General features: G+C 38.8%; 2 protein-coding genes across 6 annotated transcripts; both read right to left on the bottom strand.

Annotated features, from left to right (window-relative positions):
- Window positions 1-13,483: 13,483 nt before the first annotated feature.
- LOC131225313 (protein EIN6 ENHANCER) lies at window positions 13,484-50,082 on the bottom strand. 5 transcript variants are annotated; one of them, XM_058220834.1, is made up of 6 exons: window positions 49,901-50,082; window positions 43,112-43,203; window positions 42,911-43,005; window positions 30,918-31,097; window positions 17,992-18,059; window positions 13,484-13,873 (listed from the first exon to the last, which is right to left on the bottom strand). In XM_058220834.1, exons 4-6 carry the CDS (start codon window positions 31,090-31,092, stop codon window positions 13,742-13,744), a joined length of 375 nt encoding a protein of 124 aa, XP_058076817.1. In that variant the 5' UTR covers window positions 31,093-31,097; window positions 42,911-43,005; window positions 43,112-43,203; window positions 49,901-50,082; the 3' UTR covers window positions 13,484-13,741. The 5 variants fall into 5 exon arrangements, with proteins under 5 accessions (XP_058076817.1, XP_058076816.1, XP_058076818.1 ...); XM_058220833.1 differs by lacking the exon at window positions 43,112-43,203; XM_058220835.1 differs by lacking the exons at window positions 42,911-43,005; window positions 43,112-43,203 and adding an exon at window positions 41,801-41,983.
- On the bottom strand, window positions 34,605-35,003 carry LOC131224924 (uncharacterized mitochondrial protein AtMg01250-like). The gene has a single exon (XM_058220363.1). The coding sequence runs from the start codon at window positions 35,001-35,003 to the stop codon at window positions 34,605-34,607; it is 399 nt and encodes a 132-aa protein (XP_058076346.1).
- Window positions 50,083-72,089: the final 22,007 nt, after the last annotated feature.

Raw genomic sequence — 72,089 nt, 5'->3', positions numbered from 1 at the left:
GGGGACCCAGCTCTTCTCTTATATAGAAGCTGAGGAGATGAGAGTTTGAATCCCATCATAACTCTCTCCCACTGCTCCACATTATCGTGTCCTTGTTCAACCCAAATTGTTGCCTGCATAAACAGCAATAGCATTCCAACCCTAATACGCACTACTGTGCAGATAAGTTGCGCAGCGGATCACCTGGAGTGGGGCCCACTGGTTTACTCAATCTCTTAATCCAACTGATAGGACAATCCAGACCGTTGATCAATAAGGCCCACCACATAGAGTTCTTACAAGTTTGGTTTATGATTAGTTATAAGTAATTTTTATTTATTTATTTATAGCTAGCTTTTCTACTTTTCACAAGTTATTGAAGAGAGAATCAAGTGACACAAAGGAGAGAAGAAGCTAATAAGTATGTTGTTTACCAAACATATTTATCTGCTTAATAAGTAGAAATTAAGATAAGTAACTTATCTTAAGCAACTTTAGATCCAAATGAGTCCTTAAAGACATTTTATGCATACAATATACATTTCTTTTTTATTTTTACTTTTTGCTCCAACAAATAGCCAACGATGAATGCTTTTAAAAGACAGAGTTTCCTATTTGCTAAGGATGAGAAACTTACCATTGATCTGAGGTCCCCATCATGGATGAACTGTGACCTAAAAATCTCTTCATTTGGATCAACATAAAACTTTCTATTGTTGGCTTGTAAATAGATTATTAAAAATGCATCGACAATTCAAATTCAATGGAGCAAAGATCAAATAATAATAATAATAATAATAATAATAATAATTGTTACGATCTTCCACATGGTGAGATTTATAAGGCATGACACATCTATGATGGGGGACCAAAGATGAATGTCTTGGACCATTGGTCCAATATTTGGTTATTAGGTACTAAATAGGAAAGTTTCATATTCACAACTAATGGAAAACCATCTCATTATTTTGTTACTGTTGAGGCGGAAAAATAGAAAATGAATCACTTAAAAATAGGCTTAAGGCGCGTTGCGATGTCGCTATCTTTAAGGCGATATTCGCACCCTATTGGTGATTAAACCAATTTGCAAGAGGGTTACAGCAAATCCGCCTCCAGGATACAATAAGCCTCTTCTCCAAGACTAGAGAAATGTGGGTTTCGGCCTGCAAAACCGAAAAACTGCATCCCGAACACACTTTTACAGCGTACAACCCTGACTTCTGTGCTATTACAATATACCCTCTGAAAACTGTTTGTAATTTACTGCCTGAAAAACTATTTGCAATTTAGCGCCTGAAAACTGTGTCTTTCAAAAAAACCTTCCAAAAACGAAAATGTGAAGAAGAAGAAGATGGAGAAGAGATTGTTGGAAATTGTAAATTTGGATTGACCCAAAGATGGGTTTATATAAAATCACAAGAGATGCTTAAGGCCCTTTTCATGAAAAGACGTCTTCTTCCATGGTGTCTTTTCATCAATGGTAGTACCTTTCCAACAATGGCATCCCTCCATTTCAAATTCAAAAGATACTCCCTTTACCAAGAGGCATCACCATTCACACCAACAATCACCAAAGCCACAACCCTTCTTTTCCAATTTTCTTTTCTTCTTATTTTGAAAAAACCCAACAATCCCCCACTATTTTTCAAAATACAGAGGTCAGGGTATGTAAAGAAAATATGTGTATAGGAGAAGGTGTCTTATGGACTTGAACCTTCACTTAGTGTAAACAAATCAAAGTTGAATAAGAATCCTTAGTGACTATGGTCTTAAACTAAGTATTCTATACAACACAACCGGAATTATAGCCTCTTCTATGAGTCATCTTGACTTTATTCGAATTACGCCGTTCGACGGCTCAAATTTTCTTCGATGGCAATCGAGGGTCCATCTCTTCCTCACATCACTCAAGTTGGATCATGTGCTCACTCAAGATCCTCCTTCACCACCATTTGACGATGATACGTTAGAACAAATTCAAAAGAGACAAAGTCGAAAGCATAACGACTACCTATGCAAAGGTCATATCTTCAACGCTCTTTCTGATTCATTATACGCTGTTTACCGTCAAAAGAAGACTGCTAAGGATTTGTGGCAGGCGTTGCGCACCAAATACACATCAGAGGATGAAGGAAACAAAAAATTCCTAGTAAGTCAGTTTTTAGAATTCAAAATGTTGGATGAAAAACCTATCCTTGATCAAGTACATAAGTTACAGGTCATCATCCAACAGATTATTGCTGATGGCACTAATCTCGACGAATCTTTCCAAGTATCCACCATTATTGCTAAACTTCCACCTAAATGGAAGGATACTAGAAAATCATTGAAACAGAAAAAAGAGAAAATGTCCTTGGAGGACCTCCTAATGTTTCTTCGAATAGAAGAAAAATCTAGGCTCCGTGACAAAAATGAAGAACAACAGGAGGCCCTAAGTAACACTAATATAGTCGAGAATAGTGTGAATCGGGAATTAGAGAAGCCACCTTTCAAGAAAGATGATAGGCTCAAACCTAATAACCAAGGGTTCAAAAAGAATACATCTAAGAAGGGTCCATGCTTCTTTTACAAAATCCCTAGTCACTTTAAAAAAGACTGCCGAAAATACAAAAAGAAAATGTAAGAAAAGAAACAGCAAGTCAATATGACGGAAGACATGAACCTGACAGCTGTCGTCTCTGAAATTAACATGTTGAATGGTGGGTAGATTCTGGCACCATCAGACATGTTTGTAAAAATTACAATTTGTTCAATTCCTACGAATTAGTGGGGGATAATCAAGAACTATATATGAGGAATGTTTCCACATGCAAGGTTGTAGGAAAAGGGAAGGTACGTCTTAATCTAACTTCTGGAAAAGTCCTTACTCTGAACGATGTTCTACATGTACTGAATATTAGGAAAAATCTTATATCAACTAGTCTACTGACTAAGTTTGGATTCAGACTTCTATTTGAATCTGATAAATTGATTGTGTCTTAAAGTGGGGTATATGTAAGAAGAGCTATGTATCCAATGGAATGTTCAAACTGAACCTTATAAATGAAAATTATTCTTCCATTTATATATTTGATTCACATGATGTTTGGCATGCTAGATTAGGTCATATTAGTTATTGTAGAATGAATAATATGTCTAATCTTAATCTAATTCCTAAGTATACAAAATCTAATAACAAATGTAGTATTTGTGTACAATCTAAAATAACTAGTAAACCATTTTCAAGGGTGGAAAGAGAATCACAACACCTAGATCTAATTCATAGTGACATGTGAAATGAGTGGTTTAATAACAAGAGGGGGAAAGAGGTACTTTATAACCTTTATATATGATTTCTCCCGTTATACCTTAGTATATCTATTGAAGAATAGAGATAAGGCATTACAAAAATTAAAGATATACAAGACAGAAATTAAGAATCAATTAAACCGAAAGATTAAAATTCTAAGGTCAGACAAGGAAGGAGAATATCTATCTTTAGAATTCTCGGAGTTTTGCAAAACTCATGGTATAATTCACCAAATTACAGTTCCTTATTCACCCCAATAAAATGAGATATTAGAACGGAAAAACAGGTCTCTCATAGACATGGTTAACTCTATGCTCAATAATGCAGGTTTAAGTTTAGGATTTTGGGGAGAAGTCTTATTGACTGCCTGTCATATCTTTAATAGGATACCTCACTCTGCGACTTTTAAGGCTCCATATGAACTATGGAAGAATAGGATTCCTAACATCTCATACTTAAATGTATGAGATTGTAGAGCCTTAGTTAGGCTTATTGATTCTAAAAGGCCCAAGATAGGGTTGAGATCTCTTGAGTGTATTTTCATAGGATATGCACAAAATAGTAAGGCTTATAGGTTTCTAGTTGTAAAATCTAATCATGCAATCCTGATAAACACTATAATAGAATCTAGAGATGCCGAGTTTTATAAAAACTCATTCTCTTCTAGAAAAGAGACAAAACCTCAAGATCCTAGTACAAGCAGTAGTTCTCAAATACCTGATCAAAGTATCAGCAGACTCGATAAAGAGGACATAGAACCTAGAAGGACCAAGAGAATCAGAAAAGGTACATCTTTCGGACCCGACTTTTACCTTCTACTAATAGAAGGAGATAAAGATAACATAACATAGGAAACCATGTTGGTTTGTAACATAAAAAATGATCCAGTAACAATAGATGATGCACTTAAATCTCAGGATGCTTCCTTTTGGAAGGAAACTATAAACGATGAGATGAATTCTATATTACAAAATAGAACATAGAAACTTGTGAGTCTGCCCCCAAGATCAAAGCGAATGAGCTGTAAATGGATTTTCAAAAGAAAATTAAGACCAGATGGAACTACAGAAAGGTTTAAGGCTAAATTAGTGGCTAGAGAATTTACACAAAAAGAAGGTATTGATTTTTTCGATACCTATGCTCCAGTAACAAGGATATCTACTATCCGAGTTTTAGTTGCTGTAGCATCCATTCATAAGTTAGAAATCCATCAGATGGATGTAAAGATAGCTTTTCTAAATGGTGACCTCAATGAAAAGATTTATATGAAGCAACCAGAAGGTTTTATAATTCCAGGATAGGAAAATAAAATGTATAAATTGATCAAATCGCTATATGGACTTAAACAAGCACCTAAGCGATGGCATGAAACATTCGATAAAGTAGTCACCTCATATGGCTTTAAAATTAACGAATCTGATAAATGTGTATATTCAAAATTCTCTGATAATAAAGGAGTAATTATATGTCTCTATGTATATGATATGCTAATTTTTGGTACATGTTTAGAAGTTATAAATAACGCTAAAAGATTATTATCATCTAGTTTTGACGTGAAAGATATGAGTGAAGCTAATGTGATTTCAGGTATCAAGCTATTAAGAAACAATGATAGTATAACTCTATTTCAATCACATTATATTGAAAAGATACTCAAAAAGTTTGATCACTATAATAAGAACCCAGTTTCTACTCCTATTGATTCTAATATCAAGTTAATTAAAAATGAAAGTCGTAGTATATCTCAGTTAGAGTATTCCAAGGTGATTGGTAGTCTTATGTATGCCATGATTTCTACTCGACCTGATATTACTTTTGCAGTAGGTAAATTGAGTAGATTTACAAGTAATCCAAGTTTAGATCATTGGAATGTTGTTTCTAGAGTACTCATATACTTGGAAAAAACTATTAACTATGGTTTACATTTTTCTAGTTACCCTAGTATACTTGAAGGGTATAGTGATGCAAGTTGAGTCACTGATTCTAATGAATCTAAGTCTACTAGTGGATGGATTTTTACACTTGGAGGAGCTACCATTTCTTGGGGATCCAAGAAGCAAACTTGCATATCTCACTCTACCATGGAATCTGAATTCATAGTTTTGACAGCTAGTAGTAAAGAGACAGAATGGTTAAGAAATCTGTTATTAGAAATACCATTATTGGTAAGGCCTTTACCACCGGTCTTTATCTACTATGATAGTGAAGCGACACTATCAAAGGCATATAACAAGACTTATAATGGAAAATCCAGACATATTATAAACAGTCAAGAAAGAGATGCGATAGTACCCTACGTCACGAGGAATATATCGAATAAGACGCATATGAAGATATAAACATAGTTAATGTAGATGAATCTAGTCTCACTCCTCTTACTTTGATAGGTTGGTCTAGACCATGACCATAACCACAACCAACGGTTTCAAAAAAAGCCCAAGGGCATGGGCCCATGGACAGATGGTGTTAGACCACACCCCTAAGATGTGGTCAACCAAAGGAGTTGAGGCAAAGGGCCGACTCAAACAACTTTAGAAAACTGGTATAAACAAAAAAATAGAAAAACCACTATTCAACATATTGCTAAGTGGTTTTATCAAACCGACATTGCTTTCAACGCTATTAAATTGAAAAGCTTCAAAGTAATAGTTGAGGCTATAGGTCAATTTGGACATGTGCTTAAACCTCATTCATATCATAAAATGAAGGAGACCTGCCTAAAAACCGAAGTTGATTATACATGATCATTTATAACTGAACATAAAGAATCGTGAAAAACATATGGGTGTTTACTAATGGCTGATAGATAGACCGATAGATTCGATCAGTCATTAACTTTTTTATAAATTGTCTAGCTGGGACAATGTTCTTGAAATCCGTGGATGCATCGGGTCATTCACATACATGAAGATATTTGTTTAGCTTACTAGATAATATAGTTGAGGAAATAGGTGAGCAATATGTTATGTAAGTAATTACAGATAACGCAGCTTCATATGTAATGGTCGGTCGTCTTTTTATGGAGAAGAGACATCGTTTATTTTGGACCCCATGTGCAGCCCAACTATGTTAGAAGATATAGGTAGGTTATTTATAAATATGATTGCAAAGGCTAGAAGAATCACAGTCTTTATGTACAACAAGCCTTTCTTCTCAGTTGAATGAGAAAACAAATTAGGGGTAACTTGTTATATCCAGCAATCACCCATTTTGCTACAGCCTTTTTAACACTACAAAGATTATATGCAAAAAAACACTCAGAAGCTTTGTAGTGTCGGCCAATTTTATAAGTAGGCTGAAGGGAAACAGGTTCAACAAACAATCATTTCGCAAAGTTTTTTGACACAAGTGGTAAAGGCGCTAAAAACATCCGAGCCCTTAGTCACTATGTTGAGATTGGTGGACGGGGATGAGAAGCTGCAATGAGTTACATATATGATGCGATGGAGAGGGCGAGAAATAAGATCATGGACTATTTTAACTATAGAGACCGTAATTACAAGTCAATTATAAATATTATAAATAGAAGATAGGATAGCCAAATGTTATCTCCATTGTATTCAATGACTTACATCTTTAACCCAGCCTATTTATTCACTTCTACTGATTTAGCAAAAGCACTTATTATGTATATGGTTAGATTTATTAATGTGTTGGAAAGAAGATTACAGATAGAGAAGAATGGGATAAGATCTCAACTTTACTAGACTTTTATATAAATAGTGAAGGGATATTCTCAACGAATATCGTCATCAGGCATCGGATAATGAAATTACCCAGTAAGTACTATAAATGCCAGTCTTACAAATAAATTTTTTATAATGTAATCTATAAAGTGACTCTAACCTACTTAAACTGTTTTTCTTAGTTGACTGGTGGGCTGTCTATGGAGTGGACCCGAACAGGAAGGATCCAGCTCTAAAAAAGCTGGCTATGAGGATTCTTGGACTCACGCATTTTGCTAGTGGTTGTGAGCGCAGCTGGAGCACGTTCAAGGCAGTAAGTTTAGTAATTGTAAATTTCAATTTTTTAATGTAATGCATAAGTTAAATTAATTACCTAAATAGCTAATGTCAAATGCGCTTTCTTTCATGCAGATTCATACCAAGAAAATAAATCACCTTGAGCTAAAAAAGTTTAACGACTTGGTTTTCGTTCAATACAATCAAAAATTTTGAGAACAATTCTAAACTAGGAAAGAAAATCCTAGTTTCTTTGACCCTATCTGCTTAGATGAGTTGGATGCAAATAACGAGTGGCTCGTAGAGACGGAGGACCTGCTATTTGCTGGAGAAGACCTGACATGGGCGTAAGTTAAAGATGTCGCATACGGATCAACACTTGGACAAAGTACCACTCGAAGGCGAAGGATGAGTGGGAGCCAATGGGCAAGTAGTAGCAGTCAACCTGTTGAAGGATTGAGGAAATAGGAGGAGATGATAATGATCAAGCTGAAAATCTGCCATTGAATGTTGATGAAGTATTAGTACACACAGATGATGAAGAAACCGAAGAAGTGTATGCAGAAGAATGAGATGACTCGAATGATGATGGTAATGATGACGATGGTGGTGGTGATCAAATGCCCCATGGCAAATAGATTAATGTATATAGTATATGATTAGATCAATAATAAATAAATAACTTCTTCATTTTGTTTACTTACTAAGTGTGTTGATATTGAATGTTGACTGTACTGTTGAATGTTGATATTTGTTGAATATATTGTAGAATGTTGATGAATGATGATTTAATATTTAATTGGTTTCATTTTACTTGGATGTATTGCAAGGGCATATAAAATTATTCATCTATTAACTTAGAAAAGTTCTCCCTGCTTTCTTATATTTTATTCATTTTTTTCTTAATTTCTCCTTATTTTTATGATTTTTTTTAAAAAAAAATTCAAAATTTACACACACACACACGACCGCATATGCGATTATACGATTGCGTATGTGCACGGGCATATGCAATCACACATGATCGCATATGCGATTTGACAACATTGGTTGCTGCCCCACAAAGGGAAACCGCTTTGGCCTCCAAGCTTGCCATTTAAAAGTCACATTAAAGATAAATCTTTTCCTCCCACCATTTGACTTCTAGGGGAAAAAAAGATAAGGTTCTACTCTCTTGTTGAGATGGGAAAGTGATGCAAGGCACATGATTTACTGCTAGCATGCAACGTAGAGATTATGAAAGAGTCTATAAAGCAATTCAATTAACAAAATATGCTAACTCACCACGTAGTTAAGAGTAAAAGACAAAAAATAAAATCTGATTTAACCTAAATCACACGCTCACATGCTAAGAAATCACATAAATTAATTAAAACTAGGCTCAATGAAAGGATAAAACTTCCAATTTAGCATAGGCATGTTCCACACTCTAAGGGGTTGACTTATAGGTTTTAAAATTAGCCTTAGCAAGGAAAAAATTTGAAATTTGGAAAATTATGGTTCATGGGAATTAGGGTTTTGGAATTAAGATTTTTAAAAATTTGGGAAAATAGAAATTTGTGGATCTAAGGTTTAGGATAGGGTTAGGGATGGGAAATCAAGGGTTTTTTATGGAGGAAGCAAGGGTAAATCAAGGGATTGTGGGGTTGTTTGTATGGTCAGTTTAGGGGCTCGCACGTGTGGCCATACGGTCGCACGTATGGGTTGTGGCTAGGGTTTTAGGTAGGGTTGAAAGTCGAGCAGGTTGGGTCAAATTGGTGCTCAACCCTAGCCCAACCCAAAGTTCCTATACCTCAACCCAACCCAACCTCGAGTTGGGAATTCTCAACCCAAACCCAACCCAAGCGGGCTCGGTTGGGCTGGTCAGGTTGGTTGGGTGGATACATGCTAATATTTTCATTATTACATTAGTCTATTGTATTTCAATACACGTCTTATTTTTTGTATCTATGATTTTATTAATTATATATGTAGTTATTTATCGTAAAAAAACTTTTTTTTCTAAAAAAACAAGCTAAAATATAAGACAACTACTCCTTTAAAAGTCGTGTTTTGTAGCACGCAATCTATTTGGGAGAGAGAAATCCCGTATATCTTGTTAGCTTGAGTCATTGGAAATGATGTGGACCAATGAGACCCAATAGCATCGGAATTTCCTATGCCTTCAACACAAACGATCCACACTCAATTATAATTTATTAGTAACTTATATATTGATCGGGTTCGGGTTGGGTCGGTCAACCTAAGACCTCAACTCGAGCCCGACCCAAGTTTTATCGGGTTGGTGTTTGTATAGCCCAAGCCCGAGATCGGACTCGATACATCCTGCCCGAGCCCAACCCAACGTCGGGTGGATTAGGTTGAACTCACCTAACTTTCGGCCCTAGTTTTGGGGTCCTCAATGGTTGGGTTCGGATGGGAATGAAGTTGGATGATGAAAAGTTGGAAGGGAAAAAAGATAATTTAGATGGTTTGGATGGGAATGAAATAAAAATAAATAAATGAAAAGATAAAGTTTTGATAAAATGTCTCTTTTAAGATAGAAATGGAGCAAAAGATGGTGGATGGAAGACTCGCACCTCCGTTGAATGGAAAATAGAATTACACCATACCCAAGCTTCAAATCACATCCAGTTTTTTTTTAAAATTTTTTTTACAAAAAGGCGCTCTAAGATAAGATTCTCGACATAAAGATGCTCAATAAATTAAAAGCTATTCATAACTTCCTAATCTCAACACAAGTATAAGTTATACCACAAATAACAAACAATGTAAACAATCTAAACAACTAAACTATTTCATAGCCCATGGGGGGTCCACGATCAAGATGTCTGATGATGATGATCCAAGTTCATATGGGGGTAATGGTGATGCTCGAGGACATCCGGGTCTCATCGTTGAAGCTTTGCCTATGTGATCCACGTACTATCTGACTTTGATATACCCTTCCACTTAACAAGGTACCCCTGCTAACATCCATATCGTGTGGAAACCACTTCTTCATCTAAGATATCCTCTATCTCATCTCTTATCACGGGCATGGATGGTATAGGTGGTAAAGGTTGAGAAGAGGGGTCAAGACCCATGGGACAGGTCAGGGGCATCATCATCAAAGTTCATGTGGGGGTTAGGGAAAGATCCATGAAACAGTACAAATATTCCGCATTAAATGTAGAATTGATACCCATTTTAGGTGGAAGATCCATAAGTGAGCATTCAGACCCAATCTTTTCAAGATTTTACACGATCTAACGCTACATGCTTGTAATTTTTATTTTTTGTTTCCCCGTGGAAACCTTTTTGGGCATATTCTAATCATGACTTCATTACCTACAACAAACTCTTTAAACGGTGTGAGTTGGCAATCATTTTGTATGTTTCATTACTTATATTGATTCTTTTTCTAATCTCCACATGCAAGTCATGCATATGTCGTGTACATGTATGTGTAGACTCTGAAGGCCTATGGAACACTGACATGGGTATACAATCTATAGTGGTCATAGGCTCATCTACCTGTCTTTCTAGATCCACTTCATCCCCGAGACTCATTTTATCTTAATAATGGTTTGGTAGAGTCAACATGTGAATGTCCCACACAAGTGTAAGCTCATCCAGTATCTCCTCTGGAATAACAACACTAGACTTCTCCAATACCAAACTTACCTCATTGATAACTCTAGACTACCCTTGGGTGTAACCTCAAGTGGCATCTCTATAATAACCTTAGGCGTGATCTCATTTGCCACGTGGACATATACTATCAAATCAATTTTAATTTCCTTTTCAGATTCTTTGGCATTAACTATAGGAAGAGACTCAAGCTAGAGTTTTGTCATATTTTCAGGACCACATTTCTTGAAGTCTTACTTTTCCAGGGTGGTTTTGAGCGAGAGAGGCTTCAAAACAATTCTTTTGCCTTTATACAGAAACGAACACATATTCGAGCAATCAAATAGTGTTGCGTCTCTGTCATACAACCAAGGCACGTCCAAAATGATGTGGCCTATATCCATAAGCATAACATCACACAATAGCTCGTATATATAGGAACCAATCTGGATGGGAATGAGATAATGCTGAGAAACCGGTATAGAAGACTCATCAACCCATGAGACTCAATAGGGCTGAGGGTGAGGAACGACTAGCATACCTAAGCGGTCAACGGTGCTAGCAGAAACCATGTCGGTGTAACTGCCACTATCAATAATCACCTTGCAGTTTTTACCGCCACACTTGGCATAAGTGTGGAAAATTGAATTCCTGCACCAAACATCACTTTCTACAATCTGGCTTAAGGCGCGGCTTACAATTGTAAGTAGCACGATCTCAACTCCTTCAATTTGATACCCAGCTAGTGATTGGACATCTTCCCCAGTGTCGAGATTCCCTTAAAGGGGGGCTTCAAGCTTATTGATAAACGCGTTGGTCGCAGTCAATTGAGACGCGATGATCCTATTGTACGTTTCAATGGCCGTTAGATAGTTGTTGATTGCATTAATGGCCTCAACAATCTATTCTAAATTTATAGTGGGATGTCGGCCAAAACCACATCCAAAATAAGTGGGCACACTAGGGACACTATTCTGAAAATTCAGCAATCTGTTGACCTAAAATACTACCCTGAAAATTCAGCGGAATGGCAATTTGAGTGTACCAAGCTAAAAATTCAGCAAGAGTGTAATTTAAAAATTACAAACTGAAAATTCAGCAAGCTGACAACCTAAGATTACTACAATAAAAATTCAGTAATGGAACACTCCAAACTAGGAAAAAAAATCAGCAATATATCATAAATTTTATATGCAATGTATATTCTAATAACCCTAAACGTAAGCTCTACCCTATATGTGAGTCTAACTTAAGTGCAACACAAAAATCATATGCTAAATCTACGGCCCTGATACCAAATTTAATACATGACACATGATTTAATGCTAGCAAGCAATGTGGAGATTATGAAAGATTCTATAAAGTAATTCAATTAACAAAAGATGTTAACCCACCACATAATTAAGAGTAAATTATAGAAAATAAAATCTAATTTAACATGAATCAAATGCCCGCATGCTAAGAAATCATATAAATCAATTAAGACTAGGCCCGATGGAATGATAAAACTTTCAATTTACCATAGGCACATTCCACACTCAAGGGGCTAACTTATATGTTCTAAGATTAGGGTTAAGAAGGGAAAAAAAAATCTAAATTTTTGAAAATTAGGGTTTATAGGAATTGAGGATTTTGGAATTAGGGTTTTAAAAAATTAGAAAAAATAGATAATTGAGGATTTAGGGATGGCAAGGGGTTTTGATGGGGGAAGCAATGGGAAATTAAGGGATTGGGGGGTTGTTCATACGGTCAGCCTAGGGGCTCACACATGTGGCCATACGGTCACACGTATGTGCTGTTGGCTAGGGTTTTAGGGTCCTTAATGGTTGGGTTCGATTGGAGTTGAAGTTGGATAATGAAAAGTTGAGGAAAAAAAGATGATTTGGATGGTTTTGGATGTAAGGGAAAGAAGAAAATATGAAGTTATGAAAAAATACATCTTTTATGATAAAAAGGAAGAGGGAAGGAAGATGATAGATGGAAGCCTCGCACCTCCGTTCAATGGGGAATAGAATCACATCACACCTAAACTCAAAATCACATGAAGAAGAGAAAACACAACTTTTTTGTTCAAAATAATGGCATGAGGGCTCCACACACACCCCTTTCTCTTTTATAGTCTAAAAGAAAAAAAAAAAGAAAAAAAACCTTTTTCACAAAAAGGCGCTCTCAAATAAGATTCTTAATATAAAAACACTTAATAAATTAAAAATTATTCCTAACTACCTAATCTCAATACAAATATAAGCTATATCAAAAATAATGAAACATGTAAACAATTTAAACAACCAAACTATTTTGTGGCCCATGGGGGATCCACAATCAAGATGTCTGATAATGATGATCCAATAATCCGATCATCGTGTCCACCCGATCCAATGGTCTAATGTATCCATCAAGCTCTTATATGCAGCCCACGTGCATCTTCCTAGTGTGGGGTCTTTAAAGATGCACGAACATGCATGTGGGGTCTTCAACCAGGAATGTGAATTTGACCAAGTGGACCTCATGTAATGGTCGTCTAGCCATAAGGAGACTGGCTCAGCCCTCCTTCGGTATGGTGCTCAGATGTCCTCATCAAAAAGATAAAGGCAAACTTTATGTCATGGCATTCTCTGTTTCCCAAGCAAGTGCAAACACATCAACATAAACTGAATTTTCCCCTATTTTTTCCCCAATCCAAACATGCCCCAAGGGGCAAACATTTCTGAAAATTTGAAACCTATTAATCTTAGGTCCTAGTGTTTTTTGGAGGCTCTCTCTTTTTTGGATGGGAAGGATATTATAACAATTGCAACATAATAGGCTCTAGTGATGTTTTCCAACACTCACTCAAAACAAACTGAATCTGTAATCAGAAGACAAAACTAGGCATTACCAACGCTTGAAGCCACCAAAGCTACTTGAGAACAATTGCCGCATTTCTCAAAGAGAGCCATCTCTGAATATACTCATTTGGAAGTGATCTAATACGCTTGAAGACATCTACACTTGCATAACGGAGGCTAGTCCTGGGATCGATATATGGTGCCTGCACAAAAAACCAGTCACCAGTTAAACACAAGATCAACCAACTTCGTTCCTGTCATATGTTTCTTTCTTTTTCTCTTTTCTCTCAAGATGTGGAAGAAATAAAAGGGCTGTGCAAGACAGATGCGACAAAGTAAAATAATAGCTACAAGCATATAGTTAAGAAACTTGAAATTTGGTTTGGAGGTATGTAGATTCATAACAATGGCATGAAAATTCAGTAGCCAAAGGTTAAAACACACCAGAAAGTAGGCATGCAATTGAAAAAATAAACAGATATTCGGTAAAAAGGTTTGCTCCAATACATCCCAACATATTGATATGTCAGAACTTTAGCCTTTGAATCTTGTGTCATCTTCCAATGATCCAAACCATTTATACGAAGATTCTCACGTTGTATGGTGGAAAGACAACAAATGAAAGCTCTCAATAAAATTATTTCAACCTTTCGTTAACTTCGATTTTTTTTTTCCTTTGAACATGAACAGTCACTGTAACCTTTGTATAATCAATGGGTTGAAATATTCAATCTGAGAGTTGTTTTGGGGCCCCCATCCAAGGGGAGCCCAATCAAATAAAAGGGTTGTGTCATTCAAAAAGGCCTAAATCCAACAGCTGTAGTCCCATCCATGGTATGCCAAAATGGTCATGTAACGGTAACAATGGTAATTGTTACGCGTTACAAGGCCAAAACAACCATAATGGCCATTACCCAAAACAGGGTTTTTTTTTTTTTTTTTTTACCACAAGAAAAAAGGGCCATCACGGCCCGTTCATAATGGTTACGCAGTCGCTGTTACAAGCATTACCATTACCATTATAGAATGCCTTGGTCCCGACATATCTTATTGTAATACATAAGGATGCATTCGAGCAAACCATTTCAGTAAATTATTTAGTCACACAGCAGTCAAAGGGAAACATGGTCTTATCAATGATTAAATAACCCACCAACTGAAAACTTCATGTAATACATTAGACATAATATGCATTTTTTCTGGATGACAATAACTTATTAGAAGGGATCCCAACCAACAAATTACAGGAAAGAAGAAACAGATGATGGGGGATCATCCCTCCCTAAAACCCCTAAAATCTCCCCCCATCCTTCGTCTAATCCAACTCTACAGCGTCCCCAAATGCTTTGTACAAACAGCCCATGAAATAACCTCAACTTTCTCACCCACAAAAACCCCTCCTAGATTCTGCCTTGTTATGAGGAATTTCTGACACATGGAGAATGGGAAATAGCTTCCAAATAAAGAAACAACAAAACTTTTACGGGAGTCATCTACCTGGCAAGGATGATGGGAACATGGCAGAAGTGGGTGGCAGTTAAGAAAGGCAGTTGATCTCAATTTTTCAAAATTTTGGCTCTTGAAACGATACATATTGGCATCCGTGTATTTAGGCCATTAAACGTAACATGTCATTTCTAACAACATAAAACTTTTCCCAATCTTGTGTTGTGTTGGTGATACATTCATTTTACATACAGCGTTGTTAGTGTTAAAAACAGTTATTTGCATATGCACCCTTCCATTTTGTCTCCACAAGAAAAATACCCTCCTTTTTGTATTTGTGAATAACACCTGACCTTTATGTATTTGTGCAAAAAACCCTATAGTTAAATTCCATCAATGTATACAGTGTTAATTTTGAGTCGTTAGGATGTTTAAATACCATTTTACCTTCTTCAATGGGATAACATGCCTTAAATGATAGCAAGGCCTTATAAATGCTGTACACAATACATTGGCAATATGCAAAGAGGAGCTGGAGGGAAGACAAACAGAGAGGGCAATGGCTACAGGTTGGGAGGGAGGGAGACTTTGTTAGGGTATTTTGTGGGTTTCTATTTGATACTCCAGTAGAGTATGATGGTCGATATACAGGCATTCAAAAACTAGTACATGTGGCATATAATTTATCCAATTTAGACCATCAATATACCAGGACATGCCATTGATAGACAGCAGACAAATTTACCCATGCATTCAACATTATTGTGCTCTAACTGGCCATCTGTTTGTTGAAACAGACCACCCACTTCCTTTCACTGATCATCCAAAAAAATGAAGATCAATTGGCTAATTAATAAATCAAACTATTGTAATTATTAGTTTAAGTTACCTCTAAAACACGATCAGCGATATAAACAGTTTTAAGTTGTGACCATGCCACTTGTGCAGTTTTTGACATCATGAATATCACCTTAACAACCTAGTAGAGTAACTAACGTTTTCCAAATCAGAAGGGGCAAAAACTTAATTTGGTAGCTTAGCTAACACTAGTTATGCTATCATCTTAAAACAGTCACAGTTTGGGGATTTGTTTATAAAGGACAGAAAGGAATGGTGTTATTACAAATATGAAAACTAGAGGGGGCTTTGTCTTGTATTGCTAAAAGGAAGGGTTGTATATGCAAAAACCTCTAAAAAATATTTATCATATGAAATACAGAACCATGGTTGATCAGGGTTTAGCTAAGGATCAGTAACATTACTGCAATGCTTCTATGAGGGTTCTGCTCCATGCCCTTCTGAAGTTGGACTAAGATCTCTCTCCCCTTCTGTAAGCATCTGATCAAGAACACTGGAGAAGGCTCTTTTGACTAGTGAAATGTTCAGAATGCAACCAAGATACAGGTACAAAACCACCTCCTGTGACAGTGTAACCCCTGATCTATGATACACATGCACCTCAAGGGGGAAAAAAACTGGAATACCAAACTGAGATACTCAGACGAGGATATGGACAAGGATCCCTCTTTTCCAAAGACTTCCAACTCCAGATTTACCTCGGTTTTGAACTGAAGACCTAGTTATCTAGACTTGACTGAGTAACATACAAGCTGGGCTAATCATGCATGTAAATTTTGTTGCGGAAATCATTTTCCACGACTATAGTTGTGAATTGTAACTAATCCTTGCCATAACTGTCCTAAGAAATCAGAGTTTAGGGGACCCCTGACTCAACCTTTCCATAGGTGATCCTCACAAGTCACACCCATGCTCACCAAAGAGCACACCCTTGAAAACCCTATTATAAAGGACAGCTAGGCCTTAAAGATGATACACACCAGACGGCGTCTTGAAAGGTATCTAAAAACATGAAGATTTATGAAAATATAAGAGGAAGTATGGATTCTTGCAGCACCTCTTGATTACTTCTTTCCACCGTGTACATTTGGAGATAGACAAGGCGGTATAGTCTCAGTGACTCATGCACTGAGGATGCTTCTGAACTAGCATTATTGATTCGGGTTGAGATCTCTTTGATGTCAGTCTCTTTTTCTGTTCTTTTCTTTTTTTTCCTTGTGTCGTCACTTAATCAACGTGTTCACTATTTTTTCTGCTTTGATTACTTAGGGGCTGTTTGGGGCGAGGGATTTGTGAAATCCATGGATTTCAAATCTCCCCTATTTATTGTTTGCAGGGATTGTCAAATCCGTGGATTTCCTAAATGCAAGCCTCCATAAATCCATGCCCCCTCGGCGGTCTATCAAATGTAAGCCATTGCTCTCTCTACTGTTTATCAAAGGCTTTTGGCAGGGATTTGTGATATCCATGGATTTCAAATCTCCCCTATTTATCGTTTGCAGGGATTGTCAAATCCGTGGATTTCCTAAATGCAAGCCTCCATAAATCCAAGCCCCCCCTCACTGTCTATCAAATGAGAAACTCTTTTAAAAGAAAAAATATAAAAAAGTAATTCATTTTGCAATAAATGCTCCACAAATCCATGGACGTGTAGTTTGATTCCCAAACAATGGACTTTAGAATTTGCCAAATCCAAATCCAATGCAGATCCATGAATTTGATGACTTTAACCCCAATCAGGGCCTTAGTGTCCATGCCTACCTTTTCTTAATAAATGTTGCTACCAAATAAATAAATATGCGAACTTTTGATTATGATGCAGGCCACATCTCTCTCTCTCTCTCCATGTACGTGTGTGTGTGTGTGTGTAGACACACATGCACACACACACATTTACATGCAAAGGACTGGAATGGTCATGAATATAACCAGGAAAAGACAAAATAAATAAAAAATCGTATGGGAAGAAAAGGCTAATGTAAATTCTGATCGAATTCTAAAAGAAGAGGCTACATACCTCAAACCCTGTTATGTCACAAAATTTCTTTGATGGATACATAGAGGGAGGTGATTCAATATTTACATCTGAAAAACAAGATAAATGGGAGTCAAAATTGATCCCTTTGGGAAGCTTTAAGTTCAAGTTTTAGAAATGTGAAGATTATCAGCTTTCAACACTGTTTTGAAGAATAAATAAAGTTTTTGACTTAAAAGCTGCTTGTAAACTTAGCAGGGAAGTGATCCATTCATACAAATGATAAAGTATGTCAGGGTCATCAATGGGCTCGACCGGGGCCAAGGAAAACCAAAACTCTGAATCGGCTGGGACCGAAAGGTCCAGCTTGACAATTTTAGAAACCAGGCCCAGATCAACCCAGACTCAACGTGTTAAAAGCCCTGGAAGATATGGTGTTTTCAATCTGTAGAGACGGGTAAAAAATGACAGTAAAATGATGCCTTCACAACAAACTAAGATATGCATCGCTGAAACTTCAGGACCCAAATGCAACAAACATCAGCATAACTGCAAATACATAGAAGAGATACAAAAGCCTAGAGCAACCACTCATCCATTGAAACCAAACAAGCTTGATATCACATCATAACTAGGTGTGGCAATGGGCTGGGTGGCCTTAAACTTGGCCTGATCGCAGGCACAATCTAGAAATTTAGTGCTATTCTCTAAATTTGAATCTTCAATCATTTAAATCTTTTCCTTACAGGGTCAGCCCTGGTCTGGCCCGGCTCAATAAGGCCAAGGCCTTTTTCAGGCCAACTAGGTCGGGAGCAGGGCTAAGGAGCCTAGGGCCAACCCTGGCCCAGCCCATTTCCACACATCATAATCAACACAGCACAGATGCCAACCTATTAAGTCCAAAGGACAATCTGAGCAGTTGCTGGTATCCAATTGTATCACATACAATGCCTCCATCCTAGGAAGAATATTTCACATTTTACTTCCATTAAAGCATTCACAATTTTACCATTCTCAGGAGAAAAATTATCCCTAACAAAGCTTCGATGTCCTGGCTTGATCGAGTAACAATATGAAGTGGGACTAAATTGATAGGTTGTCAAAGTCGCATGCTTGTTGCAAATTTGATGCGGTCATCAGTGGTGCAACCTTTAGAGTGTACCAGAGGAGGCGTCACCACCGACAGAGTACCGGATCGGAAGAGTTGATGTGGATGGACACTGGGTCCATCGGACACATTTTCTGACGCGCTACGAGTGCAGGAGCAGCATGACTAGGGGTGTACATCGAGTCGAAGAGAGTCGAGCTAGCCTCAGCTCAACTCGGCTCGGCCACTAGCTGACCTCAGCTCGAACTCGGCTTGGCTCGATCCTCGAGCCTGACTGGCCAACTCAGCTTCGTTTGGTAAGCAACTCGGGCCAGTTCAAGCCAAGTTCGTGCCAAGTTTTCCATTGCAGCATTCACAAACACCTAGATTGCACCTTCAAAATCTCACTGTATCTGAGACAGCAGCAATGGTTTAACAGGTATTTCATCAAACACCTTTTAAGCAACATAAAAATCAAGAAAAAAAGGGTGTTGGTTTCATATACATACCTTCCTTGCCACCTACCACACTTCTTTGAGTCATTTCATCAAACACTTGGTGAGCAACATCAATATCAAAGTAACCGAGTCACCGAACTGGTTCGATCCGAGTTTGATTCAAGCTGCGTTTGATCCGAGTCGAGTCGAGCTGGGGCCAGCTCGAACTCATTTTCGAGCTCAAAAAATCAGCTCGACTCGGCTTGAACTCAGCTTCGAACCGAGTCGAATCGAGCTTTTCCGAGTCGAGTCAAGCGAGCTAACCGAGCTAGCTCAGTTTGTGTACACCCCTAGGCATGACCGCACCCTGACCATAGATCAATGGGTCGGATTTCACACCCTACCACACGGGTGTTTTAGTTTTAGGTGTTCTTGTTCTTTTTTCTTGTTTCAGGCACTTTATTGTACTTTCTTTATTTTTTCGTCTTTTTTCTTATTTTTCTTGTTTTCAAGGGCTTTAATGCACATATACTTTTTCCATAGCTTATATATACGTTGTGAGAAACCCTATTTTCATTATTATAGAATGAATAGAAATTCGTCTCCTTTCTTCCTCTTTATTCAAGAGATTAGGGTTTCAAGGCCCTTGGGTGTTGAGGATTCCACCTCGATTTCAGGTTTCCTTCTTTCTACAAGGTGCAGGAAAAAGTAAGAAACATCCTCCTCATTTTCTTTTGATGACAGAAGGACCCGTACTTTCTTTATCTAGAACCCTTCATTCTTCACCCCTTTCGTTCCTCTTTGGATACTCCCTTTCTAGTTTGAACGAAAAAGAGAGATGGCTAGTTACTAAAATCAGATCCAAACTTGACCGTGGACTGACTTATGCTAGATTTGGGATATCCTCATATCCCTAGGTCCTCCATTTTTACTGTTTACGGGATTTTATGCTAGGGGACATGATCCTGACGGAATGATCTCATCTTTGTGTTAAAATTTACCTAATCCCATTGATTGAAAACGGTTAGTTGATTCGTGTATTTACTTGAACATTATTTAACCTGATTATACATGCATCTAGGATTAGGTCATCACATGTCCCTGCATCAAGGACCAACTTTAAGACCTGGGAATTGACTAAATGGCTTTTTCTTACTTGAAGAGTGGAAGAACTAATAAAAGCATTGCTTAATAACTAAATTGAATTTTTTTATTTTTTTTTTTAAAAAGGGTTTACATTGTGAAATTGGAAAAGGAGTAGAGGAATATTCACTAGAGGTGTGATATCATATGAGTCCACAAATCTTCAGACTCCGATTGGTTGGGAGGTCTCTTTAGGGTATCGAATCCAGACATCTTCGAGGTGGGAGGCATCTTAAGGAAGAATTAGGGAGATCAAATTGATTTTCATGGGCCTAACTAGCGTCGGTATTTCTAACGTGTAGGATTGGAAGATATAATGGTTGGCACTAAATCCAATGCTTCAAACCACTCCATTTCTTTGTTTCTAATGATATTTTTGAAGAATTGAATCCATTGAATAGCATATGTTTCTGGGACTCCATGAAGCAAGAAGAAATAAGGAATCAATTGATTTTCTGGAGGACAGTTCTAAATATCAGTATCGACGAGCATATTGACATAGTTCTAAATATCAGTATAGATGAGAATATCAGCACGGCCAAAAAATGCTACAATATGGCATCGGGGATTGGTATTAGGACCGTGTCGACCGTATCTGTAAAAGAAAATTAAGCAAAAAATTGGTAAAATAAGATAGCTATCATGACGGATTGACCTATTGTAAAGTGTGGTGTTGATTTTATTTTTTTTTTGTAAAAAATAATGACATGTCAAAAATTGATATCATATGTTTCTAATGTGATTATCTATTACATATTGGATTGTTAACTATCAAGCATCAACTATAAAGCATGAATGAAATCATAATATATTACTAATGAAAGTGTAAAACACTTATAAAACTCCACAACAAGTACCCACTGGCCACTGCAAAAACACCAAAATAAAGAAAAAGTGTTATAGATTTGCATAATGAATGAAGAAACTAAGCACATTTAAATAATAATAATATTTATGATAAAGTTTTTTATTTAAAGCAAAAAATTATAAAAATAATAAAAAATAATTAGTAGATTTATGTTCAAGACGAAAAGATTTCCCTAAAATTATTCTAGAAAACAAAATTAAAAAAATGACTACCCCAAAAAAGGAAAAAATGTTGAAAAATAAGAATTTAATCAATCCATGCCCTAAATTTGTAGATCTATAAATTTAAAACAATAATCATGCATCATTAGTGCATTACAGTTTGCATATGAAAAAAGAAAAAAACAAGGCTGAAAAATTCAGTGTAAATGCCAAAATATTAAAAAAAAAAAATCCCAAATTGATACCAAATCAAGCATGATTTGATCGATTGATGTTTACAATGTTATGTTGAGCTGATTTCAAGAACAATAAATAAAAATAAAAATAAAAGATTTTTTAACATTTTTTTTTCCATTTTCTCCAAATGGGGTCCCTAGCCCGATGGGGCTTCGATTCTTCAATTTCAATTAACAAATCACCAAATTGATACTCAAATCTAGTGTAGATGTGATCGAAATTGCCCCCCATGCACGATTTGTTGTTGCATTTCGTGGGTGTATGTGTATGAACCTATGATTGGGCCCACAAGTAAATACACATCGGTCTTTTATGTTATGGACCTTTGTCCATAATTTTTCAGCCTTTGATCTTTGTTTCATGCTTTCCTTTAGTTTTCCTCTTAGCCTTTCTTTAGTTTTCCTCCATACAAGGGCACATATGTAATTTATCTTTTATATAATTATAAATAAGAGAGCATTGGACATCACAGCCTCATATATACTCTCTCTCTCTCTCTCTCTCTCTCTCTCTCTCTCTCTCTCTCAAATTATCTCCTTCTTAACATGGTATCAAAGCATAAGTGCTCCTAGGGTTTCTTCTTCTACTTCTTCTTCTTCCTTTAGGGGTTTCTTCGTCTTCTTCTTCTTCCTCTTCTTCCAGGGTTTCTTATTCCTCTTCTTCTTCTTCTTCTTTTTCTTCCAAGGTTTCTTATTCCTTTTCTTCTTCTTTTAGGGTTTTTCTCCTTCTAAGGTTTCTTCAATTTTTTTTAAAGGTTCAAAATCACAGGTTGCTGGATTTGAAGCCCTTACTGATTTTTCCATTGTCCAATTGAAGATGTTCCAGGATTTTTTTAATTAAGTAGATTCAGTGTTGCCTTGGCTAAGATTTGCTGGATTTTTTCTCTTGAAACAGATTTTTGTGTTGCCTTAGCTAGGATTTGCTGGATTGCACTTGAAGCAGATTTTTTGTGCTGCCTTGGCTAGGGTTTACTGGATTTTTCTTGTTGAAGCAGATTTTTATGTTGCTTTGGATGGGATTTGCTAATTTTTTCTATTAGGGCAGATTTTTTCTGTATTTCTTGCCTAATTTTCAGCAACTATATTTTTGTATAGCAATTGGGTTATTGATCTCATCTTTTAGTTTTTTTCCTTTTTTCCACAAGAACCCCTTCCGTATGCAATTGGGTTTAGACATGCGTTGGAATTTCTTATCGCAGTCGTTCACTCTCCTTAATATTGTTGTTTACAGTAGTGTTTTGGTATTATTATTTTTTTTGAGAGATAACTGCAAATTTCATTAGGCTCAAATGAGCAGAAACAGAAAGCTAAAAACAAAAGAGAGGGTCCGCTGAGATAGCCGGCCACACTCCTTAGCAAAAAAAGGAAAAATTACATGGGGAAAGGTTTACTACATTAGAAGCCCACTCGAAAATAAGATGATGAACCCTTCTAACAACAACCTCCACTGGATTCGAAATATCACAGAAACATCTATTGTTCCTTTCTTCCCAAATAGCCCACCAAACAGCAAAAAGAGACATTCTCCATACCACTCTAATTTCCTTACCCAATGCCACTCCATGCCAGGCAGCAAGCATTTGATTCGTGGAACACGGAAAAGACCACATCATCTGAAAGGAGGAAAATAGGGCTGACCAAACCTTCTGAAAGAACAAGCAATGGATGAATAGATGGTCAATCGTTTCTTCATTAGCCATGCAACAGAGACAGATGTTGGGGAGAATCATTTCTCTCTTCCTAAGATTGTCCACCGTTAGGACTTTCTTTCTTCCAACTAGCCACCCAAACACCGAAATCTTCGGAGGAACTTTATACTTCCACACCCTTCCTATCATTGCATCTACCACACACGCAGACTTTTTTCCCATACTCGAATAGAGGGATGAAACAGAGAAAAGACCCTTCTTATCAGGACACCAAATCAGACTATCCTCTTGAGTTAGGTTGGGGGAAACTTTTTCAACACGTTGGAGAAGAGCCACATACTCCGCAACTTCCCGGTCATGAAGGTATCTTCTGCAAGGGGGTGCCAAATAACGATGTTACCTTGCATCGAGAAGCAATCAGCAACCACAATGGACTGAAAAGGGGCTAGGCGATATATAGAAGGAAAATCCTCCCGCAACATAGAATTACCAACCCAAATATCTTCCCAAAATCTGATCTTATCACCTTTACCCAACGAAAACCCAATTCTATTACAGACTTCCTTGCTAGCTCTTAGCACTCCTCTCCATATAAATGAGGCTCTATAGTAGGAGGAATCCTTGGACCACCTCCCATCGACCGATCAACCATATTTACTTTTGACGAGCTTGTTCCATAACGCCCCATCTTCCATCCCAAGTCTCCACCACCACTTCCCAAGTAACGCCCCGTTCATACCTTTAAGATTTCTAACTCCTGCTCCATCTTCTTGAAATTGTTGACACACTTCATTCCAATCAAGCAAATGGAATTTCTTCTTATCCTCCCACCCATGCCAAAGAAAGTCCCGCCTCAGCTTTTCTAGAATCCCAATGATCTTGGCCGGGCATCTAAGGAGAGACATGAAGTAAAGAGGGAGATTTGAAAGAGCCGCTTTGATCAAAGTGAGACGCCCACCTAGGGATAAGTATCTACATTTCCACCTAGCTAGGTAGAATTCAAACCTTTCAACAACTTTATCCCAGAGGGCCATAGGAGGCTTACCAATACATAACGGAAGACCCACAAAAGTTGTCGAAAGCATACCCAAAGCGCAACCAAAAAAATCAGCATACTTTTTAGATTCATCCACCTCCATGTTGACCCCAAACATCCTTGATTTGGAAAGATTAACTTTAAGGCCTGAGACTGCTTCAAAACAACGGATGGAAGTGTGGAGATTTCTAATTTTCGAATCTTCAACCTCACAAAAGAGAAGAGTGTCATCTGCAAACTGAATGTGAGAAATTGGGGCATCCAAACCTTTCACCTTGAACCCACCAATTAAACCTTCAATCTGACCTTTATGAAGCATACTAGAAAAAGCCTCCCCCACAATCAAAAAGAGAAAGGGCGAGAGAGGATCCCCTTGACGTAGGCCCCTAGAACTCTTGAAAAAACCTTTTGAAGACCTGTTAAGAATAATGGAGAAATAAGTTGACCCTATGCATTCCTTCATCCAGCTAATCCACTTCGGCCCAAAACCCAATCTATGAAGCATATAAAGGAGAAACTTCCAATCCACCCGATCATAAGCCTTCTCAAGATCCAATTTGCAAAGGAGACCTTTTTTCCCTAAAATATAACTAGAATGAAGGCATTCTACTGCAATAAGAGCGCTATCAATAATCTGTCTTCCAGGAATAAACGCACTTTGATTTTGAGAAATAACATTATGGAGAACACCCTTAAGACGAGAAGCCAAAATTCTGGCCAGAATTTTGTATGGGCCTCCAAGGAGGCTGATAGGCCTAAAGTCTTGCATCGAGTCTGCCCCACGAGATTTGGGAATCAGCGTAATAAAGGTGGCTCCCATAGATCTAGACAATTTTCCTTTCAGGAAGAACTCATTAAGGAAGGCCATCAGGTCCACTTTAGTAACCTCCCAACAACGCTGAAAAAAGAAAATAGGAAAGCCATCGGGGCCCGGAGCTTTCTCACCCCCCAACGCAAACACTGCTGACTTCACCTCTTCTTAAGAAAACTCCACTTCCAGGGAGGTCGCTTCCTGTTCAGAAATACGCTGGAAAGGAAGAGCATCCAGCGTCGGTCTAGCCCAAGCTTTAGCCTAGAGCAGGTTGGAAAAGAAGGAAATGGCCTCCTCAGTGATCCTTTCCTTATCATCAATCCTCTCCCCATTAACTATCAACGAAGAAATCTTGTTCTGTCTAGCGCGAGCACTAGCCACCGAGTGAAAATACCTAGTGTTTTTATCCCCTTCCTTTATCCATTTGCTTCTGGCTTTTTGTCTCCACGACGCCTCTTCTTCACAAACCCTAGCTGAGAAAGCCTGAACCAGCTCAGCCCTTCTTGCCCTCAAAGAACTGTCAGCCGCAGAAGACTCCAATGTGGCATCGATAGACTGAATCTGAAGCAACAAAGCTTCCGTATCTTCCTTTCTTCTCCTGAGTTCCACATTCTTCCATTCTTTAATCTTTTCCTTCAACATCACCAGTTTTTTACTTAGCCTGTAGCCAGCATAGCCCTCAATCTCAAGCCCCTTCCACCAATCTGCAATAAGCTGAGGGAAGCCCTCAATCTAACCAAGAGACATCAAATCTAAACGGTTTGGGCCCCCAATTGTCCTCCTCCATAGAAAGAATAATCGGCCAATGATCTGAAGTCGGACGGGGCAGCGTCGATTGCGAGAATTGAGGGAATTCGTCAAGCCACTACCCAGAGAGCAAAAATCTGTCCAACCGAGCGAGAGACGGAACCTCTCTCTCTGGTTGGACCAAGTGAATTTAGATCCAATCAGAGGAGGATCCACCAGCCCCTGAGAATCAATCCAGGTGGAGAAAGAACGCATAGCAGAGGATACACTTCCACCCTTGGATTTATCATCTGCATATCTAGTGATATTAAAATCACCACCAAAACAGCACGGCCCGTCAAAACTATCCTTAACAGCACTCAGCTCCTTCCATAAATCCGCCCTTCGGTCTTCAAGATTGGGACCATACACTGAACATATGAGACAAGACAGGTCCACTCCGACCTTTCTTAGAACTGCCGCAACTGAGAAAACACCCACCCTACTACACTCCAGCGTCCACAGAGACGACTTCCACACCACAAGAACTCCCCCCAAGCTACCAACGGCATTTAACGACACCCATTTAACGTCAGAATCCTGCCAGATAGAACCCATCAGATAACAATTGAAGTCTTGAACTTTCGTTTCCTGGAGACAAACAATTTCTGCCCTACTTCTGCTGATCAAATTCTTAATTAGAGCCCTCTTTTTCTTAGACCCAACCCCTCTAACATTCTAGGATAAAATTCTCATAGAGAAACCAACCTACCCCGTCGCCCACAACCAGGCCTGCCAAAAGTGATATCAGTGCAACTGAAGGAAGTTGACAACAGGTTCTGCAATTCTCTATTTCTACCTAACTTTGGAGAGAAATTTCTAGGAGATTTTGACACTTTCAGAGGGTGTCCCTGCGTCTCGATACAATGGAATAAAGCAACAAAATCCTCTGGATGATCTCCGAAAGAAAGCCCCAATAATCTCCCCACACGTCCCAAAGCTTCCCTAATCCACCGTTTGCCCTGAACAGAATCCGCAAGCTTCTCCCTTTGCTCCTCTGACAACATAATTTTCTCAACAAATAGGGACAGGAACCCATCCTAACTTGGACAAGTTCTGCTTCGATTATCCCTTTACCTTCATGGCCCTGGAAGATAACTAACAAGGCAGAATCAGAGAGGACGTCTGACTGATGAGTCGAACGAGGGGAACCACAGGACAGCGCCTCGGCTTGATTCTTCAGAGAGGTCTTCCTCCATCGTAATCATCTGATGAGAAAAAAACTCTGAATCGGAAGACCCATTCTTCTTGTGCTCTTCAGAACCTTGACGATACGAATGAAGCTACCCAATCGCGTTAATCGCTAAGCTGGGGGGAGCGGGGGGAGATGCTTCAGGTAGGAGCAGATAATCGGAATTTCCTTCCACCCTCTTTGGAAGATTCAGATTCAAACAATTCAAGCGATTTACGATCGGGTCTTCCTTAGTAGTAGGCAGCTTCTGAATATCCTCCCCAGCCTAGATAAGAGAAGGTCGAACCTCCCGATCGAGAACATCTGTCTGCTCGAGGCAGGACAAGGCGCCACGTGTTTCCTCCTCAATGAGTAATGACTTCTTCGAGAACGGCTCAACACGTGTAGAAGAAGAAATAGCCTCCCCACTCTGGCGCACGTGCGACGAACCGAACACGTGCCCCTTCTTACTGAAGCACGTGATGCTGGGAGAGGGCGGGATGTCGACATCACTACCGATGTCAACATCCAAAGGACGCGTCAACTTGACATCGCCCCTCTTCTTGCGCCATGTACCCCTCCCGCGCTGCACGAGGAAAACAGCTGTCCTGCCAATTAAACTGCGCACCAGTTGCGCATGTTATCCACAAAGACCTCTAATTCGGTATCCCAGGGGAGTACCAAGACCGTATTTCGTCTTCTACAATCCCCTGAGAAAACACTGCGTGCGGCAGCTGGGCTCCCTCCTTCAACCTCCACAGATCACCCCATCGCGAGAAAGGGACGTTTTCGATTTCTTGTTGAACTGGGAGGACCACCTCTCTCTGATCTACCGAGAGTTGGATGAAGTGAGGTAGGGCATCCCCTTCCTCCAGATTCTCGTTCGAGCCACCCCCAACTCTTCCCCCGACACCGTTTTGGAGTCGAGCTCGTTAAGTTGTCCTAGAATTTCGAACGCAAATTTCAGAAACCCATCAAACCACAACTCCAAGGGAATCGACCACAACAGAATCCACACCTCTTCGAACCCAAACATTGAATATTCTTCCCAACTTTGAATCGTAACAATCTTACCATCCATGTGAATCACTCCAGCCATGATTAAAAGCTCCGGGTTAAGATCTAGGCTTGTTCTGATCCATAGCTCCTTGAATCCAATAGGCGAAATCTTGAAGCTAGAAGCCAGGGCTCTAATACAGTCATCTAGCCACTGACGGACGTGGGTGAGGGAGACTCCTTCCTTGGTAATGGCTACAACTAAATTCTGAAGCAACTCTTTCGATTTCACGAACTCCGTCGAGTTTACAGTAATCCCCACTTCGACGCTTTCCTTGGCCTTTGCCGTACCCTCTGCTGCCGCTTCTACCTTCTCCTGTACCGGATCGGTATACATCTCAGGAATGGGAGCATCACCTTCGTCGTTCAGCAAAATTCCGTTGAAAGAGACAGCGCCCTGCTGAAACGGGGAGCTTTTATGACTGCTTCTCTTTTGGACTGGAGGTGGAATGACCGGCAAATCCCTATTCCTATGCTTGAATCTAAGCTCTAGACCAAACCTCGCTCTCTGAACTCGCATTTTGATACCCCCAAAGCTCACTCCATTAAGAGATTTTATCGCCTCCTTCAGCTCCGCCTCTGAGGTCATCCTAAACAGCACGAAGCCCTTATACGCCCTGTTTTCCTTGTGTCTAGGCATCACGACATCCATCACGATGCTAGCCCTACCAAACACCCTCTCGAAATTGAGGGGGAACCACCCAGGTGGGTAGTCTTTAACAAAAAAGGTGGGATAGGAATCCACTCTTCTTTTCTAAACGTAGCCTTTGTCTTTGGATCTTCTATAAGGGACTGTAGACCAACCTCCATCATTCTCTTGACACGGCACCTTCGTCATTTTGTTGATACGACGAAGGAACCATGATTCCCTCCCCATAGCTACCTGCCGCCGTAGCAAGATTTGGGTCGTCCCCATTAGTACCTGCCGCCATAGCAGGATTTGGGTCGTCCCCATAGCTACCTGCCATCGTAGCAGGATTTGGGTCGTCACCCATCTTAGGATGCATCTCCAAATGCCAGAGCCATACCATCCTTCTTTGATGTCAAATGGGTTCACCATAGCTACCTGCCGCCGTAGTAGGATTTGGGTCGCCACCCATCTCGGTAGTGTTTTGGCATTGGTTGTTTCATATTCTACATGGCTTCATCATCCACATCTGAGGCTATAGACCCCGTGGATTCCAGAATGGAACGGATAGTTATTCATTCTGAGAACTCTGGCCTGCAAATTACAACACATACACTAAAGTAATTATCTTCAGTGGTCTAAAGCAGTTGAGAGGGTTGGACATCCAACCCCGTATGCTCTCTCTCAAATTCTCTCCTTCTTAACACATTTCCAAAAGGTTTTTAGAAAATTATAATTTTGGAAAATTCAGAAATTCCAAATTACTATAAAAAAATTAAAAAAAAAAAAAACAAATCGGTTCTTGTAGTTAAATTTCAAAAAAGTAACATATATATCAGAAAAATCCAAAAAAAATCCAGATCACTAGGCTTCAATTCTTCAATTCCACTCAAAATCGGTTATTCAATCCTCCAAATGCTTGTAGATCTTGCCAAAAATCTCTCTAAAATACACTGTTGAAGATTTTGATGGAAAAGAGGAGAGAGGAGAGATCAAAAGGGGGAGTAGAGCAGTGCCGATTTATGGCCATTTATACCCGTATCGATCAAACCCATATGGGTACAGACGTACAGTATATCAGTGCCATTACAGGCCGATATTTGCCAATATAGTGCGGAATTTTTGTGTCGGGCCAATACGACCCCATATTACATATCATATCAGCCAGTACAATACCGGTATACAATATGGATTTTTATAGATGAGACATCTTGCAAATCATTCTTACTCTATAAAAAGAAAACACCAAAATTTTAAGCAAAAAAAAAAAAAAAAAACTCTTTAATGCTCCGGGTGAAAAGATAAAATCATGGAATTTTGCACACATCCAAATCCTTATTGATTAATTCATCACAATTAAAAAAATTTCCTTCTTAACTTTTTCTTTCCCTCCTTGGCCAAGGTTAACAAGCTTAGGCCTTGCTATCCCCTGTTACTGTCTGTTTATCCATATGTATAGAGAGGCAGATGATGTACATGCTAAGGAAGTTGTCGATGGAATTGAGTTGTGTGCGAAGAATGCCCACACATTATCTCAATGGATATTGATATGCTCCTCCTTGAATAAAACTTTGGTTATTAGCAAAGAAAAGGAAAACATCTTAATCCAGTAGAATACTAAAATGCTAAGCTGCTTGAGCAATGCTTATGGCAAAAGAAAACTGCACATCCAAAGAAACATAGGTTAAGCAATTAAATGAACTGCAAGTACAACAGCTTAAAGCAGCTAGTATAGGCTCACAATTCAAAAGGCAACAACACTGAGAAGGGATGTGCATGATATAGTGGACTCATTAATGCTTAAAGGTACAAAATCAGGGTATAAATCTCCAACATGGAAAATTGAATAACAGGAGAGCTGCAACATATTAGCAGAGAATCACAACATAAAATACCTACAATTAGGTTCATATGTAGGATAATTCTGATAGTTTTCAGCTTGAAGAATCTGCTTTAAATGCTTCCAATGCCTGCCTCTTGCATGCCCTTTTGGGTACTTGTCTGACATTTGTATCCTCTTAAATGTAAGAACTGGAGGCAATAGAATATCAGCAGCTATGACCTCTGACTCCATTGTAGCTGCATAATAAAATGGCATTGCTGAGTCATAAAGACTTTCCCAGAAAACAAAGATCTCAATGAAGCATGACAATAAAATTCTAGAGAAAAAAAAAAAATCTCTGATCAATTATTACTGAAGAAATATGCAAAATAAAATGACGAGGGAAATTATAGGAGGCTGTAGCTGTCAATAGACTGTAAGGAGAAAGCACTGTTGTGGTCAGCATTTCAAAGCAAATGCATTTTAAGAATACTTGGCAGGGAAAGATAATGCAAGTAAATAAGCATATAAGATGTCTGCTTCCATCTTAGCAAACATAAATTGCACTGATTTAACATTTGAGAAAGAGAAACATCATTGTCCTCCTAGCAATCCAGGAGGTATCTTGGGTTCGCTTGAACCCTAAAAGATGACAATAGCATCACGTGCAGGCATTCCTTCGTTGATATAGTATACATTTACAGGATTCTGGTATGAATGGATTCAATGGTCCACCTTTCTGTATTTACAAATTACAACGAATTTAAATATGGCAACATGTTCACTTCATTGGTTGGGCCAGTTTAACTGGTTGGGGTTGCTTTCATCATTGTTTGAAGTATCGCAGATATTATCGAAATATCCCCAATATTATCCATATCTCCAGCTCGGCGATACAGATAGCACTCCAGGCATCGACGATGTATCGCCAATATTTTTTACCGTGCAAATTCTAGGGGTCACTTGTATTGCCAATGTATCGATATTGCAATGTGACGCAGGACAGCCCTAATTATGATGCATGCTCATGGACACAATTAAACAGCGGAAATAAAAGGAATAAATGATCTAAAATTCTAACGGTAATCATCATAACTGAGAAAATCATAAAGGAAACATGCAATGGAGCAGGCCATCACCACAACCATGGATTATGGAATTCAATTACTACTTAGGTTGGATCCGGCGAGGATGAGACCTCCCGATCTTGCATGGTCACACCCAATCGATCAACGAAGATCACTAGTCCGAAGAACCAAGAAGTTTCTCGGATTAGGGATTTGAGAATTTGGGGGTTTAGGGTTTAGATCGGTTCTCAAGATTTTGATCGAAGAAGGATTAGCCAAAACTGAAAAATAGAAGAAAGAAAATTATTACCTTGAAGAAGTTGGAAGGGCACAAGAAGAAATTAGAAGAAGAAGATCAAGGGAAGAGAAGAAGCACCATCAGAGAAAAGAGAGGAAGGAGGCAACCAGAGGGTTTGCTTTTCATTAATCAATAGTTGAAATTCGAGTTTAGGACTTTAACCCACTTAAATAAGCAAATAAAGACATAAAATTACTAAAATACCTCTAAAATAAGCAAATAAAGACATAAAATTACTAAAAGACCCCTAACTAAGTCAAAAACTCGCAAATAACATAAGTACGGGAAAGTTTGGGCGCTCGGTCTTCTTTCTCCAATCTTCCTTCACATGTGTCTTCCCTGAGTGGTGTCTTCTATATGTCCAATCACATGTGAAAGGTCTTCAGCTCCTCAATAGTCGCCTGTCCACAAGGACGGCACTTGTGGTTGGCGCTTTCTTCGTTGGTACACCTTGAATGCGCTTGTGTCTACATCACACTCTCTAAGTTATCTTTCAGAAAAACAAAATTATAATAATAATAATTGTTCTCTCTTTTCTTTTCTTATCTCTGTATCAATATCGATATCGCCAAAAATCCATTTATTAAAAAAAAAAAAATTCCATTTCAATTTTTTTAATGGGTGCATGGTTGTATGCAATGTTCGATTTGTTGATATTATCATTATCACAACATGGGCGATATCGAGACCACAATCTTTCTTTTCCTTCCCAGTTGTCGACGATTTATTGGCGAAATATCTTGTGTTGTCAATATTTTAAAATATCGATGGATGTTTGGATGGAAGGTTGGATGGATAGATGGGATGGATGAGATGGTTGGATTGATTTATTATGACAACACATGCTTCTTCTTTTTTCTTCTTTTTTAAAGATAACTGCGATTTATTGAGAAAAGGAAAAGTGAACAAAAAGGAAAAGAAGAAAAGAAAAACAACGAAGAAGCAGACTGCTGAGATAGCAGTGAGCTCCTATCCACCAAGAAACGACAAATCTACCCTCTTTAAAGCATTTACATTAATAGCCCATTCGATCACCAATTTTTTAGCCTTAGCCCCTACAACCCTAACTGAGGACGATCGATCGTTAGAACACCTATCATTCCTTTCCTCCCATACAGCCCACCAGATGGCAAGGATAGCCAAGCGCCAGATTATTGTATTGGTTCTTCCGAGCTTAAACCCATGCCAGTCAGACAACATGTTCACCGCAGATTCTGAAAGCACACCAACTGACTGAAAATTGCTGACAGAAGTCGTTGAGAATGGAGGTGATAAAAGGGCAGTGAACAAGTAAATGATTAACTGATTCGGCGTGGCGCATACAACATAAACAAATGTTAACGAGCTGCATGCCTCTCTTTAACAAATTATCTATGGTTAGGTTTCTATTTTGGCTCGCCAGCCACCCGAAACAAAGATACTTAGGAGGAGCCTGATATTTCCAAAGAAAAGGAGAGACATCACTTCTGATCTGCGTAGCTGGATAAATTGCTGCGTAGAGAGATTTCACAGAAAAGAAGGCCGTTTTCTCCAAAGGCCAAACAATGCCATCAGGCTGAGAACTGATAGACTTTAGTTCTGAGATGCACTTCTGAAGTTCCACATATTCGTCAGCTTCACTTAGATTTAGATTTCTAGTACATCTGATGTCCCAAACAGGGTGAGCGGACGTGGAGTAGCAACACCTATTAATGAAAATATTTCTATCAGGGGCCAGCCTGTATATTTGAGGGAATAGGAATTTAAGAGCTTTTTCCCCATGCCAAATGTCTTCCCAGAATCTAATTGAAGCACCATCTCCCAACACATAACTGTTGTTGGAACAGACAGGGTCTTTTGCTTTTAGAATACCCCTCCATATGTAGGAAGCCTTGTAATAGGAAGATTGTTTAGGCCACCAGCCTCCCTGGGACACCCCATATTTGCCCTTAGCTATTGAACTCCACAAGACTTCTTTTTCAGAGGCAAATCTCCAGGACCATTTCCCCAACAGCGCTTTATTCATAAGCTTCAAATTCTTGACATTTGCACCTCCCTACCTAAACACTTTACACACCTCTTTCCATTCGAGCAAATGGAACTTCCTCTGATTCTCCTTGCCAAACCATAGAAAGTCCCTTCTGATTTTGTCGATGCACTTAATTACCGACCCCGGACAAGAGAACAGCGACATGAAGTACAGGGGGAGACTAGAAAGAGCATCCTTTATCAGGGTCAGCCTCCCCCCCAAGAGACAAGTACCGACATTTCCATGAGGCGAGATACTTGTGAAATTTGCTAATGACCCTATCCCACATATATTTCGACAGGGGACCGATGCAAAGGGGCAACCCAACAAAGTATGTTGAAAAAGACTCTACGCTGCAACCAAGAGTGTCCGCATATATCTGTAAGGTGCACTAAGGGACGTTAACTCCTAGCAGTTTGGATTTGCTGAAGTTGATCCTAAGACCCGAAACTACTTCAAAACAGCGGATAGCAATGAGAAGATGTTCAATTTTTTCTTCCGTGGCCTCTGAGAAAATGAGAGTATCATCAGCGAATTGGATATGAGTGAGAGGTGCTGCCAAACCTGGCACTGATATACCTCGAAGAATACCTTGTTCTTGCCCTTTCTTCAGCATTTGGGATAACGCCTCTGCCACGATCAGGAAAAGATAGGGGGAAAGAGGATCTCCTTGCCGTAGACCCCTCGAACTTTTGAAAAATCCTAAGCGAGAGCCGTTGAGGATAACAGAAAAATGAGCCGAACCAATGCACTCAGCGATCCACCATCTCCATTTGAGACCGAAACCCATCCGAGTTAGCATGTACTGGAGAAAATCTCATTTGACATGATCATAAGCCTTGACAACATCCAATTTGCAAAACACCCCTTCAGACTTGGACTAATGACAAGAATGAAGAACTTCATTAGCAATAAGAGCTCAATCCATGATCCGTCTACCTTTGATGAAAGCATTCTAATTACTAGAGATTAATGACCCAATGACTTTAGAGAGCCGGGAGGATAGAACTTTAGCTAGGATTTTATATGGGCTCCCAATCAGACTAATGGGCCTAAATTCAGCGAACGAAGCAGCCCCCGCTACCTTGGGAATGAGCGAAATGAACGTATCACCTAGACCCTTCGATAATCTGCCTCTATCGTAGAATTCCTGAAGGAAGGAGAGAACATCGAGGCGAACCGTTTGCCAGAAATTCTGGTAAAAACTTATCGGGAAGCCATCTGGACCTGGAGACTTATCAGCACCCAATGCCTCAACTGCCGCCTTAACCACCTCTTCAGAGAATTGAGATTCCAACTGATCAGCATCAGCAGCCTGCAAGCAACTGAAAGAAATATTTTCTAATTTCGGTCTAACCCATTTATCAGTGGATAGGAGATTTTTGAAATGGGCTATCGCAAGATCAGCTCTTTCTTTTCTATAATCAACTCTGCTTCCCTTATCAAATATACTGAGAATGGCCTTCGATCGAGAGTGCATATTGGCCATATTATGGAAGAACTAGGTGTTCTTGTCCCCCTCAACAATCCATTTAGATCTGGATTTAATCCTCCACGAGGCTTCCTCTTCCTGGGCTATAATTGAAAGGTCCTGAATAATAGATATGCGCCTAAGCATCATCTCTTTTGACATCGGGCCAGATTCGGCTTCCACATCCAATCTCTGGAGATCAGCTAGGAGAATTTCGATTTCAGCCTCTCTTTTGAAACACTTCCCGCCTCCATTCCTTGAGTTTAGTCTTGAGAAGTCTAAGTTTGCATAGTAATCAATGACCAGCGTACCCTTACACCTGGAAGGACTGCCACCAGTCAATGATCTTCTGCCGGAGACCCTCTGACCGGAGCCAAGCAGAGTTGAACCTAAAAGGTTTCGGTCCCCAATTAAGATCTTCCTCACTTAAGAGGAGAGGACAGTGATCTGAGGTAGTGTGTGGCATGACGAGTTGCTTAACAGTTGGGAAGGACTCGATCCACTCCGGAGAGACAAGAAATCTATCGAGCCAGGTTTGAATAGGATTTGCCCGCCCATTGGACCAGGTGAATCTGGCACCCAGGAGAGGTTAAGTCGATAAGCTGCTCCTTCTGAATCCAATCAGAGAATCAGAGCATAGCGGTGAAGGGCCTTCTTCTTCTAGAATGATCCTCCGCAAAACAGGTAACATTGAAGTCGCCCACCACACATGAAGGCCCCGAGAAAAACTCTCTAGCCAGTGTGAGCTCTTCCCAAAAAGCAGTCCTAAGAGAGTCATTGTTAGGCCCATATACAACAGTCAGCAAGAAGACTTATCTTTGAGGATAATTGACAACGAGAATGTGGCAGCATTGGAGTAGATGAGATCCCACTTGGACGATTTCCAAGCGATGAGGGTCCCGCCCGAGCTTCCCACCGTGTCCACCGATAAGAACTTAGCATCCCTTTCCTTCCACGGAGAAGCCAGAAGGTAGTCCTTGAAATGGGGTACCTTTGTTTCCTGAAAGGAAACTACATCCGGATTTTTTCTACTAATGGATTCTTTAATCAGGCTCCTTTTGCGTTTAGAGCCCACCCCCCTAACATTCCAAGAAATGATCTTCATTGACTAACTACACTTCCCCGATTATCCTAACGCCTTGGTTTTGACATAGAAGCGGAGTTAAACCAGTGCTTGCTTGTAGCCTTTGTAACTCACGACTACCTAAAATCTTGACTAACTGCTTTGATGAAGGTCGACACGTCCCAATGGGTCTACCTCTATTTTCTATGCATTTGAATAAAGCAATGTAGTCCTCTAGTCTATCCCCGGAAGACAGACCAAGGGATCTCCCCACCTTACCGATGGCTTCTCTGATCCATCGATACTTTTGAATTTTGGTCAACAAGTTAGCTCTGTTTGTGTCAGGTGGCTAAAGGTCGGTCTGGGAATCGACTATCATTTGTAAAGGTTCCGCCATAAGGATCTGAGAGGGATCATTGTCTTGAAAAAGAGTAATCGGACCCATCTCTAAGGCATCAACTGGAGGAGATGAACAGGAATGGGAGATGGGCAAGGACGGCCACGATTGGAGATCAGACTTACTACAATCAAACATTCAGCGTCTTCGAACCATAGGTTGGAACGAGGCGAAGAGATAATAGGAATGGAGGGCGTGAGGGCTAATGGGCCAGAGGCTGATGTGGGCGGAACAGTGAGAAAGGCTTCCATCAGGTCCGGGTTCGAATGGGATCCGCTACACATAAGACGCAAAGAGGGAGAAGCACCCTGGCGTTCTGCCATCTGTCCCGCATTAGAACACAAACGTCGATCAAGACGGTCCACGTGTTCCCTGATAAGCTCCTTACTTGTCGAAGACGAAACCGTCCCGCTCTCTTTTAGTTCCACGCGTCCCACATTACGTGTCTCGGAGGGAGAAGCAGGCAGGTCATTATGAGAACCTGACACAAGGCGGTGGAAGGACCGGTTAAAGGACGGGCACTGCAGGTTAATCAAATGGGTCTGTGAATTATCTCCCAGATAATCGGCTGGCGAGACTAACTTCGTACATTCCAAGTCAGCTCGATTGCCACGTGTCGTACCTTCTGCGATATTAGATAGATCTCGCGACAGACGGGGAGGCGAGGGAGCTGGAGGATGCTGCCTAGGCGTTAGGATTGCTCCACGTGTCGCAGTGGGGAGAGTCGATGGGATATCTCGTCCAGAGTCCTCAGAGAAACTGACAGGCTCTCGAAGAGGAACTCCGCTGGAGCATGGAGTTTGTACACCCGCCTCCGGAAATGGTTGACGGGTCATCGTCTGCTCTGGTGAGAGATCTTCTCTGATTCGCCATAGATCACCCCAACGAGGAAGCGGATCATCAATCGCTTCCATGATAACCGGGAAGTCGAAGCAGCGGTCGTCAACGATCACTTTCACCGTCAGAGGCAGAGGAAGTCCCTTCCTTCTTCTTACCCTTACTCTGATCACTCTGATCTCCTCTCCAAGCTTCGTCTTCTCGTCCAACTCTAGGTATGAGCCAAGATACGCAGCGACTGAGATAAAAAATTCATCAAACCAGAGCTCAAGGGGAATACCCCAAACTTGAATCCACACGTTCTCCATGCCGAGAGTGGAAAAGTCGTCCCATGGCATAATTGTAGCCACTGGCCCGCCGGAGTGGAGATGACCAGCCATCGTTAGCATTTCCGAGTTGATACCTCAACAAACCTTAGTCCACAATTCATTATATCTCATCGGCTTAATGATGTAATTCCCTGGGCGAAATTCTGTAGTTTCTGAGATCCAATCCCTCACCTGTGAAATTGACGCACCCTCTTTACACAAAATGACCATCAACTCCTTTAGATCTTCCTTAGCCCTACGAAAATGCCCCAAATCGACGGATATAGGGACCCCCGTCTTCGAGCAGAATGGGTCTATCATGGCAAGGAAGGCTGAGGGAGCAACAGGCAAGGCATGTGAGGGAGGTAGCGGAGGAGGTATAAGGTGGGGTTGAGGATTTTGAGTTAGGACCTCCTTAAAGGACGGTGCTGGCACCTGAAGGGAGGGAGGAGGAGAGGGGGGGGAGGGCCGGCTTGGGACGATAAACCTTAGCGAGTTGAGGTTTCTGAGGGAGAATATGGTTACGCCCGAATCGAGCCCTCTGAACAAGGAGAGGGAAACCCGCAAATTAAACCCCATGGAGCATTGTAACAACTCTAGCTAATTCGATCTCAGAGGACATACGAACCAGAGCAAAACCTCTGTATGTCCCCATTTCCCGGTCTCTGGGCATGACAACGTCCATAACCATGCCAGCACGGCCAAATATTCTTTCAATGTTGAGGGGATACCATCCTTTCGGGAACCCTTTCACGAACAAGGTTGGGAATGTAGCTCACTTTTTGGCCTCCGACGCCATGGATGTGGGCTTCCGACAACAAACCTCCCATCATTCCTTGTCGTTCAATCCTGCATCATCGTCTTCGGTCGACTCAGCATCTCTGTTTCTCACGTCTGACCCCTTACCATTAGTCTGCCTGGATTCATCAGAGAATGAATCTCCCTAACGTCGAGTGTGCTCATCCCTTGACAGCGTCATTTTCATGTCGTTGTCGCCTTATTTGTCGTCATGGTTGTTGTCGTTGTCGTTGTTGTGGTCGTCTTTGTTGTTGTCGTGGTCGTTGTCGTTGTGGTCGTCTCATGCCCTGACAACACATGCTTTTAGGCCCCTGTTAAATGGAAATTATTATATATGCATTCTTTTTGCAATTTTATTTTACTCCTAAATATGCAAATATGTATATTTTAGCATCTCCTAAGTTTCACTAAAAAATTTCACCACTTTCCCCATGTTTCCCTACATTTTGATCATGTGAAGACCCCAACAAGTTTCGCTAGCCAGGAATACGGAAACAATATTGATATCGTCGATAATCGAAAATGCAAGGAAACATGGGGAAAGTGGTGGAATTAGTGAAACTTCAAGAGCTTAACATTGGAGCTTGGCTTGCTTGCGAAACCTTTTGAGGTGAGCTTGTGGATCGAGTCGAGGCGAGCTTACCTCGAGTCGAGTCAAGCCTACTCCCACCTCAATTTATTATATTTCTTGCTACAAAATATAAATTAAAAGTCAACAACATCAAGTCCAAAATATCTCACATGCTACAACATCAAGACAAACGAAAAGTCTCACATATACTATCTAGATACCATAAACATCAAGTTCAAAAAGTGAAAATATATTACAAAATATAAAAGGTTAAACAAAACTTTAAAAGTATACATTCCTTCATATAATTTTAGATGCATTCTCGTCTTGACTTCCATTCTCGTCCTCATCCTCATCAAAATCGAAACTGCTACCGCCCCAAACTGGATGCAACCAATCTTGTGTACATATTAGTGCTTCAATTGTTTTCGAGGCGAGTGAGCTTCGATACTTGCTCACAACCCTGCTCCCTGTGCTAAAAGCCAATTCTGAAGTCACGGTTGAAATTGGAATTGACAATATATCTCGTGCCATTACCGAAAGTCTAGGGTATTCACGAGTTCTTGACTTCCACCACTGCAAACCATTAAATTCATCTTCTTGTAACCTTATGACCGGCTCCTTCAGATACTTCTCCAATTCTGATTCAGTTTCCTGCATATCCGTTTCTTTTCGTCTAAAAAAGACAATCACGAAATCGCGTTCCTTCAGTAGAAGTACTACACAGATTGAGGAGTAACTATTGTACTAGATGTTGCGACAAAGTACCAACATATGAAGTGAACAACTCTTCAACTGCAGCATGAATAATGGTTGTCTTTGTTGAAACTCTTTCAGAACTGGAATAAAGCAACCTGAAAACGTATCTAACCATTGTCATCGTGTACCGTGGATCCATAACAACTGCAATGGCCATTAACAAATGGCAATTGACCCAATACTTATCAAATTTCATTTGCATTCCCAGAGCCATCATTTGTAAAAAATCTGGACCCTCATTAGCATACTTTTTTAGAGCGTGCATGATGAAAATAATTTTTGGAAGAAACTGATTTGCCGTAGGATACTTATTCGCTGAAAAAATCTTCGTACAGTTATAAACAACTTTGAGAAACTGATGAACATGTTCAGCTTTCATCCAATCTTCATCACTAGGCACGTATGTGTACATTTTATCACGCGCCACAAGTTCAGAGAATGCAACTTTAAATTCTAAAGTAGTATCTAACATTTCATAAGTTGAATACCAGCGCGTACAAACATCCAACTTCAATTGCTTTTTACATTTCAAATCCAAACATTGGATTATATCATTCCACGTACTCAGTCTTGAAGGTGACTCCCTTATATATTTAACACTATCTCGTATGTTAGCGATCGTAGAGTTAATTGCTTTCAACCCTTCTTATACAATCAAGTTTAGTATGTGAGCACATCGTCTGACTTGAAATATTTTACCCTCAAAGAATAAATTTCCAGCTGCCTTGAATTGACTACATAAGAAAAAAACTAAAGTGTCATTGGAAGAGGCATTATCTAAAGTTATTGAAGTGATTTTCTTTTCAATGTCCCACTCAACAAGACAATCGTAAATGTATTCCGACATTACCACACCGGTATGAGGAACATCGCGGAAGTTTATAATCTTCTTTTGGAGTTTCCAATCTACATCAACAAAGTGTGCGGTTAATGACATATCCCTTTCTTTGATTCGATGCCGTCCACATCCGAAATCAAACTTATTCTTGATACAGATGTTAGAAGAGCTTTCAAGTTTGTTTTCGCAATCGCATACATCTTCATGCACTCTCTTTTCACAGTAAGACGAGATACCCTCTCACATCTGGGATTAAGGAATTTGCAAAATCCCATAAAAATTTTGCTTTCTATCATGCTAAACGGCTTCTCATTAACTATCACCAATCTTGCATACCACTCTTTTAGTTTTTCTAGATCATATTTATAAGTGGAGAGTGTAGCTTGAGAGTTGTCATTTTTAGAAGCGGTAAATGAAAATAGTTGTTGGACTCCACCCGTCGACGTTCTTGGTCTCTTCGCGCATTTATCAAGATGTCTCTGATAATGAGTAGTAGAATAACCAGAATGCTTACCGTAAATAGTTTTACAATACTTGCATCTAACCTTAACCGAACCATCTAGTAGCGTGATCTAATCAAAAAATTTCCAAACTGCTGATCTTTTTTTTCCTTTCACTGAACCTGAAGTCGTTTCAACTTTGTTTTCCAATATGTCTCCCTCCATGATAAGAGGAGAAGTGACTGACATACCGGCACCGAGGGTACTTGAGTTTTCCTCGCTAGTCATCTATAAATCAAAAGTTAACAAGGGTAAAGTAAGATCAGTGCTTTTACAAGTTGAAATAATTAATCAATTACATTTATATGCATGTATATATAAATATATCACACAAACAATATCGGGGCCCCTCCATAAACTGCAAGACACAAGTGTCTCAAATAGTTCCCTAATAAATAAATTCGTCATGGTACATACATATACATAATTATATATTGTCCCCGATTATTTCAAATTTTGTTTACTAATTATCTCTAAATATCTCATCTATTCCTACTTCTCTATATATAGGTGCTAATTGTCTCTATCCCATTCGGTAACATACCATATACTATTCTCATACAGTTTACATGTGAGATGAAATTTCGGCAACATCTCCCCATATTCTCCTGATATATGTAAAATTCAATACTAATTGGTTGCCACATGTAATCCATTACACATGGATAGAGGAAACCAATTAGTAAAGAACCACATATCCGGAGAAAATATAGGGAGACGCTACCGAAATTCCAACTACATGTAAACTGAAAATGAGGACAACCTAAGTACATGGTATGGTATCGAATTGTCCAAAATGGGACAATTTAGGAATCCATAAAGAACAAGCATTTTCAGTCGAATGATTGTAATTTGTACTTGTTCAATATAAATTCTTAAACAGGGGGATACATTGTTAAACCACTAGGTGGCCTAAATACTAATTAACAACATCAGTTAACAAAGAATTATAGGCATAAACATTTAACGAACAAATATCGAAATATATAAGAAAAAGAATGAGATAATGATTTAAAGCACAAATATAGAAATATGGAAACATAAAATGTACCTAAAGATTTATTAAACAAATATATATATATCTTATGGAACTTCAATATTAAAATTTTGAAATATAGATTAACTTTCTACGGATTGAAGAATAGAATAGCCTACCTGATGGTTTGGATCTTATCTTTAGGTTTTTGGATTGTTTTGAATACACTAGTCAAAAGTTTGAACTAGTGCCAGAAAGAGGAAATCGATCCAATCTGTGGCAAGAAAAATAACCAAAAATCAACCAGAGGGAGAGAGAGAGAGAGAGAGAGAGAGATCTTTCTCATATGAGTTAACTACAATCACTTGTTCAAAACTCACACACGCAGGATGAAAGATATATTTCTCATAGTTATCCTCTCTTTCACAATTATTCACTCGCTTTGGCCGATGAAAGCAAAGTCAAATGCTCCCTGGTTTCAAAAGAATGCCAAAACATGGCCGACCTGAGTACTTTTCTCCTTGTTTTTTCTTCCTTACCTTGTCATGTCATTCCAAGCACAAATAAATAAATAAATAAAATCTAAACCATCTATTTTGCACATCACGAACCACCAAATGTATTAATAGACTTGTGCAGATAGTGGCCCGCATCCTGGCATAACAGTACACACAGGATCTCAATCAAGACAATTGCAAATCATTGCCATGTAAACCTGACTATTTATCCATTTCACTCTACTGTGAATGGAATTCCACATAATCATGAAGATCTTAGTTATCAAGATTAGGACACTTTTCAATTGAATGTGGATTTTTTTTATTGCTTTTAACAACACATTGTTCAATGATAATTTTGAGCAATGACAATCCACAGTGGGACATAATCTACCAATGGTTTACTTGTCAAACTACGGGTCCCACTGGTTAGATTTGAAAGCCACTGTATATTGTTCAAGATGTGTGCCACTATATTATATAATTCCTCTTTTTCTCCATGTACTAAGTAGCCATGCCCAGTGTTTTCAATAGCGTAGGTAGCATAGCGCTCCAAAAACGCTACATAGCATTTAGTAGGTTGTGATGGGGTGGACAAAACAATTCCTTGATGGGTTAGAAATGAATAGTTTTTCATGAACGAGGTATCATTTGGTTTATCTGTCGTAAATGGTGGTGAACTCACACCACAGCAATAACTTAAGTTTTAAAAAAAAAAAAAAAAAAATAACTATTCGAATAGTATTCAACAGCCGGCCCTAACCCAACACCCGACGTTGCTTCCTCTCTCCCTCTTCAATCTTGCAATCGAAAGGTCCTTCGAAGGGGCTTCTTTGGCCGATTGTTGGAGACTACAAGGAGCTCCATTTGGTGCAGTTTCATCAACAATGGAGAAGAAATGACAGAGAAATCGGATTTCCCCTATTCCAGTTGTGATCGGCTGTGGAGCTTGAACTTTCGCATATTTCATTAATTCAATCTCATCTTGAGACAAAAATTGGTATGCATGCTCCTTTTTTTTTTAATTTCTTTCGATGTACAATGAAAATAACTTGGTATTTTGAGTTTTTCTTTTTTTTTTCCCATTTAAAATGCCAGTTACTGTACGTTTTTTTATCTTTATAATTTTTTTCATTTCTTTTTCAATATCTCTGTAGATATAGATTTTTTTGTGGTATGGTCCACGTGGGGCCCACTGAGGTGCGTGAAGGGGTGGATTTGCATTGTTTTCTATGGTATGGCCCACGTGGGGCCCACTGAGGTGCGTGAAGGGGTGGATTTGCATTGTTTTCTATGTTGTGGCCCACGTGGGGCCCACTGAGGTGCATGAAGGGTTGGATTTGCATTGTTTTCTATGGTGGGCCCACTGTGGTGTGTGTATGTGTGCATTGTTTTTTATTGTGCTATTTAATATTTATCATATATATATATATATATATATATATATATATATATATATATATATATATATATATATATATATATATATATATATAAAATACAAAATAGAAGTATTGTGTAGCTTACGCTACACGCTACGCAATTTCGCTACACACTACAGAGGGTTGAACGCTACACAACACGCTACCGCTATTTAAAGCACTGGCCATGCCAGTAAGTGTGAGAAGACAAAAATATTATAACAATGAAATATATGGGTAAAATGAACGAGATGATAAAAGAAAATAATGGATTGGATGTCACAAGCATGCTATGCTCCAATGCATTACTATTGTAGGCAATTTTGTATATTTTAATTTTATGTATTTCCAACAATGTTGAGGCACTAAATATTGTAAACCTAATTGTTAAAATATCGAGTCAAGTCAATTAAAGACTGAGTCGAGCCCTCAATTAGGACTTTTCAAAATATGGTAATAGAGACAAAACAATAGAACATACTGTAGTGTGGCATTGGAAGGAGAGATTATTCAAGGAATTTAATATAGTTTATTGTTTTAATATTATGGGCAAAAGCAAGAGATGATTAGTAATCTCAGCAAAATGGAGAGTTCGCAAAAACTAGCAATATCGTATATTCCAAATAACTCGAGACTATAATTAAAGGGCCAAATGACCCTTGGATTCCAAATACCCTCCAATACCATCCAATCCCCCAACCTAGGCTACCAAACGACCACTTAGCCAATTCAATATGGGGCCACCACATAGGCACTTCAGTTTCAGCTACCTAGAGACAGGTGTGCAGTTGGAGGGAGTCCTAAATCGTAATGAACCAAGATGGACCAGAAGCTGCTCTCAGTAGAAAAGAAATGCTTAAAAAGCTAGAGTTGAGGGGAAAGTCATGTCAATCCATAAAGTATTCAGACGTTGGTAATGAGGAGAGTCTACTCATCAGGAGGGTCGTGGTGCTGAGATGGATGTTAAGCAAGAGATGGCTGACGGTCTACACGTGCCTGATGAATGGAGCAGCCTGCTGTTGGGAGAGAGACATGATGATGATGGATGATTCCGATCATCATATCATCTCTGCAAGTGGGCCCATGGGACCCACAGGTGATGGTGTTTGTCAGCCGCAACCCGCAAGGGCCGCAACGTAGGAAAAGGAGGGGGGGGGCAGTTCCAGGCTCCAACGAAGGGTAGGAATCGTCGGATACTCGGATCAGACTTAAGAAGGAGAAATGGAGAATGAGAAGAAGAGGAAAAGGGAAAACTGAAAACGGGAGCCAATCGTCCGGTCCTTGGATTTGGGAAGGAGAATGAGAAGAAGAGGAGAGGGGGAAGGGGAGAAGGGAAATCGTCTGCCGTCCGGTCCTACTCCTTTGTTGGATTAGGGATTTTTTCAAAACTCATTCCATATGATAATGAGTCGAGTCGAGTTCGAGCCTGAGTCGAGTCAAGTCGAGTTTTGAGTCAAGTGACCTAGTTCTCGAACTTGACTCGTTTTCTGAGTCAAGCTTCTTAATGTGACTCGACTCAACTCGTCCTACTGAGTCGAGTCGAGTCAATTGAATTTCTCGAGCTAACTCGACTCATGACTAGGCCTAATCGTTAGGGAGTAGATGCAGTGTATCATGTATAGTGCACAATGCATGAATCACACATAATGGATTGGTTCTCTCTCTCTCTCTCTCTCTCTCTCTCTCTCTCTCTCTCATTTTCCTATGTTGCGGCCCTTGCGGGTTGCGGCTGGCAAACACCATCACCTGCAAGGTATCCTGTATCGTTATCAGTTGGCGTAACGGCGCCTCCGATACCAATATGGATTAGGGGGCGTAACGGCCCGTAACGGTGCAAATTCATTTTTTTACCAAAAAAATATATAAAAATATGGATTAAATACGGAATATTCTAAGCATTCCAAATATGCATTTATTTATAAATTAGAACATGTTTATGGTGGTGTAACGGTCCACTCTTTGGTGAGAAGTTGTATCGGACTGTCTGATGAATTTATAAACCAGATAACTTGAATTTGACTACAAAATTCATATATTTAATTTTCTAAATATCTAATTTATATAATTAACAATTTAATATCATTACTCCCAATAGTTCTTTAAAAAAATGAAATTAAATTCAGGTAGATAGCGTTGCCAATTTAGGGCTGACTTGGAGGACCAATCCATGCCTCAAATCCGCCTCAAATTCATGCAATTTATTAGAATTATCCCACTTATGAATTGGTGGACATTTATTAGATAGTGAATCATGAAAAAAATCAAAAGACCCTATTTTTAAAAATAAGCGTCCACAAATTAACAATTAAAACTATTCAAACAATTTGATTTTAGCATTGTGAGTTAACTACAGTCCATAATTTAATTAGTAAATTTTAAGTTAATACATGTCTCGTGTACAATTTTTTAAGGGCCCGAATTAGGCGAGACTCGGATTGTGAAGTGTAGCACATGAGTGTCAAAGTTTTTTGGGCCCCACCCATGATGAATGTGTTATATCCACACCGTCCATCCATTTTGCCAAATAATTTTAGGGCATGAACCCAAAAATGAGGCAGATGCAAAGCTCAGGTAGACCGCACCATAAGAAACAACAATAATTAAACGTCCACCATTAAAAATTTATTGGGGGCTACAAAAGTTTTAAATCAAGTTGACATGTGTGTTTTCCCTTCATCCACGTCAGTGTGACCCAATTAACAGGTTATATGGAAAATAAACATTACAGTGGACCCTAAGAAATTTTGAAATTTTTAATGGTGAGCATTCTATAACCACTGTTTCTTATGGTGTGGTCCACCTAAGATTTGGATCTTACTAATTTTTTGGATCATGACCTAAAATGATGTGGCAAAATGGATGGACGGCATGGATATAATACATACATCATGGTGGGGCCCACGTGGCACGTGGAAAGATAACAGCGTACCACGTAACTTGTATTACACCTATATAGCTGTTGTATTGGCGTCAGCAAGTCCTGTGGGTCTGATAATGAGGTATGTGTTATATCCAAACCATCCATTCATTTGACGAGCTCATCTTAAGGCTTGACACGAAAAATAATACAGATCTAATTATCAAGTGGAACACACAACAAAAAGCAGTGGGGGATTGAACGTCTACCATTGAAACCCTTCTTGGGATCACGAAAGTTTTGGATCAATATGAAATTTGTTTTTCCTCTTCATTCAAGTCTTTTTGACCTTATGAAAGGATTGGATAGAAAATAAACGTTATGGTGGGCCCTACGAATTGTTTAACGGTGAAAATCATTATCTCCACTGCTATTTTTGGTGTGGTCCAGATGATCTTTGGATATGATTCATTTTTTGGGTAATGCTCTGAAATGATCTCTAAAAATAGATGAACGGTGTAAATATAATAAATACATCACTGTGGAGCCCATGTAACTTTGATCTCCTTTGAGCCGTTCGTGCAACTCGGAGCTCGAGGAGTGTCAGCACTCGTCTTAGCATGACACATACCTACAGCAACTATATAGTTGGTGTGTGGTACACCAGCCAATCCGCTTCCGATTTCTTTTTCCGATACCAGAGAGGGAAACCGAAAAGAAAAGGAGGGAAAGAAGAGGGAGAGAGAGAGAGAGAGAGAGAGAGAGAGGGAAGAAGAAGAAGAAGAAGAAGAAGGTCTGCAGGGCTGCAGCCACAGCAGTCCGAGAAGAAGGAGAAAGAGAAGGAGAAGGAAAAGGAAAGAAAGAAAAAAAGAAAAAAGAAAAAAAAAGGTATGTTTTTTTTCCTATTTTTTTCTTTCTTTAGGCCCGTAACAGCCGTCACAGGGCCGTAACGGCCATTACGATCACAGAATTGAAGGGGTGCCCGTTTCGACCCCGTATCGCGTAACGGTGTCGGCCATTACCATTACGTATCAGCCAATACGGCCGTATCGTAACGGATACGGGACACTCTGATCACCTGTGGGTCCCATGGGCCCACCTGCAAAGATGATATGATGATCGGAATCGTCCATCATCATCATGTCTCTCTCCCAAAAGCAGGCTGCTCCATTCATCAGGCACGTGTAGACCGTCAGCCATTTCTTGCTTAACATCCATCTCAGCACCACGGCCCTCCTGATGAGTAGACTCTCCTCATTCCAATACTAGCGTCTGAATACCTGATGGATTGGCCTAACTTTCCCCTCAACTCTGGCTTTTTAAGCATTTCTTTTCTATTGAGAGCAGCTCCTGGTCCATCTTGGTTCATTACGATTTACGACTCCCTCCACCAACTACACACATGGCTATAGGTAGCTGAAACTGAAGTGCCTATGTAGTGGCCCCATATTGAATTGGCTAAGTGGTCGTTTGGCAGCCTGGATTGGGGGATTGGATGGTATTGGAGGGTATTTGGAATCCAATGGTCATGAGTTTCTCCAATCCCCTTGATAAATCTGACTGTTTTGACTCTAGTTTTTGGATTGACATCAGATGTTCTACATGAGTTTCTCGAAGCAATCACAGTGAGATCTCACAGAGCTTCATAATCTGACTGCCACTATAGTCTATGTAGGCTAGAGAGAGAGAGAGAGAGAGATTTTAAGCCACATCAAAGAAATGAAAAGATATAAATGTGGTCCTTGATCAAATCTAAGCCATTTGATGGGACAAAGGTTTTAGGACGGATAGAACATGGCTGCCTGTGTGTGTCCTACCTGAGTTTTAAATCAGGATGAATTTTGAGATGTGCGGTGATATGACGAGGCTCACATAGATGCATGATTTGGATTCCACATACACATCACGGGTGGGCCCCACACACCCTGATCATATAGCAATTATCATACCTTCAGATGTGATTATTCCCTACATAGCCTCTGTAACTAAACTTTCAAATACAGTGCCCAGTATTTCCCTTTCCCACCAAGGTGTCACTTTCTATGGACATCCAATCTGTGGAAAAGGTAGTCCACACCATGAAACATCTCAGGTAAAAATTAGTGGGTCCACTCATCAGGCCGATCAGACCGTCGAAATCAATGGACAGCCGATGGTCCGACTAAAGCACACAGCCAATGCCCACGTAATGATTTGATCGGCTTGATTTTCATGCAAAGTAATCTTGATGGTGTGTCCCATACTTCGTGCAGCCCAGATGTCTCATATGCATGACACGTTGGCATGAAAGCGGGGTAGGATGTGAAATAATGAGATGATTTGGAAACAATGAAATGGGAAAACCAAACAAAACCAAAAAAAAAAAAAAAAAGCAATAATTTCTTAAGTGCTAACCGAGTCGGGATTGGGCGCGCGGCCGTGCGGTCTTTTTCGCTCTGCGAGATCGATCGGGCAGGCAGCGTGCGTGCGCCGGTTGTGGTGGTCCGGTGGATTGCTGCTGGTAGGGCGCCGGGCGGGCGTGCGGCGGGTAGAGAAGGAGATGAAAGGGAAAGGAACTGCTAGGGCTGGGTGGGGTCGGGTTGTGTTTGAGTGATGTATATATCTATATTATATATAATATATTCAATATATTATATATGTATAAGGGAAGAGGTTCTGTACGGTCGAGCTATGGGAACTCAAGGTCGAACTGTGTGGGCTCCACCATGATGTATATCGAACATCAACACTGTGCATTTGATGTGTACCCTATAAATTATGAGATATGCCAAAAATCAGCTTTACATGGAACTCCGATGGGCCATACCATCTAAAATCATATGAAGACATGCCTAAAACATATAAAAGCACTTTGTGAGAACCACCTGATATTTGGATGTGTCTGAACCATTGTCTGACCCCTCATCCAAGTGGGACACACATAATGGATGGGCTGAATTTGTAAACCACATCTTGATGGGCCCAAAAAATGATTATGAATGTTTTAATGGAGGGTAACCCCTCTTAACTTTTGTATGTGGTGTGACCCATACAAGTCACGGTTTGACTTGATTTTTAAGCCCTAAGCCAACTATGAAATGGTGCATCAAATGCACGGTGTCGATGGTTGATATTCATCATGGTGTGGGCCACATAACTCAATGTCATAGGAGAGTCCCCATCAGCTAGACCGCATAGGACCTTTTGCATGTATATAATATTTAAAAACTTAATATGCTTATTAAGCGAGCTGTGTGAGCCAGAGTTGAAGCTTCAAGTTGAGTCGAGTCCAAGTCGAGCTAAGTTGAAATGCCCCTGATCAAATTCAACTCAACGCATCTGGAGCTACAAAAATCAACAGGACTTGGCCCGAGTTGGGCATTCAAGCTGAGCTAAATCATGCCAGCCAAGCGAGTTAGTCGAGCTAGCTCAACCCGAGGACAGCCCGACTCCGTGGTGGGGTTCACAACAAGGCCCATCAGTGAGTTGGGTGACAAATAAATATCACATTATTCAATGGTAAGCATTTAATCACTACTATTTACTCAGTGGTGCCCAACAAAAAATGAGGCCCACAGTAATGGGTTGCCAAGACAGATAACCATCATGGATACAATGGTAAGCATTTAATCACTACTATTTTATGGGTAGTGCCCAACAAAAAATAAGCCCCACACTAATGGGTTGCCAAGACATAAAACCATCATGGATACAATAAATACATTAAGGTAGGACCCCACAATGGGTCCAACCTCCAATTAGCTAGAAAAAAATTAATATTATAGTGGGCTTAGGTGGATTTCAATGGTAGACTGACAATTCTCACTATTTCTTTTGGTGCTACCTGCTTAAGGGTGTGATTGGCCTCATTTATGAGATCATGACCTAAAATGATAGAACGGATACAGCAGATATTCAAAGTGGGTCCTGCCGTGGGACAGGCGACGTGGATAAAATACAAACATTATGGTGGGCGTCTCTGGGACCTCAGCCGTCTGGGACCAAGCTAAAATTAGGGTTTTCAATTGCACAGGTCGATGTGACTTTATGACCAGGTCAGATGGAAAATAAACAATATGGATGGGACCTGGGAAGGTTTCAACGGTGGACATCATTGTCTCACTGTTTCCTGAGGTGTGTCCCACGTGAGATTTGGATCAGCCTCATTTTTTGGATCCAGCCTAAAATAAGCTGGAGAAACATATGGACTGTGTTGATCAAACATATGTAATAGGGTGGGCCCCACGAGGTGGCCCCTGCTGGACAGCATGTGTACGCCCTGCTGGGCAGCGTGCTGCCTGCAGCGGTCTACTCGTGTGACCCCCTAAAGCTTTGGTGTCACCCCTAAAGCTTTGGATCAAGTTGAAAGGAGAGTGTTTTCTTTCATCCTGGCCAAGGTACCAGTCACGTGTGGCCTGTGCCACTATTAGATGGCATACAGACAACATGGTGGGCCACAGAAAGGTTACAAGGGTGGGTATCATTGTCTCCACTGTTTCTAGTGGTGTTGCCCACGTAAGATCTGGATCTGACTCATATTTGGAGAGTCAAGGCCTAAAACGACATGGCAAAGAAGATGGATGGTGTGGATGAAACATAAACATCATGATAGGTCCCATGAGTGTGCCACCTGCTCACACCCAAAATGATCTTTCGCCCTCACACTGTTGGGCCCACCTGTGAGCACCACAACAGTTCATCAAAACAAGGGAAGAAAGGAAAAAAAAAATAACAATAATAAAAATGAAGGGGATAAGGGGATTCTAGTCATCAATGGGCCCCCCACCACTATGGGGGACTCCATACATGTTATATACATAAGAACGTGGGTCCTATCTTCATAGCCCCATGAAAATGAAAGAAAGCGAGGAAAAACGAAGAGTTTGTCCTTCATTGTATTCACGATGATGGGTGAAACGTCAGATTAGGCTGGATTGCTAATTAGACAGCTTGGACGGTGCAACTCATCCCCTACACTCCTCTAACCCTCTCCCAAGCTTTAATGTCTCCAATCTTTCTTAAACTCTCTTTTCTTTCAAATAATGTCCCTAATGTCTCTTTCTCTCTCTAATATTTTCTTTCTTTTTTTCTAATTTTTTTTTTCTCACTATCTTGCTAAGAAAATTGTGAAAAATAAGAGGGATTTGGGAGCTTTGTGATAAAAAATTTTAAATAGAGAGGAAAATAGGAAAAGATGGATAGGTAGAATTGGAAGAGGAAAAGAGAGAGGGGAATGACTTAGCATGGGAAAGGGCATGGTGAAGGTATGAGTTTGTTTGACTGATGGGAAAAGAGAGAGGTGTGTGATTGATGGATTGATTAATGAATTGATTGGACTATCTCAAGATTTGTGTAAATGGGGCCCGCGCAATGCGTGTGTTGTGCAGTCTACATTGGATTGCGCCATGGGACTTGCCACACGGCGTTGGAATCGCAGCGTCTGTGTGGTTGCCAATGTATAGGTCCTGAGTCGGTGTGGTATTAAAATAGGGTCACGATCAAATCTTGTCGATCTGGTCCATCTGAGACATGCCGACACTAGAAATGAAGCATACGGTTAGTCTCATAGGATTATGGGTCTTACATCTATGATATGAATACCAACTTTATTCATTGTAAACACTCTACAGGCTAGCCAAACACACAATATATTTACCTATAAACAACTTATCACTTAAAAGCGGAACAAAATAGCATGCAAACGGATTACACCTGGGACTCTTTTCAGGTGTAATGTGTTTATAGCTAAAAAAAAATTTATAGGCATCCAAATGACCCCTAAGACCTTTTTTATGCTGACACAAATCTAAGATTAGGCTGGATTGAAATGGGTGCTTCAGATCTGAGTGGAATTAATACTCTTGTAGAGTACGAAGCTTGATATGCGGGCACTAAAAAAATTACAACCGGTATACATTAACTCAATCTAAACGACTAAATTGCGTAATCCTTTGACCCTATCTTAAATTTATAAAATTATATTTACAAAATATATATATATATATATATATATATATATATATATATATATATATATATATATATATATATATATATATATATATATAACCGCCGATTCATGGACACTCATTTGTTAAAATAGAACTATTGGAATTTTTTCTTTTTTCTTTTTTAATATCAGTTTTTAAAAATCCTAAACTTTCTCAAACACTGTTAATTTATTTATGGCTATTATTGAGCATTTACACCCATTATCTAATTTAAAACATTTCTAACTTCTTCAGGCCGTTTAAGATTGAGTCACATGGGTTTTCAACGGCTAGATTAGAGTTTAGGATCCAATAACCGCACATTTCTTGGATTTACATGAGGTCAACAAGTTGCAGCACAATTTTGACCTAACTTTTTGGCCCATTATGGAAATCTGATTCGGTCACTCTATTCTACTTGTCACGATCTTCAATTTGACTGGTCACTTGCCCCGATCGGGTTTCAAATGAGAAAGATAATGGGCAAACAAAATTGATAACTTATTGGATGGGACATATCTTGCGATCCAACAGTCAGATTTGAGTGAAATATGGTATAAATATGTTAAATCATTTACTCTTCAATGTGGACCGATCAGATTATCCAAAATTTTTCTAGAACTAGACAAATTGACCATGCCCATTTAAAGAGTATTTTGGACGGATCTGATTCATTTCAGGGCAGAATAAGCTAAATTTTGTTCTCTGCCCTAATTAGTATATTTTGAACGCATCTGACTGCTCAGATCAACTTTAGGATGGCCTTATCATAGAATTTGATCAATCTTGTCATTATAAGTTATTCTTGCAATTACATTTCATTATAAGTTATTCTCGTAAAATCTCATTTTTTAAGACAAACTTTTCAATTTTTTTCAAAATACAAAATCTAGGTTTCCTCTCTCTCTCTCTCTGTTTCTTTTGTTTTTTTTTTCAAAATCTCAAGTTTTTGTCAAAATATCGATTTTTTTTTAATCTCATTTTTTGTTTCAAAATTTCAAATTTTTTTTCAAAATGTTAATTTTTTTCAATTTTCTCATTTTTTTTTTCAAAATACAAAATCTCAATTTCATTTTAAAAATCTCATTTTTGTTTCAAAAACTCTTTTCTTTTCTTTTTTTCAAACTTATCAATTTTATTCAAACTTCTTCATTTTTTTTTCGAAGTTATTGTTTTCTTAAATCTCAAAAATTTTCTCCAAAATCTTAATTTAAAAACCCGGCACTCACGATGTTGGTAGCAAATCCACATCAGAGAGAGAGAGAGAGAGAGAGAGAGAGAGAGAGATCTAGATTATCCAATTTAAGCCATTTCTAACTTCACCAGGCATTTGAGATCGAGTCTCATGGCTTTTCAACTGCTGGATTAGAGTGTGGGGTCCAATGACTGCATATTTCTTGGGTTTTCATGATGTCAACAAGTTGCAGTGTAATTTTGACTAAAAGATTTGGCCCAATTTGGAAATCTAATCCATTCGCTCTATTATACTCATGAAGAGCTTCAATTTGATTGGTCACTTACCCTAATCGGATTTCAAATGAGAAAGATACGGGGGTCGACAAGATTGATCAATAATATGATGGGCCAAATCTTGCGATCAATGGCCAAATTTGAGTGAAATTTAATCTAAATATCTAAAGTCATTTATTATTTAATCTAGACTGATCTGATTGTCTAAAATCTGATCAAGATCTTAACAAACTGATTATGCTTATTTGAAGAGTATTTTAGATGGATCCGATTGGTTTCAGGTAAGAATGGGTTCAATTTTGTTCTCAATTCTAATTAGCATTCCAAATACATTTGATTGTTCAGATCAACTTTAGGATGGCTTCTGTCACGCCCTAAACTCGGAAACCAGACTCCCAAATTTTCAATCGCCGAATCCGGTACTGACAGCCTCCGTAGTACTTTTCCAAATCAATTTTTTTTTTCAAAATCTCATTTTCTTTTATCAAACTTCTTAATTTATTTCAAAATTCAAAACTCAATTTCTATATCAAAATCTCATTTTTTCAAAATCAATTTATTTTAAAACTTATCAATTTTATTCAACATCTCTTTTTTTTTAAATGCCATTTTTTAAATCTCATTTTTTTTTTGTCAAAGTCTCAAAATTTCTCAAACATTTTTGGTATTTTTCCCAACCTTTTGACCATTTTTTTTTTCAAACTTCTCAACCTTTTCTTTTCAAAATCACAATTTTTTTTTTTAAACTTCTCAATTTTCTTTTCACAATGTCAATTTTTTTCTTCAAAATCTCAATTTTTTAATCTCAATTTTTATTTTTTAAAATTTCAATTTTTTTCAAACATTAATATATTTTTTTTCATAATGTCAATTTTTTTCAAACTTCTCAATTTTTTTTAATCACAAAATTTCCCAATATCTCATTTTCTTTCTTCAAACTTATTAATTTATCTCAAAATAAAAAAAATCTTAAATTCTATATAAAAATCTTATTTTTTTTTTCAATCTTATAAAAAAAAATTTAAAGCGCCATTTTTTTTTTTAATATTTTCAAAATGTCATATTTTTTCTTCTTCGAAATTTCATTTTTTAAATCTCATTATTTTTCAAAATCTCAAAATTTCTCAACCATTATCAATATTTTGTTTTAAAATTGTTTAATACTCAATTTTCTTTTTCAAAATGATGGTTTTTCTATTAAGAAGCTAATTCTTTTCTTTTAAAATATGAAGAAAAGCTTTGTTTGATGACCGACCCGAAGGAAAAGGTCGTTACTGGTCACAGATTTCATGTGAGGGTCATGGCAACGGTCCATATCTGTCGCTAAAGTAAGATTTGTGGTGGAATCTCTGTCACTAAATCTACATCTGGCAGACCTAATCTTTCGCAAATCTTGTTGTATTTTGTTTTAAAATAATATTAAAATTTGATTTTCAAATTTTTGGTGGTTTCCCTCCACATTTAAATTTTGGTGTTTTTGGATTGTGGGTTTTGTCTCACATCAGATTTGACAAAGTAAATCCTCTTGTATGTAAGATAGGCTTTTTGCCTTGGGCTTGAGCCCCATTCAGGGGGCATATGAATTTAGTCATGCGGGGGGGAATAGCTTTGATCTATGCCATTGACCACGCGCACGCACCAAACCGAGATGAGCCGAGCCGTGCCGAGCCAAGTCCGTATGCGCGTGCGTGACGGGACGGGTTGGAATGGGCGTGTGCGGGGGAGGTGTGTCCGTTCCGGTTGGTCGCAACTGTTAGGTTTAAACCTAACGGACCTAATCGTTTGTAAAGGGTGCTTATGAACTACTTCGAAATCTATATAAGGACTTCTGATTTATGTTTGAAAAATATACGAAAATCCTTTTCTTATAAAACACTCTCTGATATTCTGTTTTAAGCATTTTGATTGCTGAGTTCATTGTTGAGTCAACTCAGAACTTTCGGGTTAAACTGCAAGTAGTTCAAGCCCGCGTACAGTGAGTGCACTGCTGGGACCGGGTCAAAGTCGTTGTATCCGGGAGGTCGATTGCTTTGGAAACCCGTTGCACTTGGGATGCTGTCCAAGGGGAGCAAGTTCGATTTCAAGCCGAGTGACTCGGTCACGCCTCGACTCAATTCAATAAGTCTTTTTTCTCAAAAATTTTATTTTCTTTTTTAGTTCTCGATTTTAATAGTCTATTTAATTCAACTAAATATTCCAATAATCTTGAAATCGAATTGTTGAATTATATAGACTATGGATATAGTAACAATAAATGCTTCTAATGAGTTAGCCAAAATCGAACCGTTCGCTGGACAATGCTTTAAACGGTCGAAACAGAAACTGATGTTCGCATTTACCACTTTTAAAGTTTCATACATTTTATCTGAATCATTTACTATAGATCCAGCAAATCAAACCAAAGTAGCAGATGAAAATAATTGTAAAAACTATATTCTAAACTCTTTGTCCAATGAACTATATGACGTGTATGCTTCTTATGAATTTGCTAAAGACATATGTACTGCTTTAAAAAAGAAGTACATATTGGAAGGTGCAGGTGCTAAGAAACATGCAATTGCTAATTTATTTCATTATGAAATGATAGACGATAAACTCGTGGTAAATCAAGTGCATAATTTTCAAAATCTAGTTCATGAACTATCAATAGAAATAATTAAGTTAGATAAAGTGTTTCTATCAAGAGCGCTAATAGAAGAGTTACCGCCCTCTTGGAAAGAACATAAGAATAGAATGAATCATAAAAAGAACGGTATTTCTTTGAAAACTACTATTATACACATACGAATAAAAGAAACTAATAGAATCAAAGACCAAAAAGAAAATGGAAATGAGATAGATTCAAAGGTGAATCTTGTGGAATCAAGTCAAAAAAATAATAAGAAAATTGACAAATGTCATAACTGTAGCAAACCTGGATATTATCTAAATGAATGTAGGCTCAAAAAGAAGAATGTAAACAATCAATTCAAGAAAAAAGAAAATTTCTACAACTGTGGAAAGCCTGGGCATCACATTAAAACATGTAGGCTTAAGAAAAATAAAGATAAGCAGTAGGTTAATCTTGCAGAAACAGGCAATGAGTCTGACATGGTAGTAGTTATGGTGTCAGAAGTCTTTCTTGTAAACAACTTAGAGTGGGTATTAGACACTGGTGCAACTAGGCACGTGTGCAAGGATCGTAGCATGTTTACTTCCTACCAAGTATCAGAAGATGATGAACATGTGTTCATGAGTAATGTTAGAACATCTCCAGTTGTAGGAAAAGAGAAAGTACTTCTGAAACTCACTTCTGGAAAGACTCTAATGTTAAATGATATTCAACATGTGCCTGACATTAGAAGAAACTTGGCCTCTAGTTCGCTCCTCAATAAGGCTGGTGTCATTGTAATGACTAAGAATGAAACTTTTGTTGGAAAAGGATACTGTAGTGATGATTTATTCATTATAAATGTATCCAATGATAATAATAAGAAGACATCCAGTTCTGTTTATATCGTTGAACCTTTTTATCTATGGCATAGTAGATTAGGTCATATGAATGTAGTATCTTTGAAGAAAATGAAAAGATTATGTTTATTATCAATATATCTAATGAAGAATTCAAAAAATGTGAAACATGTGTAAAATCAAAATTCATTAGAAACTCCTTTAAACGAATAGAACGATCATCTGTTTCTGGCGGCTACACTACACGAACTTAGGTGATTTTAGAAATCACATGTCTAGAGGTAAAAAAAGATATTACATAACTTTTGTAAATGACTACTCTAGGTTCACTACAGTCTATCTGTTAAGGAATAAAGATGAAGCTTTAAATGTTTTTTCCTAAATATAAAATTGAAGTTGAAAATCAGTTAAATATAAAAATTAAAAGACTTAGAATAGATAGAGGAGGTGAATATGAATCTTCTCAATTTAGAAAATTATGTGAAAAGAGTAGAATAGTTCACGAAACTATAGCTCCTTATACACCAGAACAAAACGGAATAGCAGAACGTAAGAATAGAACTCTAAAGGAGATGATAAATGCTATGTTAAATAGTTTAGGCTTACCCTTAAATATGTGGGGAGAAATAATTCTGTCTACTTGTTATATCCCAAATAAGATTTATTCTAAATCTTCTGAACAAACACCTTATGAACTTTGGAAGAATCATGTTCCTAGCTATAAATATATTAAAGTATGAGGGTGTCTTACTAAAGTAGAATTACCTGACACTAAGAAAAGAAAGTTAGGTCCTAAAACAACCGACTGTGTATTTATAGGGTACGCACAAAATAGTGCAGCCTACAGGTTTCTAGTTTTAAAAACTAAGAATGATATTTTAGATCTTAATGCAATTATAGAAGCTAGGGATGCAGATTTCTTTGAGAATATATTACCTATGAAATATAAATCTATAAGAATAAAGGAAGTTAATGAATCAAATATCGCATATACGAGTAAAAGTGCTTGCGAGCAGGTAGTAGAAGATATACAACCAAGGAAAAGTACTAGGGTTAAAAGAGAAACTAACTTAGGAGATAATTTTTTCACCTTCTTAGTAGAAGATGATCCTACAACCTATATAGAAGTAATAAACTCTCCAGATGCAACCTTTTGGAATGAAGCAATAAATGATGAGTTGGAATCTATAATATCTAATAACACTTGAGAACTTGTAGATCTACCACCTGGAAACAAACCAATAGGCTGTAAATGGGTGTTTAGAAAGAAATTAAAACTAGATGGAACTATTGATAAGTTTAAGACTAGATTGATAGCGAAATGTTTTAAACAAAAGGAAGGCATAGATTACTTTAATACATATTTCTCTGTAACTAGAATTACAATTATTAGGGTCTTAATAGCGATAGCCTCCATATATAAACTGGTGATACACCAGATGGACGTTAAGACAGCTTTCCTAAATGGAGACTTAGAAGAAAAAATATATATGGAGCAACATGAGAATTATAAGATATTAGGTAAAAAAAATAAAGTACGTAAACTAATTAAATCACTATATGGTTTAAAACAGGCTCCTAAACAATGACATGAAAAATTTGATGGTATTTTAAAATCAAATTGTTATCATATAAATGATGTAGATAGATATGTATATAGTAAAATTTTTGAAAATGATTATGTTATTATATGCCTTTATGTTGATAATATGCTTATTTTTGGAACTAATATTAAATTAGTTAATGCAACTAAGAAATTCTTGTCATCTAAGTTTGACATGAAAGACTTAGGAGAGGCTAGTGTAATCTTAGGTATTGAAGTAACAAAGAAAAATAGTGTTATTATATTATCACAATCTCATTACATTAAGAAGACATTGCGAAAGTTTAACCATTTTGATTATTTACCTGTCAGTACTCCTTATGATTATAGTGTGACTCTCATGAAAAATACAAAAAATAGTGTGTCTTAATTGAAATATTCTATAATAATTGGTAGCCTTATGTATCTAACAAACTGCACTAGACCAGACATAACTTTTGCAGTAGGAAGGCTAAGCAGATATACACATGACCCTGGAAAAGAGCATTAGAATGCCTTGTCTAGAATTTTGAGATACCTAAAAGGCAGTATGACCTATGGTTTACATTATAATGGTTATCCTGTTGTATTAGAAGGATACAGTGATGCTAACTGGATCACTGATTTAGATGAGACAAAATCCACTAGCAGATATATCTTCTCTTTGGATGGATGAGCAGTCTCTTGAAAGTCTATTAAGCAGACATGTATCGCTTGGTCAACTATCGAATCCAATTTCATTGCCTTAGAAAATGCTGGATCAGAAGCCGAGTGACTTAAAAATCTCTTAGCCGATGTGTGGCTAAAGTCTGTATCGGTCGTCTCTATTCATTGTGATTGTCAAGCAGCTATAGCAAAAACAAAGAGTAAAATAAATAATGGAAAGAGCAGACATATTACACTCAGACACAATATTGTGTAGCACATGTTGCGTGATGGAATCGTATCTATTAACTTCGTGAGGTTAGAAAAGAATCTGGCAAATCCTCTGACCAAAGGACTATCTAAAAGATTAGTTGATGATATATCGAAGAGAGTGGGGCTGAGTCTAATATATGAGCTGCCAGTGTCGGCAACCCAACCTATACAAGTGGAGATCCCATGAGATAAGTTCAATGGGTAAACAACAAGACACGAGGTAAACGATTGTACTGAGTTATATGAGCCCATTTTATGGTGTACAGTGCGAGCAACAACATAAAAGGATGAGTTTTTAGAACTCTTAATGGATTCATAGCCATATATTTAGTGGTGTATACAGTTGCTGCATACACTTGATGAAATTCACCTATATGAGTGTAGAGGTGGAGGCTGCTTCCTATAAGAATCTAGGCAAATTCTTTAGAGCACTTATGAAATCAAGATAATGGTAAATGACCGAAACGCACCGAACCGCAGAATCACTTGCAGAGGAAGAGTTGTGTGAGTGACATGTACTTGCGATCTATATTCAAATGATTTAGATTTAAGACTATGGTGTCACCTGATTCCTACAGACCTGTCTTGCTTACTCTAATGTCGGTTCAAGTCTATGGTGACACCGACACCATTGCACAACTATTATACTTTAATCCGAAAGAGTTTTATTTTAAAATATGTGAGGGCTTGTTGTATTTTATTTTAAAATAATTATTAAAAATTTGATTTTTAAATTTTCGATTTCCTTGCACATTTAAAATTTTCGGTGTTTTTGGATTGTGATTTTGTCCCACATCGGATTTGACAAAGTAAATCCTCTTGTATATAAGATAGGCTTTTTACCTTGGGCTTGAGCCCCATTAAGGGAGTATGTGAATTTGGTCATTGGGGGGGGGGGCTATGTCAATAGTTCTAATCTATGTCCTTGACCACACGCGCGCGCCCGCCGAGCCTGGGTGTGGGAGCGGGTGTGGGTGCGGGTGCGGTGTGAGTATACTTGCATGGGTGTGTTTTTATGGGTACTCGCGGGACTTTATTTGCGAGAGTGTACTCGCACTTGCGCCTTTTCGTTTTAAACCAGAGATGTGTATCTGTTCCGGTTGGTCGCATCTGTTGGGTTTAAACCCAACAGACCTAGCCCTTTGTAAAGGTTGCTTATGCACCACTTCGGAGTCCATATAAAGACTTTCGATTTATGTTTGCAAAATATACGAAAATCCTTCTCTTATAAAACACTCTCTGATATTCTATTTTAAGCATTTTGATTGCTGAGTTCGTCGCTAAATCAACTCAGCACTTTCAGGTTAAACTGCAAGTGGTTCGAGTCTGCGTACAGTGAGTGCACCGCTGGGATCAGGTCATAGTCGTTGTATCTTGGAGGTTGATTGCTTTGGAAACCTATTGCACTTGGGACGTTGTCCAAGGGGAGCAAATTCGATTTCAAGTTGAGTGACTTGGTCATAAGTCATTTTTCTCAAAAATTTTATCTTCTTTTTTGGTTCTAAATTTTAATAGTCTATTTAATTCAACCAAATATTCCAACAAATTTACCATTAGAGCTACAAAGCGTTTTGCAACTAGCGATATCTATCACGAAAAACATCACAAATTCACAATTTGTGTTGTGGTTCGATTCAATTATACAAATATTATTTCACCACTTGAATGAATCACCTCCATTATAACTAAAGTAAAAGTTTGACCACAATTATAAAAAAATGTTAATGTAGTAAACAACCGAAGGAAGAATTTGAAGACGAAACTATTATATCATGTGGGTCTAGGTCTTGAGTTATATAGTTAATATTTTAAGATATATTTAGCATTCTTTTCTAGATATTTTAAGCAAGTGCAAAGAGAAGGAATATGACAAATTACTTTCTAAGTACAATGAACTCACGAATATAAATTTCTATACAAAAAATTGCACCTCTAAGTATTGAACTAGTCTCGAGTTTTGACACCAATATGCCTCACATTACATTCTTAAATACGAACCTATCTTATTCAAACACCTACGTTCTTTCTAATTTGAATCCAACCGTTGGAAGAAATCCAATTCTATTCATGGGCAGATCTAACCAACTATTTCAGATTTAACACCTTGAATCATGAGATCCACCATTCATCGGCCTACGACGTCCTGCTAGATGCTCCACCCTTTGAAGACGCAGATCATATCATCTGATTTCATGATTAACCTTGGGACCAAACCCATAATCAACTAAGCCATAACTAACGATGAAAGTTATCCAACCATGGGACTGGTGTGGATTAACAATTTGAAACCAATGGGGCCATGGGATTTCAAAACTTATAATTAACTACTAGGAATTAAAACTAAATTGTTGTGGCCCACTTATCCACATGATCCACCTTGGACCCGAAATCGTCGAGTAGTTAATTGTGTGAACTGATCCAAGGCCGTTAATAGATGATTTAAACCTTAAAACCAGCCATTGAGTCTTGGGGCCATCTAACGGTTTAGATTACGGACCTATTTGATCACAAGCTTGACCATCTGACCATCCATGGTGGACCATAAAGTGTCCCGATCACTCAAACAATACCCAGGACTGTGAAGGAGTAAATTGGTAATAATCAAACCATCGGGTTTTAAAAACTGACCGTTGGATTTTCTGTGGCCATCAACTAAACATTAAAGTCCTTATTGCATGGCCCGCCTGTGGTTTAGATGCGCCCTATCCCTGTTTAAGTGTCCCACAACATGATTAAAATAAAACAAAATAACTTAAAATAAAGTAACTAAAATTTATATCTTTCAGATAGTAAAATCCATAGTAGAAGTATAGACGACCCATAAGACCATTTTAACCATTGAGGTTCCATTTGGGATTAATCTAACCACCAGAATGGTGATAATTGTCAGTTAAAGGTCAATATCTGATTGGCATGGCCCACCTAGGCTTTGTATTAACCTCATCTCAGGTCAAATGGACCAAATGGGCCCACAGAGAATCATGGACGGACTGGATTTTTTCACCAGCATCATGGTAGACCCCACCAAATGGGGTGCGTGTGCACAGCGCAGGTACACCAACTGTGCACTGAAATTGCCAGCCTGGTCAAACGATTTTGACCCGACCACTTCCAGAAATAGGAAGGAGTCTTCCGCCCTTTCTCATTTTTCCGCCAGCAACCGAGTCCAAAAGACGGACGACGTCCGATCACCCGTGTCCCACTAACATCACCCATTTCCATGATCAGAACCATTCATCATGGCCAGATGATGATCCTAAACAAACCCTAGGTGATCTCACCTGCTGGAATGCACCTATATGCACACAAGAACCAACGTGAGTAGGACTTGAAAGCACAAAGGTTTTCCAAAAATGGAAAACTCTTCACTGCTGCCACGAGGGCGATCCGCGTGCTCCCTCCATTTCCCATCCTAGCCGTTCGTCCGAAGCAAATCACGGCCCTTCACGCAGATGCCGGTTTTCATAGAAAACCGGCAACTGAAACAGCTACCGGTTTCATCCTACCGGCCGTACTTGATGGCTGTTTCAAGCCAGAACAATCTGGGCCACCTATTCTTCATCCAAGGGCTCTTGGGAGAGCTAGGGTTTGTTATAAGCACGAGGGGATTTAGAAAAAAAAAAGGGACTCCTCATCCGTTCTCGCAGCCGCACTCCAAAAATCGGCTGAACTCTCCTCCATTCGAACCCACCAACCAAACGACGTTCGAGCTCCATTCCATCCACTCTCCGAGCTCCATTACACCCCTAGGAACTCTCCCATGCTGTCGGAATGGACAAAGAGCTGCCCGGCCTTCTTCCTTGTTGAAGTTGCACCAAACCGAGTTGGTGCATTGATTTGGGTCGAGCTCGGTCGTCCAGCGATTCTGCTGGTCCTGCAGCGGATGGAGGGGAAGAAAAGGAAAGAGAAAGAAAGGAAAAGGAAAAACAGAGAGAGAGGGTGCGCCCGCTCGCTGCCGAGTCTGCCAGGTTGGGCCTGACGCCTGGGACCGAGTCCAGGTATCCCGTTTAAATAAGTAGAGAGGAAGGAGAAAGGGAAAAGAGAAGGAGAGGAAGAAGAACTATGGAGAAAAAGAGAGAGTGGTGCAGTCGCTGCACCAAGACTCAATCCGAGTCTGTCAAGCTGGACCGAGTTGGGCCCGAGCTAGGGATGGGACTGATCAAGTCCAAACCATTTTCTGATTGAGGAAGAGAGAAAAGAAAAAAAAAAACAAAAAAAAACGAGGGGAGAAAGAAGGAAGAAGAGGAAATGCGGGCTGCCGGGTTGAGCTCAAACCGAGCAGAGTTGGGTCTAGCGGAAACAGGTTGGGTTTGGAAGCCCGACTCGCTAATGAGCCGACTAATGTGAGTAAGCCTTCTCTGCCAAAATGAATTTGTTGATTTAATATTATAGACGATTACCATGATTATCATGATTATTAAAAATGATTAGACGATTGCAAGATATGTATGTTAGTTATTATAAATAAAACTACAACCATTCAGATATTGGACATTAGTATTTACTTATCATTCCTAAATATTCTCATTGATAGTAGATTACACTAATTGTTACCACTCATATTATTAGGATTGCTAATAGATATGATTAACCATTAGTGGATAATCTATGCTAAAACTAGTCATTATAAACAAAATTGCGATTATTAAATAGTAGTATTTTATCTATTGCTCTCAAACATTATCATAAATAGTATATCATAATATTTATTATCATCATAAGGGTTAAGGTTGTCACGTTAGCTAATAACAATTACATCGCTAGTATTAATGGCGATTTTACAATTATTAATACTATCAACATGGTTACCATTCCTATCATCATTAGGATTTTTAATATTTGGAATGAATAGCCGTTAGTACCTTATCTATACCGATATTAGCTATTACATATAAAATAATATCATTATTAAATGCTGATATACTGTTTTTTCACTCTTTTGATCAAAACTTAATTATCATCATAATGATTATCATTAGCATGTTAGCTAATATGAAGTATAATATTAATGCTGATAATTATCTTCTAACTTTTAAGTTTAAATTATAACTAATACATCGACTAGAGTCCAAATCCTAAATTAAAGTCTAGGGCTAAACCCTAGGATGAAAACCCTAAGTCTACGCTAAAACCCTAAAGATAAAATCATTAAAACCCTAGGTTATGATCTTAAACCCTAGGTAGTTTGTAGGACTTGGATTTAATCGTACAAGTTCCTGATTTATGGTAGGATTTGATTTTAAGGGAACGCGCTTCCTAGCAACATCAGTTGGTGATTCAAAATATAAGGTGATGATTCTTCCCATTAAGCTTTCCATCTTCCCATTAGCTTAAGTTATAGTTTTTATTTTAATTTATAATTGATATCTCCATTTTATAATCACATGTGTTAATTGTTGAAATTGAATTACTATATTACATGCTTAATGTTTATCCTGCATACTTATTTCATGCTTGTGGATTATTTATGGATTGTTTAAAGAACTTAAATTGGTACATCAGTGGGAAACTCCCACTTATAAATATACGCTCATACTTGGGATGTAACTCGATTGATGACAATTGTAATGAACCTTCGGCTTAATGGTTATTTAGTGGTGGTTTAAATTGACCATTGATGTGGGCCTACCATCTAGCGTTGTTGTGTCCAATGGTTTTAAGGATGGTCTCTTATCGCATGGTTTCGATATTGGTCCTACGTGGCTTAGTTTTACTAATCGCCCTATATGGCTTAGTTTTGATATTCACCCTACGTGGTTTTGTTTTGGTACTTGCCCTAGATGAATTCGACGTTTTATTCTATACAACCCTATGGTGGTAAGCCTCATATACTGTAATATGATTGGTCATTAGTCGACAAGTTTTCATTAAACATCCTAAGATGGTAGTCTCATGAGCCGGGGATGGTGGTATGGGACCTATGCCTGAGATGCCGGCCCACGCTAGTGACAAGCCCCCATAGTGACATTTGAGCTTATTTAAAATGGCTGGTTGTAATTGGACTAATAACAGGTTGGCTAATCATGCATACATGGCACATACCAGCATCTATTGCTATTGTACGTGATGTGCGTATTTTTCATCCTGGATGTTTTTCCCGGGTCGATGATTGTATGGGTGACGAGCCCAACTTCCGCATGGATGTGCATCCCCTAGGCGATGACTGCATTCACGTATCCATACATCTAATAAGACCTGTATCATGTATTGTTTTGTATGCTTTGTTTTATAACTATGTTTACCTAATGTGACGGTGTGGAATCTTAAGGGAAATTCACACTTAGTTGGTTACTCATCCATCAAATATATAACCGTACAGATAGCACAAGTGGCTTAAGTGATTTTCGAGTTTGGGTTGATGATGAGTTGAGTTCAAGTGCCGGGGTTGCATGATTGTATCTAACTTGAGAAGTTGAGGGGTCTTGCGGCTCAAATTTACTTGCATTATACTATTTCTCATGTATTGGATCATGTAATTCTTGTATTTGTTAATTTTGGAGACATTGGTTTATATAAGTTTTCTAGATATTTTAAGCAAGTGCAAAGAGAAGGAATATGACAAATTACTTTCTAAGTACAATGAACTCACGAATATAAATTTCTATACAAAAAATTGCACCTCTAAGTATTGAACTAGTCTCGAGTTTTGACACCAATATGCCTCACATTACATTCTTAAAAAGACAATTCCAAGAGGGTAACTTTGAGAGTAATGAATGGCTTGATCTGTGAATGGAGTGTACCTTCTTTGTATTATGCAACTCAAATATATATAAAATATGAATAGACGTGTCCTTTCCGGAGAGTTATGCCTCTCAGGACATCCACATACTCATTCATAGTAACTTTGACCCTCTACCATGAATGAACATGACCTTTTATCCTGTGATAATTATTTTTGTTCATTTTAGATCAAGACAATTACTTGACACTATAAAATTGTTGCTACATGCAACCTAAATCTTATTCATCACAACTACCCGTGGCACCGATGCCACATGTACAACCAAGTTATAAAAACCCTCACTCGACACTATCGTTAAAATCTTAGGCGCCGGTGGGTCAAACCTTAGACTGGACCATGGTTCACTACCCAATTCCAACATGGCTTAGATAGGTTCGAATAACTTGTCCACTAGCTAGACTCTAATGCACTCCTAATTGCATCATGGATCAAATAGGTCCGAACCACATGCTAAAAAGAGTATTCTATTGGCATATTGTGACAATGTGCATGAACAAAGTGTGCCCAAGCAACCCTATAGCCTAGGATGTGTGCACATAGACAATTGCGAGATTTGAACCTACATTTTACTAAGGCAAAAACTCTTACCATTTAGCTATAGGTAAAACTTCTTATGGAAAGCTTCCATAAATAATATATTTATTTACTTTCTATAATAATTATTTATTTTTAAATTTTATATTTTTTACAAGCACAACATTATTTAGTTTATTGTCTTTTATTAGTCTTAATCTTTGGGACGAATGGTTGGATTGGGCACCTTTGTATACGTTGTTTCATCATTCGGCCACATGTAACATAACATAGACAAGATTGGAACTAGTCAAATAGCCAATGACTAGTCTAAAAGTTGGACAATTTTAATCCTTTAATTGGTGGTGTACAGATGGCTAAAATAAGTCAAGGATGAGTCTATTCAGTGACAAAATGCCTATTTATTAGATGATTAAGATCATCTAAAATAATTCATTCAGCCAAACATTGATCTACTGTATACACTTCATGAATTGATACATGATTGCAACAAAATCACACGGGGCATGCAGGGAGGATGTTCCTGCTTCAATGTCGACAACATGCTCATAATGATGAGCTACGTCTTGTTGCTCCTCCACAACATCGGCTAGAGAACTAGCGTTTTTTTTTTTAATTTTTATTTTGGTGGCATCTCTTTTTGGTTGAGAAATACGCATAGTCATTAGGTCCCACTGGGTATACCACAAGTTATTTCCCTTAAGTCAGGCAGTCGAGGCTGCTCGCGTGACCGAGGGCCTAGATCGGTTGTACATGTGCATGTATGATTGTGTGGGCATGCCAAAGTCTGCCTGACTCAAGGTTTTCTTTTACTTGACTAAATCATTGGTGCCCTTGTGTTAAGATGGGTAGATTGGAGATTGGATCAGGATCTAAGGTACTCTCGACTACTAATTGATGCACTCCGTACTTAGGTGATTTTTGCAAGGGTAGGGGTTACCCCTCATGAATGAGTTCTTTTTGCCCTGTTCCCACATATGTAGGATCGATCAACTTAAGGACTTTTTATTACACCAGCACTTTAGTATAGTATTTCTCAATTAGAATGGTAGATTTGCATAAAAAGGGAATATAAGCTAGACTAAACACGATCGATTTTATTAATAACTTGGCCTTATTACAACCATCACGCTCTACAATTGTATATAAATAAAAAACGAGAAATAAGATAAAGACCTGATGCGCCTATTAGAAGAGATGATCGAGGCAGATGATCAACAGGATATGACCGAGTATGAACAACTGAATTGGAACTTAAATGAATATGGTGATTTGACAAATTAAGGTCATGGATATTTAGCCTACTCTTAAGATAAATATATTACAGTGGGAGCCACTTGGTAGTAACAAACTGAACTACCAAAAGTAAGATAAATATAAATGTAAGATAGATAAAAAGTAGATATATATGTGTTTGGTGTGGGGCCTCAAGCTCTTCTTCTTATGCTTTGAGGGGTGGGAGCCACTTGCTTGGCTTCTAGATCCTTCCCTGACTCGACGAACCATCTGGTTGCCTCATCAAATCCCCCTTCCCGGCGAATCGGGTAGGGCTAGAAGGGATGGTAGGTCAGCGGCTTCATTCAGCAGCGGATAGAAAGCAAAAAGATCTCCAACGAGATCCAAACTCCCTATCTTCTTGAATCTTCTTCGATAGCTGATCCTTCACGACGATGTTCGTGGCCCACAAAAGATCTAGCTTGGGACCGCCAAAGTTCCTCCGATGAAGGCAACCACGCTAACCAAGGAGCTCAAGGATTGATCTCTATCAAACATGGCCAGTTAATACTTCTTGGTGGCCCACCTCATCCACTTCGAGGTGTTGGATGGTTCCGATTGAATCACCGCCTTCATTTTATCCCATGCCTAGTGATGGTTTAGAGTATTGGAGGGATTTGACACCCAATACTAATATGCCATTTAGATAAACCAGATCTCCTATTCTCTTGATTTTGATAATCTGTAGAACGAGACCTAATATAGGTTCAACCATCTCACTAGATCTCCCATTCTCTTGATTTTGATCATCATAGCATAGCATAGGTCTCCAAATTCCCTAGGAAAATCTCCCATTTTGGAAGGATTGTGAGAGACAGCCTTACAAATGAGATCACGTATAGTTGTGATGTAAGATATGCTTGCCTAGTAGGTCTTTTATAGTAGTGCTAGGCACGCGCGTTCCTTATTTAATGGGCACGTTAACCGTAGTTACATGGCATGGAATGATTGGTCCCCTTAAAGGGCATGATAAGAGTCCATACCATCATAATAATGACAGAATACATCGCAAGGAAGATGAGAAGCGGATCTTTTCGGGTGCAGTATGAATTCGACATATGCTAAGCACAATTTCTCCACGTGGTGTCACACTCCAAACTCCGAAAATCGGATTCACAGAATCCCGATCGCCGAATCGATGTCGACAACCTCCGTAGTACCCCATTCTCGGCTCCTAACGTCCATACGCGATTCCAATCTTGGGATCCTACAAGGAGGATTTTTTTATATATACATTTAACTCGTAATAAGCATAACCACAAGATTACCAAATTCACAAAGGCAATATCATCATCACATAGCCACTAATATAATCAGTTGAGTACAATTCTGGAAGGAAATACATAAATAAAAATCAAGCTCCAGAAGACCGCTGCACGCTCCAAGCTCAACATTATTGCAACCTAACATCAACTGCACGCATCTATCGTGCATAAGCTTATAAAAAGCTTAAAGGGTGTTGTAAGTGTGTGCATAACGTAAGTGCCAAGTATTCAATACAATGTCATCATCATACAATACCGGAAATACTGGTAATCCATAAATCGTACAATATCAGAATAAGCAGAAATACTGACAAGGTCATGAATTATCAAAGTAAACATAAATACTGACAAGATCATAAATCATATGATAATAGAGTAAGTGGAAATATAGACAAGTCCATGAGTCAATCAATATCAGAATACGCAATATAGGACAGCTATGCAAATGAGGGATCATAAAGAACCAAATATCAGATGCCGAGGATGCGATATAATATGCAATTCCTTATGAGTTCACAAATAGTGTCAACCATATCTAGACCATATAAATGTAGAAACACAGTAACCCAAAATGTCATATGCTGCAGATATAATGCAATATGCTGTGCAAATGGAATGACCATGCTAGAGTGTGAAGTCGGGATATAGTACATACTATCGCAGGCTACGGGGTCCACCATAAAGGACTTCTATCCAAGCCAGTCTCATACCTAAATTTAGATAGTCAGACTCAATGTAATAAACTCCTGATCTCAAGTTAGTTTTGCGCCCTAACCGAAATCCTGGCCATTGCGAAGGTACACGTAACAAATAGTTGTGCACCACTAGCCCGAGTGGATAATGAATAAATGAGTATGCAATTCATGATCAATAAGTCTACATATTAGTACAGTTCCTCTCTGAAAAATCACCGGGGTCTATTACACTCCAAATTAAATTGCCACCCCATCGCGAGCAACAAGGTGAGTGGAAGAGACCTCACTATCCACCTACCAATATCAGGTCTGGCTCGTCGATAGCGGACCCATTCCTTAAGCTGGTCAGACTCAGCCTAGCATTGCCCCCTCCTCTCGAGCAGGTAAGGCCGCACCCCCTTCCAATCGACCACTACACAGTGGGAGACGCGGCCTAATGGTATACGGCCCTCATGCGCTCATGCATCCACTCAGTCTAGACGTTGGAGCAATCTCTGGAACCAAGAGGGTTTAAAGACTATCACCTAGTGATATTTATAACACCCCATGTAGAAGAAGATTTCGGTGTCCCGTCTAGCCATCCACAATATGCTTGTGGTACGACACTGATGTCGCTAGGGCACACAATGTAAGATGCATGAGTCATACGATCCAGTCATGCATCAATCCTGTGCATACCG

Source organism: Magnolia sinica, chromosome 14, assembly GCF_029962835.1.
Source record: "Magnolia sinica isolate HGM2019 chromosome 14, MsV1, whole genome shotgun sequence".
In the NCBI taxonomy this organism is placed as follows: Eukaryota; Viridiplantae; Streptophyta; class Magnoliopsida; order Magnoliales; family Magnoliaceae; genus Magnolia; species Magnolia sinica.
The sequence above is the reverse complement of the archived record's forward strand: the minus strand, read 5'-3'. Positions and strand labels throughout refer to the sequence as shown.

Excerpts from the sequence above, each read along its gene's own strand:
- LOC131224924 (XM_058220363.1), bottom strand. The coding sequence starts at position 35,003 with ATGGGTTTCGGTCTCAAATGGAGATGGTGGATCGCTGAGTGCATTGGT.
- LOC131225313 (XM_058220831.1), bottom strand. The coding sequence starts at position 31,116 with ATGCCATTTTATTATGCAGCTACAATGGAGTCAGAGGTCATAGCTGCT. Across the intron at positions 18,060-30,917 it reads TCCTACATATGAACCTAATT|ATGTAAATATTGAATCACCT; the intron begins GTAGGTATTTTA and ends CTTGTTTTTCAG. Across the intron at positions 13,874-17,991 it reads GTGACATAACAGGGTTTGAG|GCACCATATATCGATCCCAG; the intron begins GTATGTAGCCTC and ends TTTTTTGTGCAG.